Genomic DNA, 72,089 nt, shown 5'->3' on the forward strand with positions numbered 1-72,089 from the left:
TACCCCTTTCTCCAGATCATTTATGAATAAATTGAATAGGATTGGTCCTAGGAGGAGATGAAGGAGCACACCAAGTCACTAAAGTTTAAAGCTTTAGTAATAAAATAACAGCGGTAAGTGCGGGGGCTCCCCACATCACTCAAAGAAAGGAAGGAAGTGTTAGTACCCTTGCCCTAACCCACTTTCATACTCACACGCACAACCCAAGGCTGGCCAAGCCTGGGTGTAACGTGAGAAGAAGAGGGGGAAGGGCGAACAAGAGTTCTGTCCTGTGCACAGGCCGTCCAGGGTCTGCTGTTGATCTCCAATTTGCTTCAACTCTCAGGAGGGTTTTTAAGTCCTGGGTTCTTTTGGGGGTGTTTAATTCAGGGACCTCTGTCCCCCATGCTCTTTGTCCCAGTCCAAACCGGCTTTCTGCAGCTTCCTCAACTTTCCCAAAACACACCGGCTTCAGGGACGCGAGACTTTGTTTTCTCCCTCGCTGGCCTTCGCTGTCTCACTCACTTTTGCAGACCCTACTGTTCTGTTCAGCTGAATCCTCCTTTCTCACAGTTGGTCAGGGTTGGAATCCAGGCCCCTGTCTTTCTTGGCCGGCAGCCAAGAGTCGGTTGTGTGCCGTGGCTCTGGGCTGGAGTCAGCATCTTATCTTTGGACCTAGCTGGAGCATCGAGTTAACCCACCCTCTTCTTTCTTCCTCCCATTTTGACTTCCTGCAAAGAAGTCTTTCACTCCACACTCACACCTTCAACCCTCCCCGAAATTCTTTCCAGTGCATCTCAAACCATTAGCAATATACAGTGCTGGTGCTTACCCAGGGGACCCCATGGTGTGTGTGTGTGTGTGCAATTTTATCGTGACAGTCTCCTCCGTGACCCCGAATCAACATTTTGGTTTTTACCCTTTTTTGATACGGTGGCTAGGGTCACTGTTGGCCTCCTACACAAACAGCACTACAGTACAAACAGAACTGTTCGGGCGGCAATAATTGCATACACCAGCCAGTAGTTGCTTTTGGCTTTATTAGTAACCTAGCATAGCACAATCCCTTGCTGGCATAGATGTCCCCTCCGGAGGGCTGTGGCAAAGGCAGCTTTTCCCAGATTAAACGTGTGCTGCAACACTGTAAAGGAGGAGGCATCTGTCTGGAATGCGGTCAGTTGTTTCCGGGTGTGCGTCAATGGAAGAAAAACATTGGGTGTAATGCATGAAAAATTAAACCCAATAGAATTAGAAACATTAACACTACTTTGAATAACCACGGGCCAATGCACGGAAACATTTTGTATTCAAGATTGCAATTGCAAATTGAGGGGCACCCTCAGGTAGGTGGCTCTACAAACACACACGGAGGTATTGGTGAACAGATGTGCCTGAGTGCGGGCATATCCCGATGCCGCCCCCTCCCAGCAGATGTGTTGACCCACCTCATAGAAGCGGCCCGGCATTACTTGTTTTTTTACACATTATTTGAGAGGACTTTATAGGCCGTAGTTGCCAGGTGTTGCCCTTTGCAATTCATATGTGCTGATAATTAGAGGCTGCAGTCAGCACATATTGCTTAGCTGTGTCATTGGGGGAGCCACCTTTTACATATTGCGATGGACCACCCAATTTTAAAGGCAGCCTTTACAAAGGCCTGGTTGGATTTTTATAGCAGGGGCCTATACGTTTTTTTGTGGGACCAAAGGCCATGAAGGAGCAGGCTATGCCTGTGCACTTCCAGTTAGTGAGCCTCCAGAAATAGCGAATTGGCCATTGCTCCCGGGGAATCCCTGAGTGGGAATGGATTTTCCTGGGCCAGGCTCCATGGAGCACATCCTTCTGCATGCTACGAATTTGCTGGGTTAAATATTGTTGGATTTGGGAGCACACAGATTCCCAAGCTAGTTGGTTTTTGTCCTTAATTACGGTTTTAATTAATTTTTGCAAGGTGTTCCACATGTGGAGGGCCAATTCGGCAATATGTTTGAGGGCGGAGGTGGCCACTGTAAGGTGGGTGAGATTTGCACTTGTGACCAGTTTTATGGCTTTTTTAAATTGTTTTAATTGTTTTTTATGGCCCTCTGCTGAATATTCCAAATATTGACTGCCGAATTAGCCCCATCCCACAAGGAGCTCACTAGAGTCTGCCTTTTTTGGGGGGGGGGAACAACATTTGGGTAAGGAGGACAAGTCGGAGGGTGGCCCCCACGGTACAATTGGGAAGGAAGGCTGGGACTTGGAAGTGTTCCAGAGGCAAATAAATGTTTAAAGCCCCTAAAGCTGCATTAAGGAGGAGCCAGCGTTGAGTGGCTGCCTCCCATTTGGTGGCTTGTAAAATTTGTCACCACCGCTGGTGAGGGGGGAGACGTGGAGGTGCTTTTGTAGGACCATTCCCTGAAGACTGGAGGGTTAGCGGAAGAAGATTGTATTGCAATGAAGGATTTTGCAAGCCTGAAGCAGCAAGCGCGGTCCCACCACTCCTGTTCGGGGTGTCTTTGGGCTTTTGCTATTATTGCCTGTCCTGTTAACAAAGCCAAAGGGAAAGAAAAAGAACAACATAAATGCACCTATTGGGGAAACTGAGACACATAAAAAAACTTTTTAAGTTTTTAGTTGTTTTGTTACAGCCCATTTTGGCTTTTGTTATGGATCTTGTTTGCCTGGTTTAGGGGGTTACAACAGTGATATTGCATTCAGGGATTAATAATTGCTATTGCTTGCCAAAGGGCCTCCCATTCTGCTCCACTGATTTGAAAAGGAAAACATAATTTATTGTGGCTTCTTTTGGAGCCCTTATAGGATTTTAATTAAGTAGCATGGTATGTTTGCATTTTTAAATTTTTTTTATATAATATACAGTAACTCCTCGCTTAACATTGTAGTTCTGTTCCTGAAAAATGTGACTTTAAGCGAAATGATGTTAAGCAAATCCAATTGTCCCATAAGAATTAATGTAAATGGGGAGGTTAGGTTCCAGGGAATTTTTTTTCACCAGAGAAGAAACTATATATTATATAGATATACACACAGTATACGTTTTAAACAAACAATTTAATACTGTTCACAGCTATGATGATTGTAAAGTTTGTTTGAGGTGGTGAAGTTAGAGGGTGGAAGAGGGAGGTATATTTCCCAGAGAATGCCTTTCTGCTAAATGATGAACTAGCACTCGGCTGAGCCCTCAAGGGTTAACATGTTGTTAATGTAGCCTCTCACACAAGGCAGCACGAACACAAGGGCGGGGAGACAGCATAGCAGACAGAGACAGACACACACCTGGTGTGTGGGACAGAGAGAGAGATGCCCTTTTAAGTAAGCTGACCCACTCTTAAATGCATTGTCTTTTTAAGTGGATCAGGAAGTTGAGACAGCAGCTGCTGCCCCAAGCTCTCTGTCTCTCTCCCTTGGTGTCCCCTCCCGCACGTTCTATATGGATAAGGGGTAAGCGGGGTGCAGGAGCAGGGGGAGGAGGACACCCTGACATTAGCCCGTCTCTTGCCCCACTGCACAGCAAGCAGGAGTCTCTGAGAGCAGCTCCAAGGCAGAGGGCAGGAGCAGCACATGGCAGTGGGGGGAGGGACAGCTGAACTGCTGGCAATTGATAGCCTGCTGGATGGCTGCAGCACAGGGAACTTAGGGGAGCTGATGGGCGGGCTCCCGGTCCACCCTGGTTACAAGCCCCCACCAGCTAGCTGCAACGGGCTGCTCTTCCTGCAAGCAGTGGACAAAGCAGGCAGCTGCCAAACGATGTTAGAAGGGAGCATTGCACAACTTTAAATGAGCATATTCCTTAATTGATCAGCAACATAACAATGAAACAACTTTAACCGGAATGACTTTAAGTGAGGAGTTACTGTATATTGCACATGTTATGGGGAAAATGCATATTTTTTTTTTACACTGCTTTGTTGTTATATAGCTGTATATAGATTACATTTTTTAAATATATTTTGGGGCAGTTAAGTTTTAATAGAACCCTCTTATGTTTTTTTAGCATATTTGACTATTGAATTGTTTATAGTTAAATTTAAATGATTGTAATTAGATAGGTTTTTTTTTTGCCTGGATTATTTACAGACTTTTTTTTGGAAAAGGGCCTTTTTTTTTTTTTTTTTAAGAATGGCTGCAAAGAAATTAAGAATTTTTTTAAATAATTTTTTAATATTTGTATAAAGTTTAATTCCTTAATTTTGAGCCTTCGCAGAGTTAATTTTTTTAATTATTTGCTTATTTTTTAAAATAACACTTTAATTTAGATTTTACCATTTGAAGTACTGTTTCAGGGATTTAAATTCCCCACGTTTGCACTTTTTTTTTACTTTTGCTATTATGTCCTTAGGGCTTTTAACCTGTTTTTTAACTTTTTTAATTTGTTGCCTGCCTGCTTGTTTGGGCCCAATCCTGGTTTTTGCATTGAACCATCCCTTTCCATGGGCACAGGCTTTGTTCCATTCCCAATTTAGCAAGGAGGGTGGGCTCCTTAACTAGTCCCAACCCCTCCTGGTCCCTTTTTGTAATCACGCCCCGGGGTGCTCTCTTCATAGTTGGGGGTGCCGTACATATGACCTTCTTCCCCTTCACCCGCTGTAATGTCTGCCACCTGGACAGAACGCACGGCCAATTGGCGTTTCAACTGTTTGATTTCCTTTTTATGGTGAACACACTGCTGCTGCGACGTATGCTGGGCATGAATGGTCAAATCTTTGACGAGTCCCTGAAGGACCGGTACTTGCTTAGCCAGTGCTTCCAGGTGGGTGCGTTCTGATTTTTTTGCCTAGAAGTTCTGTCTCAAGGTCAGAAACTTGTCCTGGGCATAGGCTTGGGTTGCTGCCTGGTTAGTAATTTGCACTTTCAGTTGCTTAATTTCCACTAGCTGTAGGGTACACACCTCTTCCCTTCTCCCCAACTCCTCTTTCTGTCCCGACAACATTTGATATCACATGGCCGCCGCAGTCCATATCAATCCGACAGCTGCCTCTAGATTTTTACTCTTCTGCTTTTTATACTCGGCATACAGGTCTAACAAATCCTGCCAAGAATGCACCCTTTTCTGAAGCTCTGCGATTGAACCCAGGATTGTATCTACCTTGGTGAGAGCCCTCTCCAGTTGGGAGAGGTTCTCACCACCCTGTGAAAGAGGCAACCGGGTTTTTGTTGCCCCTTCTGTAGCTCGGGCATCAGGGCCATTGGCCTCTCGTGACACCAGCGGGCCGAGCAGCTGTACTCCCGTGTCCGTACTCCCTAATGCCCATGCATCCAGCCTTGACCCCATCGTTGATGCCATTGCCCGTGACTGCGGGACTCTCGAGTCCACAGCTGTACCCTTCTGTTTCCTGAACATGTTGTTGTCACAATCCATTAGTACCACTCTTAAAGACTTTTTAATTACTTGAGATTTTATGTTGCCCACGCCGGCACCTGGACTTACAATATTAACCCCCCTGGGCCGGAGGGAGAGATGCTAAGCCTCCCTCCATATTACTCAGTCTTCTACCACTGAGGGTCCATACATCAAATCCAAAAACCCTTCTCGGGCAGAGCGAGAAATCCTAAGTTCTCCTCTTATGCTCAGTCATGCTACGACTGAGGATTATTCCTTTAGCTTGGAGCGAGGGTCTTTAAGCCCTCCTCCTACTGCCTCCTACTTCTACGACCGGGGATAGACCCACCTGCACTGTTCCCCACACCGACCGGGGTGGAGAGAGGAATGCTAAACCTCCCTCCGTTTCTCAGTCATACTATGACTGAGGGTGGGGCGCACCTTAAATCATAAAATCCTCAACATGAAATACCAACTGTGCCGGGCAGAGCGAACATGAAATACCAAGGACAGACCAGTTGGTGTGCTCCGCAGCCCTCCTGCCCCCGCATATGAATCTTTAGCGCATCTGGCACGTAAATATCTTGCGACGCCGGCTACAACAGTGCCATGTGAACACCTGTCCTCACTTTCAAGTGACACTGTAAACAAGAAGTGGGCAGCATTATCTCCTGCAAATGTAAATAAACTGGTTTGTCTGAGCGGTCAGCTCATTGTTTTAGTTTTGAATGCAGTTATTTTTTGTACATAATTCTACATTCGTAAGTTTAACTTCCATGGTAGAGATTGCACTACAGTACTTGTATGAGGTGAATTAAAAATACGATTTCTTTTGTTTTTTCAGTGCAAATATTTGTAATAAAAATAAATATAGCGAGCAAAGTACGCTTTGTATTCTGTTGTAATTGAAATCAATATATTTAAAAATTTAGAAAACATCCAAAATATTTACATAAATGGTATTCTTTGTTTAACATGTCGATTAATTGCAATTCATTTTTAAATTGTGCGATTAATCACAATTTTTTTGAAATCATTTGACAGCCCTAGTTAAAATTACACTTAAAGAAATCTAAACATGTTAAGGTGCCTAAACAGCCTTAATTCTTCCTGTAGCAGGGTGGACCCCTGCTCCTGGTTTTAAGGGGTTTAAAAGTGGCTTGGCAGGGCTTGAGAGCTGCTGCTGTCAAAGCTGGGCTGATTGGGGAAGTAGCCGCAGCTGGGCCACACCCCAGTCAGGCCACAGCTGGCCCCTATAAAAGGCTGTAAGCCAGAAGCCAGACAGTCTCTCTCTGCCTTCAGAGAGAGAAGGGCCTGGCTGCAGGGAGCTAGAGACCAGATACTGAGTGAAGCAGGGCTGGGGACAGGCTAAGAGGCTGGGGAGCTCTGGCCTGGAAAGCCCCAGGCTGTGGCCTAGCAGAGGGCTAAAAGGTACTAGGGGGTTGCAAGGGGCAACCCAGGGGTAGGCCAAGGCAGCAGGTCCAAACCCCTTTGCCTATGATGAACAGGCTGATACTGCAGTCTGCCCCAGGATGTGGGGCTAGAGAATGACTGGCGGTAGCAACTACTGAGGCAAAGTGGGGATAGTAGGGTGGGGGTTCCCCTGGGAGGGGGAGACCCAGTAAAAGGGGCACCGGGGTCCTGGGAGGGACACGGGGGCCAGGAGAAGACAGGGGGATCACTGGCCTGCAGAGGGCGCTCCGAATGCTGGAAAGAGCTAATTCCCCAGAGTCACCAGCAGGAGGCGCCGCAGGGGTGAGTCTGACCCGTTACACTTCCCTGTAGTGAAACAATGAAGAGGAAAAAAAAATCTGTCTTTTAATAAGTAGTTTAATGTAAATACTAAACAAATACCTAAGTGCCTTAATCATAATGCATAGTTATTTCAGGGCATCACTAATGGGTTTATAATGTTTGGCTTGGGGAATATTACAACATTCCAGTAATATTTTTCACCCTTAAATTGCTGACATGTACTTCCAATCTTAACATAGATTTTTTTTTTGTTGGACAGAAATATATATGAAATTGATAGTGGAACTTGATTATCGTTAAACTATGATGTTTTAATATTGTGGTGATAAAACTGTGTGAAAAGCTCTGAACACCAATTGTAAGTGGGGCATTCTGCACTTTGACTCTAAACTCAGTTTCCCCTGTTGTAGCTTTCATGAAGTCACACATAGCCAGCAACCAGTCTGTTCTGATACCAAAGCATGCCCCATGTTGTGATGTCAGAACTATCAGGCAATCCTACTGGAGCATGGAATTCTCCTATAGGGAATTGGGTAAGTATAAAACCTTGCCATAAATGTGAAAAACACGACTTATCTAACCATTCTGTAGGCTAGTTTTATCTGTCTGGTAGCTGAGGCAAAAGAGCATGCATGGTACATGTTGGGTTGTCACAGAGGAGCAGGAGCCAGCTGGAACTTCAGAGAACCTGCAGTTGGGGGTTGGAAGGTAAATTTATAATACTTCGTGCTTTATATTTCTCTTCCCTTTGCTGTTTGGGTATTCAGCACATAATTTAGATGATTGCATTACAAATTATTATCATTTATCAAATTTATGTGGTCTGAGGGCTTTTTCATTACTTCCAGAAATTTTCAAATGTACTGTTTTTCCTATGATAGCAGAGAGTGCAAATACACCTGTTTGCTTACATTGGGGCACTCATTAGGTCTAGTGCCTTTGGTTTTGTTTTTAAAATTTTGGGCTACTCTGAAGATTAGGTTTAAAAAAAACTTCAGTGCAGGAATTTTGAAGCAGGAAAATCACCAAAGCTGGTCCAGGTGTAATAGTGTTCCTTTAATGTTGTCCTTTCATAGCATTTTTATTTTGAGTGTGATAACATTTTCAGCTCCTTTGAAATACAATCATATCCTGTGTTCTCTGGATCCAGTTTGACTTCAGTAGAAGTTTCTTACATAGTGCTCTCTTTTGTCCTCTTTTTTTAATGTTACCATTCTATTCTTGAAGATCTCTAGAGTGTTTAGACCAGGCCCGCATCTCCAAAGTACAAAAGAATAATTGGATATGAATGCCCAACAACCATATTTGTTGTGGTAGGAAATACTCTGCATTGGAAAAATGCTCCTGCAGTTTAAAAGAGTTCAGTAGTGTGCAAACTGAAGTACTTTTGAAAATCAGATGATATATTTTTCCTAACAAGTCAGACTTGGTTATTTGGGACTGCATCTGGCTTGAATATAATTTTTAGCCTAGGGAAAAATGACAGACAGCTAAGGCATTTTTCACTGTGTACATTGTAAAATGAATGATAGATCACAGAATTGTAAATAGATGGTTAACTAAAAAGAAAATGAGTGAGAGCAGGAAGTTTAGTCGTGGACATGGACTGGACTAAAAAGAGTGAATTAAAAACATCTGCATCAATTATTCTGAGAAAACAAGAAGCAAAGAGCAACTTGTGCAGCAAAACTGAAGAATCTTTCTCTGTCCCTCCCTTTTCCCTTCCTTGAGACAGTTACTTCATTGAAAATAAAACTGGAGCCTACAAAGAGTTCATAGTAAATGACGAATAAAGGTCAGTGATTAAATGCTCCATATCAGATTCCAAATGTAGCTGATGTAGGGTATACATTTTTGTAGTATTTGTCTCTTGCTTTTTGGAATCCTTATCTCTGGGAGCATATGACATATTTTCACTGACATATAGCACGTGTGTAGTATTTCAGGCACAATAGCATATTGGTGAAACTGATGTTAGTTGATATGTATGCAACACTTATTTACTGTTAAGAATTTAATGGAACTGTTACATTAGAGGTTGACTATGAAATATTTTCCCTCATACATAGTGAATCTGCGAGATAGAACTTGGAGTCTGGTGCTGTGCTAATTGGAGGGCTGTTTGGGAAGGCTCTCTCTCTTTTACTCTGAAAATGTCTCCTATTACTGTTAGGAGTGAAAATCCTTAAAACAACATTCCTAATATTTTTTGTGATTTTTTTTTTGTTTGCTACTACAAATCTGCCACTTCAAAAAGGGTATTAAAAATAAAGTATATGGACATAGGCATTGCCACGCTGAATTATATTAATGGTTAATTTCTCCTGAAATCTTATGTCTACAAGTCTCTGACAAATGTTGGGTAAAAACTCAGGCTTACACAGGTGCAGTATTGCCAACCTGAAGTATTAGAAACTCATGAATCAGGCCCCTCAAAGTCATGAGGCTTAAAAATCATGAGATATTTTAAAAATGTAGAGTTCTCTTTACTTCTGGCTTTTGAGTCTTTGAGGTTCCAAAAGCCTGGCTTGTTTAATCTAGTGAAAAAGACAGCTGAGACGAGTTATAATTGCTCTCTGTAAATACATTGCAGAGGTTAACATCATGGAAGGAGAAGAGCGACTTAAGCTGAAGGACATGTTAGCACAAGAACAAATGGGTATGAACTGGCCATGAATAAATTTAGCCTGGAAATTAGAAGATGATTTTTAACCATCAGAAGAGTGAGGTTCTGGAACTGCCCCATAATGCCTATTGGAAGGCTAACAATTAATTTTAAGATAGCACTTGATACATTTATGATGGGGTTACCTGTAGTGATAGGGGGCTGGGCTTGGCTCAGGGGGGTCATTCTGGTCTTCTGTTTCTAAATCTCATGCTTCAGGGTGTAAGTCAGTTGTCTGCAGGGGGTCAGGAAGGAAATTCCCCTACACCCTCCCTCCCCCAAAATATATTCTGGATTTTTCCCCTCCTGTCTCCAAAGTATCAGGGACTGGCCGCAGCTGGAGATGGGACACCAGACAGAATAGACCAGTGTTTGGACGTGGTACAGAGAATTCACTCTGATTCTTGGCTGGTGGATCTTGTCCATGTTCTCAAGGTCAAACTGATTACCATTTGGATGGTTGGGAAAGAATTTCCCCCTCCGCCTCCCTGGTCAGATTGGAAAGGCCCTAAGGGATTTTAACCTCTTCTACAGCATGGTGTGTGGATTGTTGGTTAGGATTATCTAAGTGTGTCTTGTCTAGCCAATTCCTTGCCATTGCAGGAGCCTTAGACATTAGTACACTTTGGTCCCTCCTATTCTCTGCCTGTGGCACATAATAGTTTAGACTAAAGTATTACAGCCCTCAGGAGACTAATCTATCCAGGTTATTGTGCTTCAATATAGGTGTAACTGGGTAGGGTTTAGTGGCCTGTGTTATACAGATCAGATTAGATGATTTTGTGGTTCCTTCTGTCCTTAAACTCTATGACTATGACATTCTGAAGCTTTTCTTTGCACCCATGTGGGGTAGAAATTTATTTATTTTTAAATGAAATCATAGGTTCTCATGTACCCACCTGATTCCAGGAGCTGGGTCTCTCAGGAGAGCAGCAAATATTGTGACACTTGCAGTGAAAATCTGATAGTTGTCAACACTGAAGGTACTCTGGGCTGCTCCGGGATCTGGGTTTTGAATGTACGGATAAGGGCCTTGGTTGTAAAGCCTGTGTTGGGAAATTTATCTAGTTACATTTCTGATATTGTTTCAGTTATTTATATGTATTGGGAAAACTCATACCCATGTCTGAGCGCCTCTTTCAATAATTAAAACAACACAATAATTAACAATATGGAACCACTAAAATCCACTGCTGACCACAATAATTTGTACCCATCCCATAACTAGATTGCTACCAAATAATTAAACACTCTTCCCACCCTCATCCCATTTCCTCCTGAAGGATGTGTGCAAAAAATGGGTGAGTCTTGGAACATGCCTGGCAGCTTAACAAATTCAGGCGCTGGCAGACTAAGGGAGAAATGCATTCCAGGACTAGCAGCCCTCACAGAAAATTTCCTATTGGCAGCTCCCCATATTGTTGATGGTGCTCCAGCCCAAATTCTATTGTTGATAGCAATTATGACAGACTTGAATGTGGAGTGAAGCAATCCTTTGGGTAACCCAGACCCAAACCATTTAGGGCTTTAAAGGTCAAAAATCAACAACTTGAATTCCATCTGGAGGCCCATAGACAGCTATTGCAGTTCTCAGAGAAACCATGTTAATACGTTCCCAATGAAAGTGCACTTACCAGATGGGTAGCCACTCGCAGTTTTAATATTAGTTTATGAATGGTCCCAAAGTGTGGCTCTAAGTAGAGCATAGTTGGTAAATCTTCAGGTGACAAATCATGGATAAGCATAGCAAGGACCACATTCAAACCAAAAGGTCACACTTGGTGCCCCAAAGTACAAGTTTAAAAATGCACTCTTCACAACATCCAACAGCAGCCTAGGTCTAGAAAGACATCTCAATTATAAACCTGATTAATAAATAATGGCAGCTCACCATCAGTTAATGATGCTGGTATAATTCTGGCCAAATCTTCTCACTGCTTCTCCCTACTTATTAATATTATCTCTGTGTTAGATTGAGCCAGTTGGCCTTCATTCAAGCCTCAGTCTCTGTAGCAGATCACAGGCCATTCATCCCATTGCATCAGATGGATTGGCCGTAATGGATATGTAAAACTTAGTATTGTCTGCTTACTGCAGACAGGATAATCACATCTCCTTATTAAACTTTCTATAGGCTAAAAGTACACATTAAGTGTGAGTAGGAATAGAGTAGTATCCTGCAGCACTCCACAAAAGTGTTTTAGAGGTGGGCAGATGTTCACTCAAAATCACCCTCTGCATCCTCCCATATGTAGAGGAGCAAAGTCACTTCAAAGCAGTTCCGTCCTCTCCATCTAAAGCCTACAGCCATTTCAACAACATCACATGGTCAACTCTGTTAGATCTGCCAGCTGTCTCTAATAATCAGGATGGACACATCCTCATCATTAGCCAGGAGATCATCAGCTAACACCTCTTAGTCTAGTTTCTTCCCATAACTGGGTTTAAAGCCAGATCGACTAGGAAATCTGAAGACTGCAAATATTGCAAGCTATAGCTGCTTGGCCACTACCTTCCTGGTAATCTTTCCCAAAAGTGGGGCAGTCAGTAATAGTATATAACCAGCAAGGTCATTAACTTCAGACGACAGTTGCTTGAGTAGGGGCTTTCCTAGTTCTTTCTTTAAATATTAATGAGCATCACTGGCTGAAATTCAGAGAAAACACTGCATTTGTCACCTAGAGACACTGCATTGCAGCTCTGGATGCAGGAAGCAACATTCAAACATGAACAATTTTATCCTCAAGGTAAATGAACAAATTCCTCTCAGTACAGATGCAAGCAGCTTGGATTAACCAAGCTATTCTCTACCTGGGACAGTGTGCTGTTTGTGATTTTGCAAACTCTGTGGTGGAGGCAACAAAACCTTTATCTCCTGCACAAACACAACATAAGCTTTTAAAGAATTCTTGGTATCTCAATTAACTATTATTGTGCCATTGATTATATAAAGCTGTCCCTGAGAAAAGGGATGTGACTGGCTGACCCTGTAATTATCACTTTTGCTGAGTTGCTTCACTAATTTTACAGACCTATAATAAATATTTCAGAGGATGGCACAAAATCTGCTGCATGGTTCTGTGTCTATAGGAAAGTTTCTTCCTGATTCAAGCAATCAATCGTGTTATGCCCAACAGCATGAGTGTGGGGTATGCCTTGGAGTTTTTATCCTAGCTACATAATAATTGCAGATACTGTGATGTCTAAGCCTTCTGTGGGCCCTTCTAAAATATGTTCTTGAGTATAGGTGGTAAATTCCACAGCATAATACATTGTGCATTTTAAAAAAAATCTTATCTTTAATTTCATAATGTGCATTGCTGTAAATTGGGAGTGCCTAATGGTCTTTCACTATACAATGTGTATTTTATATGCTACTTTTGTATCTTCACTTTACTCTTCTCCTCTATGAACTAAATACTCCTAGTAATTTTATTCTCTTTGAGTGGAAACCCCTCCAGAGCTGTCACAATTCCTCTTTTTTGTTGTCCTTCTCTGGACCAGTTTTTTTCCCCCCTGATAAAATAGAAATTACTTCAAAATATTAACTATGAATTTCTTAATTACTCAGGTTAAATTGGTCAATTTATACTTTGAAAGTGGTGAAGTGAGCTCTGAGCAGGAGTGGTCATATGTGTTGCAACAGTTAGGCACAATAGTGTGAGTTCATTTCAGAATGGCAACCTTACTGCTGATTTTGCTTTTATTGGGCTTCTATCCCAGTAGTTCTCACAAGGACTGAAAGCTAAGGAGGAGACACAAACTAGTTGCCTTTATATGAGAGTCTGTACTTGGTGACACTCTGCTGAGACATGCTCTTTGTAGAAGACCAGCAGAAATTTGTCTAAATCTTAACATTTCAATGCATTTAAAGTGTTACCTGTCTCACTTAGAGCCCTACTTTATCATTTCAACATTATATTTTTATTTAAATATTTAGTATTGACTAAGATTAACCTTGAGCGTCTTTGTGTCTCTTACATATTCAGAGCTGACCTAGCCATCTCTTTCTCATGGGAGTTCTTTAATCATTTATGAGGGGCACAATAGTTCATTCTGTGCAGATTAGTGACTATTGCTACTGTGATGCTCAACTTCCTATTGATAAGGTGATTTTTTTGGGAGGGAAGAGGCGATAACACTAGTGTTGGTCTGGTTGCTCACAAGAACAGCTTCCTGTCAGGCACTGCTTCCGATAATCAGGCCTGGTGGTTAGATCATGGGTCACAGCTAGGTGTAGGATTGGGCCTGAGCCAAGGTTGGTCCTGGAATCGAGATCTGGGGATAGGCCAGGGTCAACGCTGAGATCCGTGTCCATAGTCAAACCAAGATCAGAACCACAGCCAGAGTCCAGGTGCAGGCCAGAGGTCGAAGCCAGGTGGCCAGAGTCCAAAGACAAGCCAAATCAGGATTGAAGCCAGGGTCCAGATACCCGCCGAAGGTAGAAAACTGGATAGTCAGTCTGCAGGTTTAGGGGGCATCAAGAGACAAGGCTGGAGCAGGTCAGTGGCAAGGCTGGAGTGAGGCTAGTGCAGGGCAAGGACAGGGCTCAGGCAAGGCTGGGGCAAGGAGCAGGCTGGGAGTCACTGGAGTCTGGTGCACTGAGGGGCAGCAGCAAGGAGTCTTGGCTGGGTAGCGCTGATCTGCAGCTCTGTTGGGGTTGTGGAAATACCTGAGTCTGGGGTGATCTGATCCAGGCTCTGTTCAGTGATAGGCTACTGCTGCATACCTGAGGGCTGACTCTCTGCAGCCTCTGCTGAGTGCTAACTCACCGCAGCTGCTGAGTGAGCAGCCCTGTGAGTTTGCCTCACAGTTCCAGCCTCCCCAATGGAGACTTTGTCTTCACAGATGAAAAAATGTGTTAGCTACCCTTCTGTGAAATCCTGATGGAGACAAGACATTGTAGTAAAACTAAGGGCAAGTCTACACTACAAAATTAAGTTGACCTAAGTTGCATTGATGTGTACAGCCACCACGGTAATTGAATTGGTTTTACGTGTCCACACTACGCTCCTTGTGTCAGCAGAGCCTAGGGTGACCAGATAGCAAATGTGAAAAACCGGGACAGGAGGTGGGGGGTAATAGGAGTCTATATAAGAAAAAGACCCAAAAATCGGGACTGTCCCGATAAAATTGAGACATCTGGTCACCCTAGCAGAGCACATCCTCACCAGGGGTGCTTGCACCGATTTAACTGCCAGTGTGGGGCATTGTGGGGCAGTTTCTGAAAGGCAGCAACAGTCAATATAAGCAATGCAGTGTCTACCTAACTACATCAACTTAAGCATTACACCTTTCACAGAAGTGGAGTTAACTCAGTATAGTGGACGAGTTACATTGGTGGGAGCTACATTTTAGTGTAGATGCTTACAGAGTCAGGTCGACATAAGCTAACTCTGTAGTGTAGACCAGGCCTAAGTAAGGTCAACCACTGGTGGGAATATAGTGTTGAACTGACCTAGCTACTTCATGGTAGAATGCCACATCTCTGAGGCAAGTGTGGGGTAGATTTCCAATGTGGTGCATGGACAGTACATATGCTAAAAATAGCTGTTTAGTTTTGAGTGTGTATGCTATAGTTGAAAAGTTATTTCCAGGTCTCTGTTAGCCCAGCGTGTAAGTCAAAAAGTTCCTTTAGGAGGTTGGATTTCCTATGTTATCTCTGTCACTAAGCTAGTTTTTAGAACATATTTTCCTTAACAATAAGAGTATGCTATGAGTGTCAAAAATAATTTATTAAGGGCTAGTGATTTCAAGAAACTAAATGAATTTTGCATTTGTGTGTGTCTAGTAGAGTATTCATGTTCAGACTAAATTATCAAAAAGTTTTAACCTGGCTCCCTTTATATATTCATTTAGACGTCTCTAGGGTATTTCTGCCAAAGATCCATGCTGTATTGTCTTTAAAATATTAATGAAAAATCTGGGCCCCTGTAGAAATGGAAACTGAGGTTTATGAACTTGGGACAGAAGGAGTGGAGGAGGCAATAATGGGGAGGAACTTGCAGGCATCTTTCGTAAATGTAATTGTCATAACAAATCACTGTACATTTCTTGAAAGAATTGGTTGCATGCAAAATGAATACTGAGCAAGAGTCTGTAAGTTTGATTTTGGGGAGATGGACATGCTTTTGGAAAGATGCTGTTAAAATAGAGGTACTTCCGGGGTCAGGGTCTATAGAGCATCACATTGCTTGTTTAATATAATAAACATTTTGAGAGACAGAATTAGCAAACTCTTTATTGTGTCATAGTCCACATATTTGGCATAGTCCAGAGTAAATGGAACTGTAATTAAAAAAAAAAAGACCAAGGTTTTAAAAAATGGGTGACTGAAGTTCCCCTATCTGTAAAATGTGGATGACACTGACCTTCTTTGTAAAGTACTTGGACACCTACTGATGTAAAATGCTATATAAGAGCTAGGTGGTGGTGGTGGTGTTAATTAGATAAATAAAATATTACTTTTAAAATACTGTAATATTATATCGTACTTCTTTTATAGAGATGAAGATAAAATGTTTGCTACATGAATATTTTGACTACCTTAGAAGATTCTTTGAAGGTTGTTAGGAACCTGCTTCTTTAACGTTTGCTCATATTGAGTAATCTTTTATTGTTCATTGCAAGTAAGGGTTGCAGAGTCAGGCCTTAGATCTGAAATGCTGCAGGCTAGATTGCAACTAGTCCTTATGTAGCAGGCAATGGAAGGAAAGGGAAGAAGCAGCTATCCCCCTAACCTCTTGAGAAGCCAGCATAAAGGCTGCTTCTGAGCTGCTCCTCCATTGGGAACAATTTACTGAAAAGGGAGTGGAGAGTGGCGTGATCAGTGATCACTAGTGCTTGAGGTACTTGTGTCGCCAACCTCCTGAAAGGTCAAGATTTTACTAACCGCATGTTTTAAAAAAAAAAAAAAAAGGCCAAAAAATGACAGATTGCTTCAAAAAACCTGAATTTTTGCCGTTTCAAAAAAAGTTGCTGAAGTTGGCAATGCTGTGCTGCAGCTACAGTCACTCACTTGTGGGCTGCTTCTGGGCTTATACCCTGCCACTCCACGGGTTGCCTCTCTGCCAGATTGGATACATCCCATGATCAACAGGAAGCCCCACTATGCTGCAGCCAGTGGGGCTTTCCTTCCAACAGCACATGTGCCACGTGGCTTCTGCTTAGGGTTGCCAATTTTGGTTGGACATATTCCTGGAGATTTCATCACATGACATAATCTTTAATTAAAGATGTAAATTTTAATTCCTGGAGAGTCCAGGTCAATCCTGGAGGGTTGGCAACCCTGCACCAGGGTAGCTGGATGTGGTCCTGTTGCACATGTGCGTTGGTGGCTCCTCATTTGAAAGGCCACCTTAGGGTGAACAGGTGTCCGGTTTTTTACTGGAATACCTGTTTGAAAAGGGGTCCTGGTGGCTCCGGTCAGCACCGCAGACCAGGCTGTTGACTGTCCAGTTGGCGGTGCTGCGCAGTGGGGCTGGCAGGCTCCCTGCTAGCCTCTGCACTGTGCGGCTCCTGGGAAGCAGCTGGCATGTCCCCACTCTGGCTCCTATGCATAGGGGCAGCCGGGGGCTCCACATGCTGTCCCTACCTCAAGCGCCGCCCCCGTAGCTCCCATTGGCTGGGAACCGTGGCCAATGGGAGCTGCGGGGGCGGTGCCTGTGGACATAGCAGTGTGCAGAGCCTCCTGGCTGCGCCTCCATATAGGAGCTGGAGGAGGGACATGGCGCTGCTTCTGGGAGCTGCTTGAGGTAAGTGCTATCTGGAGCCTGCACCCCTGCCCCAGCCCTGATCCCCCTCCTGCCCCTCAAACCCCTCATCCCCAGCCCTGAGTCTGCACCCCCTGCCACAGCCCTCACACCCCCCAGCATCCCTGCCTCAGCCTAGAGCCCCCTCTCACATCCTGAGCCCCTCATTTCTCACCCCACCATGGAGCTCGCACCCCCAGCCCTGAGCTCAGACCTCCTCCCACACCCCGACCCTCTGTCTCAGCCCAGAGCCCCCTCCAATATTCCAAACCCCTCAGCTCCACTCCCCAGTATGGAGCCCCCTCCCACACTCCTCATTTCTGGCACCACCCTGGAGCCCGCACCCCTTCTCGCACCCTAACCCCATGACCCAGCCCAGTGAAAATGAGTGAGTGAGGGTGGAGAGAGTGAGTGATAGAGGGAGAGGGGATGGAATGAGCGGGGATGGGGCTTTGGAGAAGGGGTGGGGCATGAGTGGGGCATCATAGGAGGGGTGGGGCGAGGGTTTTCAGTTTTGTGAGAGTAGAAAGTTGGCAACCCTAGGCCACCTGCTGGCAGCAAATAAACAGGTACCGGGGAGCAGTGGGGTTCCAAGTAAATCACCCCAGTTTTGCCACAGGAAAGTAATTTGTAGCCCCCAAAGTTACCTGTTGCTGGTTAAAGATTTTTGTTGTTGTTGCCATCAAGGCCTTTCAAAAGTATCCAAAATCACCAAGGTTGGTAACAGGTCTGCTGTATGCTCTATAGCCCCAACTGTCTGTCTGGGAATCTCCGCTCCTAATGGCACAGAGGCTAATCCCACAGAGTAGGCAGAGCTGCAGCTTTCCCTCCCCTGTATGCTAGCCAAACTCCTGTACCTTCTGACACCGTAGACAATTACTCCTTCCTCCCTCCCCAACACAGCTGGGGAACTCCAAGGGGTGTTATGAGGCCAAATGCCATCCCAAACTCCTCATGGCTGTGCTAAATGTGTTCTGCCCAGCGTGTTAGATGCCACAGTTCGGTATGGTGGGGAGTGACAGGAATGTAAGCCATGCCCACTCAGTGTAGCACTCTGTCTCTCTCTAGTGGTGGTGAGGCCAACTAGAGATTGATGAGCCTGCTACAGCCCTGACTAAGGGTATGTCTAAGCAGCACACTCCTTATGGCTGTAAGTAGAGTACATATGTTGCGCTCCCCCTCGCCCCCGCATGAGTATAATTAGTAGCATAAACGGTGAGGCACTGATTAGGCAAGAAAAGACACTGCTGAACCTTTATCTACCCTACATTGCTTTCCACATGCCCAAGCAGTCTCTCCCTCATCTACACTGCTGTTTTTAGTAGCGTGGTGTCCCACTACCAGAGCCTTTTCCCCACTTCAGGGAGAAGCTCTGGCAGTGGGAACAGGCTCTGACAGCGGGGAGCTGCTGGAATCTTTCCCTGATGCCTCTCCCTGCCAGAGCCTTTCACTGCTGTGTGTATCTATACGTCACCCCAGCTTGGACGCAGCCTGCTTTTCACTGTGACATGTAGCTACACTACACATACCTTATGTGCCACTGCAAGTGTAGACAAGGCCTCAGAAACATGGGCCTTCAAGCTCATGTAGAGGCTCACGTATTAAGAGATTCCAGGTTCAGTCTCTGCTGCTGACAGCGTACCCAGGCATGTTGGTGTTACAGAAGTAACTTTTTAAAAAAAACCAAAAAACTAAAGCTTATCTATTTAGCCTACTTAATGCTGACATATCTTTTTTGCCCTGAGAAATAGTTTACCGTAATCTCTGTAACTCAAGTCCGCAAAGGAAATTATTTTTTAGCTTAAAAAGTATTGTTTATAAATTGCTTTGAATTGTATACTCTATTTTCACTAACCATTATATGAAAACTGCAAAAGAGGTTCTGAATTAGAAATCTCAGATCAAAGTATTGATAAAGCTGAAATGTTTTAATAACAACGTAGTACAGCATTTAATTTCTTTAACAGATTCTGTAAAGTCAGAGGCACCCTCTACCTAGAAAGGAGCCCCCCACAAAAACCTCACAATTGGCTCTCTCACATGTCTCCTCAAGGGTTGCTCAGACACATCTGTGGGTCTGCTGAGAAGCCATTCTGCTGGGACTCCCTCTCAGATGTGCAGACTGATATTCAGGGAGCAACTTTTACCACCTCTGCCCATCTAATAACTGTTTTGTTTGCCTGTTGGAAAGGTTCAAACCCACAGAAGTATGAATGTGGAATAATAAGGTATGTGTACAGAATGAGAGTATGTGTGGAGGGATTTGAAGTCTTCCCGTTAAACCAAAAAGGCTGGAGAAGAGGTGAGTACCCTAGCTAGGGCTGCAATGACAGGCAGACAGACAGATCTGGTTTCCCAAAGGCTCAAGTTATCCCCATGAAGCTCAGTATGCATGACTCAGCTCATGGGCCACACCAGTCATACCACAGCATGACCAGAAAATATCATACTTGCCATTTGTCACTGGGCGTGGTGGGGCCTTGATCATTTGCAAGTTTGACAGCACTGTATCCTCATCCTACAGTAGAAAAGGATCCTTACACCAAGCAATTATGGTGGCACTTGCCAGGAAGCACAGAGGCAAAAGAACTGAATTTGGGACAATATATATGAACTAGCCTGCCCTTTCCCACCCTATTCTGTTTGCTGCCTTCATTGCGGATGCATGTGTTGCATGCCCATTTCTTAGCATCTTGTAATTTTCTTGATTAAATCAACTTTTCTTTCTACCTTCTTCCAACTGTGCCCAGAAGAAGAAAGGAAGAAGATAGCAGGGAATAACAAGAGTCGTAGACACAACCATGAGGGCTAGAACATTACTTTTTAAAATTATTATATATATATAATGTATATGAATGTAAACTACCCCACTCACTACTAGGCACCCCCTCCTGGCTAGGTATGGTATTGCAGAACTAGCGCCCCCTAGTGATGATCACTCTGGTGCAGTGAGATACTGCCAGTATCCCATCCAGTGACCCAGGCAGTGACTCAGCCCTCCAGCTAGGTCACAGTTTTAGACCACCCCTTTTGGGATCACAACTGTCCAAATGAAAAGTCCCCAAAGTGTCTTATTGCAAAACAGATCCTTGTGCTCTCTCAGGGGCTGTTCCTCAGCCTGTCATCTAAGTTCAGCCTACAGGTCCCTTTACTGGCTCTGGTATTCTGGAACCCTGAATTCTGGGTTCCAGGCCAGAGTCCTGTACTGAAACAGCTAGGACTTTATCCATCCTCTTTACCTATGCTGCAGTTTATTCTGAGACCTTCCTATCTCAGTGCTGCTTGAATCCCTTCTGGATCTCCCAGTCTCTTCCCTGTTTAGTCAGGGTCCTTCCCAGGCATCCCTGTCTGGACAGCTTTCCTCCCTGCTGTGAGCTTCTTTTCCTGCTTTGACAACTCCTCACTCAGGAGCCTTCTTGCTCCCTCCAGCTCAACCCTGTTAGCATAGAATCCTGGCTCCTTTTGTACAGGAATCACTTGATTACCGCAGGAGCCCCGACTGTGAGTAATCAGGATTGGTGTAGCCCCAGGCTCTCCAGCCCAAGGGCAAGCCACCCTGACCTTACAGTGAAGCTTTATGTAATTCTCTCATATTCACAGTGCTCCAGAAGTTTGGGGCTTTAAGAAACACACCACATATCTCAAGGCTCATGATAAAATTGCAAGAATTGCCATCACTGAGTGAATAAAAGTGGGGAGAGACGGAGAGGAAAGGAGTGAGGATAACTGGATTGGATTTAAAGTGAAAGAGTGAACAAGCAAAGTGAATGAACAATATGTGAATGGGGAAGGGAGATGAAGGAACAGTGTTTATAAGTATTAGACTTTTGCGAAGCCTGACTGTCAATCTACAAAAAGGGATGGGGGGGAAATTGAAGGATCATTGCTGTATATCTCCCCGCCACGCCCCCCCCCCCACTCAATGGCCTAAGATGTGAGGCAAAATAAAATTTTAGGAACTGATTGTTTTCTTGTTTTTAATCTTTCACACTAATAGTTGCAACATCCTATATTGCTCACAAATATTTTCCAAAAACAAAATTTGTCATCTGTGATACTGTCATGAGTTCATTGCTAAGTGAAAGACTAGTTTAAAGAAAAGAGGATGGATGTTTGAGTTTTTTATCAGGAAGCCTGCTGTTTTGACTCCCTGAAGCAGAGCAACATGCGTTGTTTATAAAAGAAAAAAGTGTATTAAATGTCAAGAAACTAATTATTTTGTAATCCCTGAAGAAATGTGCACTTTAGTTTAGAAGTTTTTGATTTGTTGAGATTGCATTTGTTTTAAAATATAAGGAATCCTTTGAACAAAAGGCTAGCAGGCTTCTTTTGTGATCTTTGATTTTCATGAGTGTCCCTGATACGATTTTTTATTTTTAGGTTCTTTCTTGGTTGTGTTTCATTAAGGGTTAATATTAAAAATACCTCCCCCCCCCCCAAAAAGAGATACACATTTAAAATTTATTTTAAACTTTATTAAACAGTTTTTTTATTTAAAACTAATCTATGGCCTTACCTAGCAAACACTACTAAGTGTAGTTGTGTTAAATTCAATAGAACTAAGGATACATCTGCACTGCAGCAGGGGTGTGATTGCAGCTCGCGTAGACTTATTTGTGCTAGCTTTACTCTAGCTAGCTTGCTAAAAAGAGCAGTGAAGACATAGTGGTGCTTGTTTCAGCACAGGCTGCACAAGCCCGCCTGCCCCCACCAGGTACATACTCACTCGTATGGCCTGTACCACAGCCTGTGCAGCTGTGTCCTCCTTGCTATTTTTAGCAGTCTAGCTAGAGTACAGCTAACATGGGTACCTTAACACAAGCTGCAAATCATGCCCTTGGTTGCAGTGTAGATGTAGCCAAAGTGTAGAAAAAACTGTATTTCCAGTAGTGTTTGTGATATTGGGGCCAATATCGTGAACAGTTGTGCAATAATCTTGACTTTAAGGAGAACATATTTTTTATATAAGGTCACAATTAGTTAAAATACTTTTAATTACCATCTCACTACTATGCCATACACTGTCAAGCCGCTTAATATTTTAAGGTCAAATTAGAGTTAGCCAATAATTTACATTTCTAACTTTACTGAAGGTTTGCAGACTCTTATAAATGGAATGGCATGGAAATGTAACTTTAAAAGTAAGTTATTAGATTATAATCTTTTTCATTAGCAATGATTTCATCAGTCAACTGCTTTGCAAGAGGCTTGAATTTGAGGACAGACTTAAAGCCTTCTACCTTAGCAGGATGTTGGACGCTTCACAGGAGAGTTTTTCATGCTAGTGTCCGTCTCCCCTTCTTCCCCCCCACCCCCAAAAAAGAAAAAGGAATAATTACTGGTTGCACAAGTCATTAGGGGCCCCATGTGGTAGCCAAAGAATGTTGAAATAGCTGGCATAAAACAGCTTTTGTCCATTTCTGGCTGCTAAAAAAATTCTAAAAGATATTCCTAAATAAAATCTGTAGGAAGAAAAGGTTTTGAAATTCACATGATATTTTTTTAAGATTATATTGTTGAAATATACTACATTTCATTTTTGACTACATTACGCATTGTTCTTTTACAGCTTTGATATAAACATATTTTTAAAGAATTTATAGGAGTAAACAGTTTTGTACTTCAATAAAATGGCTAACAGTAATTTCCATTATTTTATTGTAAAATTAGAAAATGAAAGAAGCAGTATATTTTGTGTATTTTAAATTTCACATTAGCTGGTACTCAGAATATTACCTGCAACTTTTAAAATTTTACTTAAAGTGCATTACTGGGCAGCACGTCACATTCCAAAGCTTTTCCAAGAGCAATGTGCATGGAGGGGAAATGCATTTCTAGGCAAATTATTCAGGTGTTACCTGAGTGCTGGCCAGCATGTGTGTGGGGAAGCAACACGTTGTACCCTCCTGGAAGGTAAGTATATTGGTTTTTCAAATACACAAAACGTAGCAATATTTTTCAGATTTTGATGTGTGAGAGTGTGGCACTACTTGTTAGAGTAAGACTTTGAAGAAACAGGGCTTTGGTAATGAATCTGAGGTTCTAGATTGACTGTGCCAAATACTGAACCTTCATTCTGTGTGGGTTTTTATAACAGGGTTCCTTCCTGTGATAAAAGCTGCATTTATGCATTTTAAAAATGTGAAATTGATGTATTGGAGATTAGCCCTCTTTAGTTTTCAGTGAATTAAGACACTTATTTTCAGGACAAAACTGTGTAATGGGAATAAATTGTCTCTTTTTGAAGTGCTTTTTTCCTCCCTGTTCATAGCAGTAAGCATGCTGGCAGAATCTGTTAGAAAGCATTTTCAGATGTACACAAAAACATCCAGTGCTATTTATTTTAGATTTACAACTCCGATTACATCTGTACTCCTGGGGGAATTCTGTGCCAAAAAAATATTTAAAAATTCTGTACACAGTATTTTAAAATTCGGCATATTTTATTTGTCAAAATAACACTGTATAATCATGCCTGTTTCAATTATTTTTGTAATTTATTTCAAAATACCTGTCAGCAACTATGTCTGTAAGAATACATACAACAAAAAAGATTTCCCCAGGAGTAGAGACTTAAACCCCTATGACAACCCAGTTCTTGTTTGTCTGCCTCCTCTTCCTCAGAGACCAGCGGGGCGGGGTGGGGGGGGAGGCAGATACCTACACCTCCCATCCCAGAACCTAGCTGCAGGGCACTTCCCCAGCCTAGACACTCACAATTCCTTCCCCCAGAACCCAGATATGGGACTGCCCCCAGCCTAGACACTTGACCTTTCCCCTCAGAGCCCAGCCACAGCCCCCTTCCTCCCCCAGCCCAGACACCCACACTCTTTAGCCGCTAGAATCCAGAGTTCCAGAGGGAGAAACAGCCTGATGCTGGGTCCCGGGCTTGTATGAAGTTTCCTGCTTCCTTCAGGGCATGCTGGGTCTGCATCTGCCTGGAACCCTCCAGCTCCATACCCCTCCCCTGGCAGTGCCTTCTATTTGAGAGATGGAGAGCTGGGCTCTGCTGGGTCCAGCAGCCCCTAGTGGTGACCAACAGCTCTACAGCCCATTTCTGCAAGAGAAAAAGGAAATTCTGCACAGAACATTAATTCTGTGCAAATTCTGCACTGTCCCGTGGCATAGAATTACCCCAGGAGTAACATCTAGTAAGGTTCTCAGATACTGAGATGATATTCCTGATATGGGAATCTGATTAGGATAGAATGTTCATCTACTGTAATTTATTGTAAAGCATTATGAAAAATCTTCCTTTATATGCAGTATGTCAGTTTTGTAATCCTGCTTTCTGAACAATATCAAATGTAGTACCTAACTGAATTCTGGTCACATACTAAACTAACTGTTTTCTCATATTGTTCTGATGTTTGTCTTCATTTCAAAATTTTAATCATATATGTTCTAATATTTGTGGCATGGCCAAAAGTTTATTCCAATAAGGTTAGCGTACAAGGGACTTTTCAATTCATGCTGAAGAAAAGCCTGCTGATCTGGGGTTTGAGGTGGATGAGAAATGAAAACAAAACTGCTTTTACTGGAAGTTGTTTTGGGAAATTACTGTAAGTGAAGCACAAGGAAAATATTGTGCAACTCTGGGAACATTGGGTGATTCTGATTAACTCATGTAAGGGTTTATTTTCCTCCTAGAGAAAATATCTGTTATAGCAGAGTTGTTTTCTCCTTTAAAAAAATTAGGCTGCGTGGTTGTTGTGCCTGCTTGATTGAAGTTTATAGGTGGTCCATTTGGAGGCCTGTGTGCTGAGCCTAGCGGCCTGCTAAGCAAGGCTGAGAGCTTTCTAATGAAGCTCAAGGATGCCACCCTTTGATCCCTAATCCCTTTAGGTTCCCTTGATGAGGGGTGGGGCGAACTCAGGATGAACAGAGGTTTAAAAAGCCAGCTCGTAAGCAACCAGAGGAGCTAGCGAACAGGAGCAACAAAGAGGGGAGTTTTGCAAGGCAGTTCTCCAAGTGAAGGAGGGGTGTGGATAAGGTAATGGTGTTCGTTGGAGCGATTTAGGTTTATTAGGAATGAACCTTTTGGGAAAGCAGGAGCATATGCAGGAAGAGTGGTCTTCACCTAAACCAAAACGGAACCAGATTGGCCATGTAAAATTAAAAAGGTAGAAGAGTTTTTAAACTAAGGGCTGGGGAGTAGGGAGCCAACAGGTGCGGAGGAGCACTCAGTTCACAAAGACACATCTCCTAGGAGAGGCTTTATTAAGGGGATGCTCTATATCTTAGCAAAGAGGAGAGGATAGAAGTAGATAAAGGACAGGTAGGAACTGGAGAGAAACAGTCAAACAAAAGAGTTCCATTCAATTACATCACATGAAGGCAGACAACTAGATACTGACAAATTGTATATGTGCTTGTATACAAATGCTAGAAGTTTAAATACTAAGATGGGTGAACTTGAATGCCTGGATTAAATGAGAATATTGATATACTAGGTATCTCAGAAACTTGGTGGAATGATGATAATCAGTGGAATACAGTAATACCAGGCTACAAAATTACGTAGGAATGACAGTGGGTTGTGCTGGTAGGGGAGTGGCACTATATGTGAAAGAAAGCATAGAGTCAAATACAGTAAAAATGTTAAATGAATCAAACAGTACCATTGAGATTCTATGGATAGAAATCCCAGGTTTGAATAATAAGAATATAGCAGTAGGACTATACTACCAACCACCCGACCAGGATGCTGACACTGATTGTGAAATGCTCAGGATGATTAGCGGGGCTACAAAAACAGAAACCCAAATAATGATGGGGCATATCAATGATCCCCCATATTGACCGAGTTTTTGTCCCCTCAGGACGGGATGCGGGCATAAAATTCTAGGCACGATTAATTTCTGCTTCTTGGAATAGCTAGTCTTGGAACCCATAAGGGGGGAGGTAATTCTTGATTTAGTCCTAATTGGAGCACAGGATCTGGTCCAAGAGGTGAATATAGCTGAATTGCTTGGTAATAGTGACCATAACATAATTAAATTTAACATCCTTGCAGTAGGCAAAATTGCAAAGAAACCCACTACGGTAGCATTTAACTTCAGAAGGGGGAAATACACAAAAATGAGGAGGCTAGTTAAATGGAAATTAAAAGGAACAGTAACAAGAATGAAATGCCTGCCCTCATGGAAACTTTTTAAAATCACCATAATAGAGGCTCAAATTAAAAGTATACCCAAAATTAAATAAGGAAAAACAGTAAGAGGAGCAAAAAACCACCGCCATGGTTAAACAGAGTAAGAGGCCATTAAAGACAAAAAGACTTCAAATTTTTAAGGGGCATCTAATCCTACTGAGGAATATAGAAAGGAGCATAAACTCTGGCAAGTCAAATGTAAAGGTATAATTAGATCAAAAAAGAATTTGAAGAGCAACTAGAAAAAGACACAAACTAACAGCAAACATTTTTTTTAAGTTTATCGGGAGCAGGAAGCCTGCCAAACAATGAGTGGGGCCTCTGAACAATTGAGGTGCTAAAGAAGATATGGCCATTGTGAAGTAGCTACATGAATTCTTTGCATTGGTCTACACTGCAGAGGATGGGAGGGAGATTCCCACATCTAACCCATTCTTTCTAGCTGAAAAATCTGAGGAACTATACAGATTGATATGTCAATAAAGGAAGTTTTGGAACAGTAATAAGTAAGGCTAAGAGATTTTGTCACAGACAGGTCACTGGCAATAAAGAAAAATTAACGGACGCCTAAAAATATGCATTACAAACTGGGGAGCTGTGGGGTCCCCACACTGCCCAAAGGTGGCCCTGGCTTGGAGCTGTGGGACACCCATCCCCGTTCGAGGTGGCTGGGAGCTGCGGGGCACGTCCCACCCTGTGGCCAGGAGCTGTGGGGCGCACCCCACCCTGCCAGGTGGGTGGGTACCTTGCAGTTCCCGGCCATCATGGGTGAGGGAACCCCAAAGCTCGCAGGTGTAGTGGGCTAAACTCACAGAGGTTTTCAGAAGTCACAGGCTCTGTGACTTGCGTAACCTCTGTGACAAAATCGTAGCCTTAGGGACCAGATGGTGTTCACACAAGAGTTCTTGGAAATTCTAGAACTACTAACTCTGGTATGAAACCTATTGCTTAAATCAGCCTCTGTACCAGATAACTGGAGGATAGCTAATGTGATGCCGATTTTTAAAAAAGGCTCCAGAGGCAATCCTTGCAATTACAGGCTGGTAAGCCTAACTTCAGTACCAGGCAAATTGGTTGAAACTATAGTAAAGAAAAGATTTATCAGACACCTAGAGGAACACAGTTTGTTGGGGAAGAGTCAGCATGGCTTTTTGTAAAAAGAAATCAAGCCTCAGCAATATATTTGATTTTTTGAGGGAATCAAGAAACGTGTACAAGGGTGATCCAGTGGTTGTAGTGTACGTGGAATTTTAGAAAACTTTGTCAAAGTCCCTCACCAAAGGCTCTTAGGCAAAATAAGGAGTCATGTGATGAGGGATGTTCCTCACATGAATCAGTAACTGGTTAAAAGATAGGAAATAAAGGATAAGAATAAACAGTCAGCTTTCACAATGGAGAGAGGTAAATAGTGGGGTTCCCCAAGGATCTGTACTAGGAACTGTTTTGTTCAACATGATCATAAATGATCTGGAGGAAGGGGTAAACAGTGAGGTAGTAAGGTTTGCAAACATTACAAAATCACTCAAGATAGGTCCAAAGCTGACAGCAGAGTTACAAAGGGATCTCACAAAACTGGGGGACTGGGCAACAAAATGGCAGATGAAATTCAATGTTGATAAATGCAAGGTAATGCACATTGGAAAACATAATCCCATCTATACATACAAAATGGTGGAGTCTAAATTGGGTATTACCACTCAAGAAGGAGATCTTGGGGTCATTATGAACAGTTCTCTGAAAACATCTGCCCAGTGAGCAGTGGCAGTCAAAAACATTAACAGACCGTTATGATCCATTAGGAAAGGGATAGATAATAAAACAGAAAATATCATGATGCCACTATATAAATCCATGGTACACTCATACCTTGAATACTGGATGCAGTTCTGATCACTCTATCTCAAAAGGTACATTATTGTTGAAAAGGGTACAGAGATGTGCAACAAAAATGAATAGGGGTATGGAATAACTTCTGTATAAGGAGAGATTAAAAAGACCGGGACTGTTCTTCTTTGAAAAGAGATGATGAAGGGGTAATATGATAGACCTATCTATAAAATTGAGTGGAGTGGAGAAAATGAATAAAAAGTATTATTTACTGCGTCACATAACACACAAAGCAGGGGTCACCCAATGAAATTAAAAGGTAATAGGTCTAAAACAAAGACAAGTAATTCTTCACACAACACATTGTCAACCTGTGGAACTTATTGCCAAAGGATGTTGTGAATGCCAAAAAGTATAACTGGGTTCCTAATATAATTAGCTAAGTTCATTGAAGATGGCATGAGGCATTAGCCAAGATAGTCATGCATGCAACCCAGGCTCTGGGTGTCCCTAAAACTCTGATTGCTAGAAATTGGGACTGGACTACAGGATGGATCACTAGATAAATTACTCTGTTCTGTTCACTTGCTCTGAAGCATCTGGCAGTGGACAGATTGGAAGACAGGCTACTGGGATAGAGGGACCACTGGTTTGACCCAGTGTGGCTATCCTTATGTTCTTACTGCATTTTCTAAGCAGCATTATCAATTTAATTAATTCTTACTGGTAGGGGTTGCTCTGAGATTCCTCTGGTTTCCAGCACATATACCAAAGACACAGCTACACTTTCTTCTCTCACACATACTAGTTGTGTGGTGGGACACATTGTAAGAGACTCTCTCTGATGGCATGTATATATGTACGTATAAAATGTTAGCGTATTCTTCAGTATTTTCCCTTCTTTTCTCTTGCAGTCAGTTGGCGGATGATCTAAGGAATGTTCCGTTTTCTTAGATCAGTGATTTTAGCAACCTATTAAGTACATACTGCTCTTTGTGGGCCACATTCAGCTGTGATATTGATGAACATGTTTTCAGTAAAGCCAGTTGTGCCCTCTTCAATCAGGGCTCAGTTCAGCACAGTGTCCCACTAAATCACCAATACATATAATATGGATAACCAAACTCTAAAGTTTTTGTGCAGTCACAAACAAAAATTCAGCTGTGCAATCCATTTCAATAGAATCCAGGTCTTTTATTCCAGAGTTTACCATCTGACTGATGAAAGTGAGTATCTAGGGGATGCTGTAAAAAATGAATCTGTATAACAAGAAATAGTCCGTTGGCATAAAGAAACACTACACTTCCTTCCCTGGATGTACACTTACTAATACATTAATTTGTTATAAGATTAATAATTTCTATGACAGGTTATTTCTTTGATTTATAGAATGGAATTCTTTTACTTCATTGGTTTTTAGAGAGGTATATTATATGTTCTCTACTTTATCGTTAAAATACTTTTGCATTCTCGTGATGCTAACTTCTATAACCATAAAACATAATTATCCCTAAGACACATCTGATAACGTTGAGAGGTAATTGTGAAGCAAAATGACTTTTATATACCTGAATGACGAAGTCAAATGGTTTCTCCTAAAATTAAAGGGCAGGTCATGTTAAAAAAAGAATTAAATATTAAATGGGGCAATTACTTTGGAACTGTGCCCAGATTCTAAATGTAAATTGTTGAAAATTATAACCTGGCTTTCTCTGTGAGTATTTAGTCTAAATCATATATAGCAAATATGGCAGTAATAGTAGTTAAGATGAGGATCAAGAGTCCAATTTCCTTAGCATCTTTCCTAACAAATACAAGACCTAGTGTTGTTAGCAACAGACTAAGGTATAGAAATATTTATACTTTAAAATATGTAGTGCTCTGGGGAGAATTAGATGGCTTGATGAGATTGATAGTGAGGAAATGATATTTTCTTTTAGGGCACTAGTTCAAATTCACTCCATGACTGTGGTGTCTGAAGACCATTATCAGAAAAAACTAGTTAGAGGTCTGAAAAATTAACTATTGGTCTCAGTTCAGTTTCTAGTGCACGTGTCCACATTATAAAAAAAAATCCCATATTTGTCATCCCTGCTGGAATTCTCAGTAGACATCACAGATTTAAATGGGCATGGAGATTGCACTGCCATTTTGGCCCTAATGTGGTGGTTTAGGTTAGAATTGGGGCACATTTATCTTACCATGGCTTATGTTGTTGTTGTTGTTGTTGTGTTGCTAAATAGAGGACTCCAGTGTTATCAGTCCATCCTCTTTTACCATAATGCATTAAGAACTTCCAATTTCTAAGCTCTAGAAGGACCAGTCTTACATGGGTAGCTTTGTGATGCGTTTTCTTGTCTTTTAATATGCTAGTACTAATGAGCCCACTCACAAACACCTTTTCTCACATTGGCTAGCATCTCATTGGTTAAGCTTAAGGCCTACGAAGTTGTGAGGCTACTTTATATTTATACCAGCTTAATGAGATGGGGCTCCAGGCTGGTACCGAGGGATTCGGAGGGCAGGAGGGGGTGTGAGGGCTCTGGCTGGGGGTGTGGGCTCTGGGGTGGGGCTGGGGATGAAGGGTACAACTTAAAGAGGGGGCTCTGGGCTGAGATCGAGGGGTTCGGTGGGTGGGAGGGGGATTAGGGCTCTGGCAGGGGATTGGGTTGCGGGGGGTGGGAGGGGCTCGGAGTGGGGGGCTCAGGGGTGCAGGCTCTGGGCGGTGCTTACCACAAGCAGCTCTCGGAAGCATGTTCTCCCTCTGGCTCTGAGGCATGGCCAGGCGGCTCTGCTCGCTGCCTCGTCCACAGGCGCTACCCCTGCAACTCCCATTGTCCAGGAACCACGGCCAATGGGAGCCTCGGGGGTGGCGCCTGTGGACAGGGCGGCGCAGAGAGCTGCCTGGCCGTGCCTCAGTGTACTACGTAGGAGCCGGAGGGGGGTTGAACTGCGAGGGGGGTCATGCTGGCTGCTTCCTGGGAGCCACACGGAGCGGGGCAAGCCCCCGATCCCACTCCCTAGCAGGAGCTGAGGGCCATATTAAATGGTCTGATGGGCTGGATGTGGCCCGTGGGCCGTAGTTTGCTCGCCCCTGAGTTAGGGCATCAACCTCTCAAAAATTTGAATAGTAGTCCACTGTAATAAAGTACTACTTTTTCATGAAAGGAATAAGTTTGCTCCCACCTTTCCCCAGGGATGGATGGGCAGCTCATGTGGTAAGAGTCTCTTTCTGCTGGCAGTTACCACATGACCTCCTCCCCTTGCCTTCTGCACCTTCTATCAAGCAGTGGAGTTGTGTTTATTCCTGGACAGTAAACACAACGTGAGTGCATCTAAGACAGTTGTCAGTGCCCAGGTGTGAAGCATGTATTTTTTACATGACATCCCTATGTAACAAGGTGGGGACAGCAGGTCTCTGTCTTTGAAATATGATTCCATCCTGCACATTCAGCTCATCTTTAAGTTGAAAATATGGTTCTATTCCAACTGGTATGTAGCATTTGTCTTCTGGGCACTCTCCAGTATTGCTTTCTTGACTGCCTGTAATTGGATGTCCTCTTGTGTAGCCTCTTTGGTTTCCATGGGCTTTGCTAAAAGAACAGGAGTACTTGTGGCACCTTAGAGACTAACAAATTTATTTCAGCATGAGCTTTCGTGAGCTACAGCTCACTTCTTCGGATGCATAGAATGGAACACACAGACAGGAGATATTTATACATACAGAGAACATGAAAAGGTGGAAGTATGCATACCAACAGGAAGAGTCTAATCAATTGAGATGAGCTATCGTCAGCAGGAGAAAAAAAACTTTTGAAGTGATAATTAAGATGACCCATAGAAGGTGTGAGGAGAACTTAACATAGGGAAATAGATTCAATTAGTGTAATGACCCAACCATTCCCAGTCTCTGTTTAGGCCTGAGTTAATTGTGTCTAATTTGCATATTAATTCAAGTTCAGCAGTCTCTCTTTGGAGTCTGTTTTTGAAGTTTTTTTGTTGCAAAATTGCCACCTTCAAGTCTGTCACTGAGTGGTTAGAGAGGTTGAAGTGTTCTCCCACTGGTTTTTGAATGTTATGAATCCTGATGTCAGATTTGTGTCCATTTATTCTTTTGCGTAGAGACTGTCCGGTTTGGCCAATGTACATGGCAGAGGGGCATTGCTGGCACATGATGGCATATATCATGTTAGTAGATGTGCAGGTGAACGAGCCCCTGATGGCGTGGCTGATGTGATTAGATCCTATGATGGTGTCACTTGAATAGATATGTGGACAGAGCTGGCATTGGGCTTTGTTGCAAGGATAGGTTCCTGGGTTAGTGTTTATGTTGTATGGTGTGCGGTTGCTGGTGAGTATTTGCTTCAGGTTGGGAGGCTGTCTATAAGCGAGGACTGGCCTGTCTCCCAAGATCTGTGAGAGTGAGGGATCATCTTTAAGGATAGGTTGTAGATCTTTGATGATGCGCTGGAGAGGTTTTAGTTGGGGGCTGTAGGTGATGGCTAGTGGCGTTCTGTTATTTTCTTTGTTGGGCCTGTCCTGTAGTAGGTGGCTTCTGGGTACTCTTCTGGCTCTGTCAATCTGTTTTTTCACTTCAGCAGGTGGGTATTGTAGTTTTAAGAATGCTTGATAGAGATCTTGTAGGTGTTTATCTCTGTCTGAGGGATTGGAGCAAATACGGTTGTATCTTAGAGCTTGGCTGTAGACAGTGGATCGTGTGGTGTGTCCTGGATGCAAGCTGGAGGCATGTAGGTAAGTAAGGCTTTCCTGTTGAAACTGGGAGATTGAATCCATTAACATGCTGTCACTGTGTCCTGCTCCCCTTCCCTGAAGTCACTGATGCTGTATATGCCCTGCTCAGTGTGTCAGCTAACATTAGTAATCAGCTGGACAATATCTGATTTCTGCCTGGTCGTGCAAAACCAAAACAGGAGCACTCCCACACATGTGCAGCTATTATGCAGCAAAAAGATACTTAAAATAAAATCAAAATCTCTCTACCCTCCCATTTCCCAATGCTGGCCACCTGAGCCCTCCCCAGATGCCGGCTGAAAAAGCTGAATTTTGCAGTGTGCCCTGAAGATAAATAGATTTGGGCTCTTTTTGGACCACTGTGGTGCATGAATTTCAAAGTCAAAGGGCCCATGAAAAATGCCTTGTCAGCGGTCGCCTCCTTCTCTCTCCTGTACATAGAGAGCTCCAGCTTGCGTGTCTCTAGAGCTTTTTCCAACGGACAGATTCTGTTACCCTTTCATTGAGTAATACCTTATTTTACAAAACTGAAATCAAAGGGACTATTTGCACAGGTACGGTAATACTCGTCATGGGTAACGGTGGCCAAATCTGGCCTTAAGTTATGAACTTAACAGATATGCAAGGCTCAACTGTACCACATGATGGGGGCTGGGGAAGAAGGACATAGGCTACACAAATAAGATTGTATTGTTACTCAGTTTATGAAGGCATATGCCCTGGAGGTTCAAATGCTGCTGCTCTTTAATTAAAGTGTGAATATTTATTTTTAATAAGTAATTCTATTGTGAGCTTTTTTAGGAGTAATTGTAATAAGATGTAACGGAAGGATTGGTTAATAGATTTTTGGAAGGGCATTCCAAGCATAAGAGGCACCATGGATATGTTTGAAGGGAAGGAGAGGAAAGAGATAACAAGGCTGGCGTCATTGCCAGCATAGGGAGGATGAGGGTACATGAAAGACGACCTTGTCAGAACAGTAAGTGGGAGCTGCTTGATATAAAGTCTTTAAAGCAAAGACAAGTTTGAACTTGATACTTGGCACAGTGGGCTGCTGGTGAGTAGGTCAGAGGGGCAAGAGAGATGATTTTGTTTGGTGTTTTCAGTGGCCTGTAGTGGAGCCAGGTGAATATAAAACTATTTTAATACTAGTCGGGTGTTAAGACATTTATGTAGTAACTTTCACCCTCTGAAAGATATTTATTGCAAATAAGCCTATCCAGCCACCAAAGTTCAGTCACCTTCAGGGTAGAATATGGATGGCATTTTGCATCTGTACAAAGCACAACAGCTGCAATTTATTGCGACTGGGCTTAGTTTAGGATTATTTTTTCTTTCACAAGGAGTGAGACTGATGCTACCCAAACTCTCTTCATATAGGAGAGACTTCTTTCAGAGTCGTATTGCAGAGGGGAAAGGTGAGTTACTCACTAAGCTGCCAACACTTAATGCAGTTAATTCATTAAAAAATGAAATTTAAATACTTGATCTCTAGACAACACATAAAATGGCTTCTGGAAAAGTAATTATGTTAAAGAGACTCTGTCAAATACTTTGGTTCCGTTCTGTATGTTATCTGTCTTTAAAACTGATTATTTTTAATAAAGCAAATGACCTCTTAGTTCAATACTACAACAGACCTCTTTGGCTGTGAGCAATAAAGTAATAATAAAACACCCTCCGACGTGGCTCCAAGAGTAATTCTGAAACACAAACAAAGTAGTTATCAACTCTGCTCCAGTGGAGTTGGTAGTCAGCTTTGTTTCTGTGCAGCCTCAACTATGAGAGAATTTTTATTAATTTATTAGAGTAATATTTACTAGATGATGATGCAAATGTGAAGTGATATGCTATGTGGGGTTAAAAGTACAAGACTACATGGTATTTTGTTGTTTTTTTAAATCCTAGGAAAAGGTCAAATATTCAGTTAGTTATTCTTACATAATACTGTATATGCTTTTTCAAGTTAAGAAATAGTCCTAATGTAAATAATTAATGAAAGCTGTAATTAAATGTTAGGAAAATGCTATGTCAAATTATATGGAGTGCTATAGAACCTACTTGGGCTTTGAATCAAATTCTCAGAATCTTTTTCTGTTTGTATCAGAATATGAATCTGTGATGTCCTTTTTCATTTACTTATATCTCATTTTTAATTACAAAAGCTCCATTTACTTGAGTTTTGCCTTTCTGTGTCCCTCTGTGTCTGAGCCTTTTCTCTATGCTATTCTACATCGTTGTGGTTCATGGTGTGGGGAAAACAATACCTACCATGTGCATTTGTTTGGACTAACATTTAGTATACAGCATCTTGTTCTGTCATCAGTGTTACACTAGTGACTCGGGTTTATACACTGGAGTCTATGTAAGCTTTGATATACTCCTTCCTTACTCATATTTAGCCGTTGCTATTTGGAATGACTATTTTATCTTAATATGAGCAGTGGCTTCTATCCAGGATCGGGGAGGGATGGTAAAATGCTACTTGTGTTACACTCACCACATCCCATCTCCTGCTGATGCTTCCACTTTCTTCCTGACTTGTTGGCTGCTGTCCTTCCTTTTCCCTTTCTCTTCTCCCTGGATAGCTCCCTTCAGTTCTACTTTCCTCTTTGCTGGTGACTGCTAGCTCTGTCTCCTATGCTTCCTTGCCATAGGTTTTGCCTCTGCTCTTTTCCCTGCTTTGGTGGCAGCTTTTCCCTTTCCCCCCTTCCCTGTTTGATCTCTGCATTACAATGAAGAGTAAATTAAATGAAAGAAAAGAACATTTATGTTGGGAGTGGGTGGGAAATGAGGAAGAACTCTTCAATGGCGAGATGTCTGCTAGATTGTGGAATTGTCTCATAAAGAATGTAGAAGCCTGGTTGCTTGGGACATTATACTACGTTGGCCAAAACACTGAGACCTGGTCTACATGAAAAAGTGAGGTTGACCCAGCTACATCGCTCAGGGGAGTGAAAATCCCATACTCCCTAAGTGACACGGTTAATCCAATCTAACCTCCAGTGTAGACAGAGTTAGGCTGACAGAAGTGGTTCTTCCATTGGCATAGGTAGTGTTTACACTGAAGCTCTACAGCTGTGCAGCTGCAGCAGAGCATCAAGTATGGACAAGCCCTGAGAATAGAAGCCAATCCTTCAGTTGTTCCAAGAGTTGTAGAGAATGACTCCATGGCAGGGCAGCCTATTTGGCCGAAAGGTTAGACTTCCATGAATGATATCTCCTCCTGCTGGTATCCTTCAGAAATAACCACTCTCAAATAATTGCCCACAGTTGCAGAGCTAGCTGAAAGATGGGAAGTTAATTTAAAGGAGATCCTCTCCTGCACCTTCTGCTAGGGCTGTTATAACTTTCTCTGCATAGTTGTGGAGGACTTCAAGATTGTTGTTAAAAAGAAAATGCATTTTCTGAACGTGTATGGGACTTCTGTTCCTGGGCCTCACTGTTAAATGGTTGCAGAGGTTGTTTCCACCTGGTTGCATAAGTAATCTTTCACCTTGATATTTTGTGTGTGTGTGTGTGACAGACAGACAGAAACACTACCAAACAATAGCTTGAGATTCATTGAGGACATTTCTCCCTTCACCATCCTTTTCCTCCTGAAAACAGATTTTGTTTTATAGTTCAGATGTAAGCTTTGGGACCCTTACACTTTCTCTGTATCCCTTATTCTTTTAGAACAGAATAGTCATCAAAGGATAGTTTGGTAACTGTGCATCACTTTGAACATAATTTACTATGGAATAATTTTAATTACCCCTCCCCCTCCAGCTTTAAGATGTTGAGTGACTTGCTTCAAATGCTGTCTAAATATATATCCTTAAAGTGTTTCCTGCTCTGAAAATTGATTTAAAAAACTACATTGTAGTGTTTCATGCTTACTGTGTCTGAATGCTTTCCATTTGAAATTTTGCTCAGGTTACAAATAAAAATGTGTGTTTATGACTTCCAGCCCTGCAGACTCAATCTATGATCTGAAAGTCAAGCTTGGTTTTTGCTTTGTCACTTATAATAATTTCACCTGTAGAATCTTTATTACTGATTATGTTCTCATTGACATCTATGTGATAATCCCGGTCACTTAATATTATGCCCTTTGCAGTACCTGTGCAAACCAACTGAAGCCAATGGAGTTACATAAGAATAAGTGATCGGAACTCGATCAGTTCTGATGATGAGGTGCAAGAAAGTATCAAATGCAGCTCTCGCTCTCATGGCTGTTAGCAGTGCAGTGCTAATAGTTGTGAGAATCAGTAAAAATTTATTTTGTCACTGAAGTTTACTGATATAACTGGTTGCATAAGAATAAGAACATACTGTGTCTTCATAGTCACTGTTTCAAAGGAGAACTACGCTTCAAATACAAAGTAATACTGAATGGATCAATTCCCAGTCTCTCAGTTTTGTTGGACTATCTAGTTTTGTATTCTGAAAAATGCCTTGCTGTGTTATCATATTTCCTGGTGGTCATTTCTTTTCATCTTCTGAAAAATCAAAATGTATATGCTCAGTCCTTTAATGCATGGAATAATCATTCCTACATTTGAACTCTAGGAGGAGCTGTTTGTACACTTATTCAGGTTTAGATTAACATTTCTTAAGTTGTAAAGACATAACTTTCTTTTAAGCTAACTATGTATTTTGGGTTTTGCAACCCAAATTCTGGTGAGGTAAGTTAAACAGTCTGAGATAATAGTTTAGTGAAGATACAAAATAACATATCCTATTGTAGTATATTGACATCTAGTGGAGATTTGTTGTATTAGCAATTTAAGGTCAAGAAATTGAATGAGTCCAAGAAAAATATCTTTAGCATTCTTTGAGGTGAGATGTTGAATCTGCCTTAATCTGTAATGTTTATTGTATTATACCTTAATAAAGGCAGTGTAGAGACTTCAGGTTAAATGGTACCTTAAGAACACAACAGTCTGTGTATATAATGTCAATAGGAGGTTCATAATTTTAAGGGGGGGGTCCATCAGTGAACTTCTACAATTATATTAAATTGATTACGAATAGCCAAATGCAAACAAAAACTACAAAGACTGAAAGAAAAGAAATGATGGCCACTCCATGCTAAAATAAATACTGTAGTCATTTGTTTCAGTAATAATAATCAATGCTATGGAATCCTCTGTAGATACAGTATTTAAATTCCATATGTTACAGATATATATTTCCTATAAATCATGTGGCCATTATTTTATAACACACAGGGATGAATTTTCAAAAGGAGTTTTGATATTTGTGTGTTCCAGTGTGCAAATTAGGGGCTTGTTTGGGGCAACTGTGGAATTTAAGCCTAGTAAATTTAAGTGTTGTAACTTTTTAAAAACTGGTATTTGCCAACAGGCTACATTACATTTCCTCACAGAAATGTATTAGCAAGTTATTTCTCATCAGCAACTGTAAAACTGATAGGACAAGTTACATATTTAGATGACTATCTCATGTCCATAAACTAATCTTTGGATTTTTGGATTCTGCTTGAAGAAAAGGTTAAGTACCTTAAACCATACAGACAGTATATGTTCTTCTTAATTAAATGTGGCTGCTACTTTACCAGTCGTTGTCATTTATACAATTTAATCCTGAGGGAATTCTGCACCAAAAAGTTAAAAGTTTTGTGCACAATATTTTAAAATTCTGCAAATTTTATTTGTCAAATAAATGTGGAGGCTCCAGCATGGCATTGGGGAGCACAGGCCACTGGCTGCACAGAGGTAAGAGATCAATGTGCAGCTCCCCTCTGGGGCACACTCAGCGGTGAGGCTACACCCAACCCTGACACAGCACAAGGACAGGCCTGCCCCAGAAATACCCCAGGGCCCTGCCCCTCCATGCCAGGTACACCAGGTGTGGGCAGGCAGGCTCAGCAAGGCAGGATCCAAGTGTGGAGGGGCTTAGTGCGGGGAGATCCAGGTGTGGGATGAGAGGGCTCAGTGGGGGATCCAGGTGCAGGAGGGATCTGGATGCACAGGGGCTTGTTGGCGGGTTCTGGGTGCAACAGTAATGGAACTGTGCAGGGGGGGGTCCCGGTGAAGGTGGCTGGGGTTCAGTGGGGAGGTGGCTAGTGGGGGGGTCCAGATGCTGGAGGAGTGGAGCTCAGAGGAGTGGGATCCAGGTGCATGTGGTTGGGACTCGGTAGGGTGGGGATCCGGGTGCAGGTGGCTCATTGGGATGGTCCAGGTGCAGGGGGAGTGGGATTGAGGCTTGACAGGAGGATCTGGGTACAAGGGGGTCTGGGTGCACAGGGGTGGGGTGGATGGGGGATCAGCTCCGTGTACAGTGGTCCCTCCCCCTGCAGCTGAGGAGTGATGGGTGCAGGAAGTGTTGGGAGGGGAGTTTACAGAGCTTCCTAGCATGAGGGGAGAAATCTGGGGGTGGGTCTGACATGGCCCCAGATGCTGTGCAGAGGAAGAGGAAGTCCTGTCCTCCGCAGCCCAGCTGGGACTGGCAGCTAAGCCTGGCACAGGGTAGAAGCCACCAGCCGGGTCTTCCCCAGTCTTGCTGCTTACTACAGAGTGATTTACCTCTCTGCCGGTTGCCCTGGGCACCCAAAACACATTGCTGGGGAGGGACACATGACTGTTCTTGTGGCTTCCCTTTGCTTCCCCATCAAAAAGTCATTTTTCTGCAGAGAAGTAAAGAAATCTGTGGGGGACATAAATTCTGGGGAACTTCATGCCCAGTGGCGCAGAATTCCCCCAGGAATAACAATTAACATTTGAGATAGCTGAAGTATGCTGAAGGTTGCTTCATTATGCCCAGTTGTCATAGTGAAGTCATGTTAATTCAAAACCTTCTGAAATTTCCAGCAGAAGGGATCATTTGTTTACTTAAAAACAGAATTCTTGAAAAACAGATTATGTGCAAGCAGTGTATGCTGACAAACCCATAACCACACACCAACCTACCCTGTTGACAAAGAATTCAGGGAATTGAGGAGAGCTGGTCAGCTTCAATTTTTGCAGCAGATTATACATGGTATGTGCACAGGCACTTTCCAAATCGTTATGGTACCTTGATGTTTACAGATGCTCATGCAGTATTGACTTTCTTCACACCACCTCCAAACACCTCCTTTTACTTTTTTAAATTTCCTCCCCCAAAGCTAATATAGGGGCCACCCACACACCTACAGAGTCAGTGATCTGAAAATTGGTTCACATATCAACATTCCACTTTTTTCTTGTGCAGCATCTGAAGGTTAACAAAGACAATAGATGAGTGCCAGCAAGTTTGTTAGCTTAGTGTTTATGCAAGAATGCAAGAGCACTCTGGGTGGATATGAATGAATTTAGGCCAGACAGGCAGGATGCAGATCAGTAGCATTGTTCCCTTGCAAATGCCACAAGCACAAAAAGAGTTGGCAGAGTTTAAATGAGAGAGTATTCCTGTGTGGGCCCACAGTACAACTGTGCAGCAGTTAGTTCTTTGGTTTTTTCTCCAGGCACGATCCCACTATTAATGTAATGACTGAATCTGGCCTGTAAATTGCATCTAGTCAAAGGGTGGAGTAAGAGCATACTTCCCTTCCCAGGCAGCTACTGACTGGTATCATGGCATCAGTAATGAAGATGGCCAGACCTGAGAAAGCTATGCAGGAACGGTTAGTTTTGACTCCAGCTTCTTGTATATAATGGTGCCCTGTTATCAGGGCCAGCTCCAGGCACCAGGCCAGCAAGCAGGTGCTTGGGGTGGCCAAGGGGAAGGGGCGGCACGTCGGGCTCTTCAGCGGCAATTTGGCAGCGGGTCCCTCGAACTCTCTCGGAGGGAAGGACCTGCAGCTGAATTGCCGCCAAAGAAGAAAGTGGCGCGGTGGAGCTGCTGCCAGTCGCGATCACGGGTTCTTTTTTTTTTCCGCCTCTTGGGGCAGCAAAAACTCTGGAGCAGGCCCTGCCTGTTATAGATTGGCAGACTCAAAAACCCTATGCATGGATGCAAAGGTCCTCTGTTGAGTCATCAAGCTAACAGGTTCTTGAACCCAGCCAGTCTGATGCAGTGTAATTAATTCTGGCTCACAGTACAGTGGGTTCCAGTTAGCCAAAGGTGCAGAGGAAAAAAGTGTGTGTTAGAGAGATCATGCAGGAAAACACTTAGGAACAGACAAGCTTGGTGAGAAAGTCTAGGGTGAAATTTGTGTTATGGTCTGATTAAGTTACCAATAAAACTAAACCATAGGAAGAGGATAAGTTTGAACTTTGTACAGTCTGCGTACAGGGCCGGTGCTACCATTAAGGCGAACTAGGCGGTTGCCTAGGGCACCAAGATTTGGGGGCGCCAAAAAGTCGTGCCCCCAACTTTTTTTTTTTTTTAATAGGAGATATACCAATCTCCTAGAACTGGAAGGGACCTTGAAAGGTCATCGAGTCCAGCCCCCTGCCTTCACTAGCAGGACCAAGTACTGATTTTTGCCCCAGATCCCTAAGTGGCCCCCTCAAGGATTGAACTCACAGTCCTGTACATTCCGGGATGTCAAAGTAGCTGTCTCATAGTGCCTCCTTAGCTAGTGCTTGACCAATGCATTTTAGGAAATGTCAGTATGGCTGCCTCCACATTGGTAGAGGATTCTGTGAAGTGCGTTACATGCTAGGAGAGTGTGATGAGTAGGAATTCAGGGACCACTAAACCACCAATGTATTACCTCCATGGCAAGGCTGTTTCACTAATTAGCTTTTATTGTCCACATTGAGGTGATGAGGTAAAGTGTCTGGCTGTTTGTAGATGGAGAGAGGAGAGGCGGAGATTTAGGAGAGGATTCTAAAATATGTAATCCCTCTGAACTGAAATAGCCAAATGGCTATATTAATGGTTAGTGCTGGTGACAAGTTTTGATGATTGAAAATATGATGTGTGTGCATGCCTAGAAATATATAGCATTTCCCTCACACATTTTTGGGGTTGCACAAGCTGTGAATGCCTAAATATATAGTAAAAACGAATGCTGAAGATTTTATATATTTCTGGTACCTCTAATTTTCAACCACTTAAAAAAGGCAAACTGTCATCTTGTTCCCTGTGTTTACCATTCCTTTGTGAAGCAGAAAGTGCTTCATACTTTTTATTAAACAAAAATGTTATACTAAGATGCTTAACATAATCTATCATTGTACTGTAAACTTACCCACTACATGTTTCAAGGATGATTAGTTACAAAGCTGTCAGCATCAGTCAGTGGTTCTGTGGTACACAGAGGTAGTTGACCCCAATGATGGGTAAGATTCCAGTGCTTCATCATTATCTCAACTGCCCTTGTTTCTTTTATCATGTCTGATACTTGTTCTGAAGCCATTCAGTCTGGGCAGAAACACAAAGTAAGGTTAAAGATTAGATTGCTTTACCAGATAGGCCTATTTATAGAAACAGGTACTGCTGTTCTTAGGCTTGTTCAGAATAGATTATTTGCTGGATAACCCTCACTTGGCAAAACAAATTTGTGGAAGGTCAAGATGGATGTGAGTGATTCTCTGTAAATAGAGAATGAAGATGATTTATGTTGTCCAATTCTTTTGGGGTTTTTTGTGTATATGTAACAGCTTTGTTCATACCTAGTGATTTGATTGCCTACAATAGCTGGGGGCTGTCCATGTGTTCAGTACAATAACGGTTCTGTGCATTCTATTTGCAGGTATCTTCTCTAAAGGAGAAAGAGGCACAGGGACTTCTAAATAGGATTGTGTAGGTAGTTGAAATTAAATTAATTGTTTAAAGCATGATTCTTCTGTACATTTGACACCTATGCCTTGTTTAGGACTGAGCAGAGATTGATTTCACTTGTATTGCTAACTTATTGCATTCATATTTATGGTTTTCATGTGATATGTTTCCCCTCAGAATTTCTCTTTATTAGTAGTAAATATTTATATTACGGTATCATGCAAAGCCCTCGTAAGGAGGAGGACACATGGTTCTTGGCTCTTGACATGAAAGATGCATATTTTTCATATAGACATCCTCCCAGTCCACAGGAGGTTCCTCTTCAATAAAGAGCATTGCCAATTCAGAGTCTTTCCTTTCAGTCTGGCTGCAGCACCTAGGGACTTTACAAAAGTTTTTCAGTAGTGGCAGCTGGGAAGAAAAGTAAGGGAAGACTATAAATTCCTCTCCTTGATGATTGGTTTGGGATGGGCAGTTGCTATAAGGAAGTCCAGTAGGCAATCAGTGTTCTGCTCAGGCTTCTGCCTTCCCTCAGTGTGTCTGTTAATCACAAAAAAATCCATGTTGAACCCCATGAGATTCATAAATTTGATAAGGGTAATGTTGGATGTGACTACAGCAAGAGTTTGTCTACCTCTTGAGAGTTTCGGGCTATGTGCGCTGTCATACATCAGGTCACTATCAGACCCAGGACATCAGTTAGGACTTGTCTTCCCCTCTGTGGCCACATGGCCTCATACACACGTGGTGCCATTCTCCTGGCTTCACCTTTGCTGCCTACCAGCCTGACTTCTCTCAGTGTACTTGCCAGAAAAGAACAACGTTAATGGCAGGGTGACAATTTTGCTCAAAGTTTTAGACTCTCTCAGCTGGTGGACATAACTGGAGGAGGTTCGGGTGAGGACCCTTCGCCTCACACCAACTCCTGAGGCAGCCATCATTACTGACACCTCCCTCTTGGGGTGCTCACATGAACGATCATATGGCACAAGGCCTCTGGACCCTATGGGAGTTCAGAATGCATATCAATTTACTAGAACTCCAGGCAGTCCATTGAACCTGCTACACCTTCCTCTCACTCATCTGATCCAGACATAGCCAAACAGTGTCAGACAACATGATAATGATATTTTATATAAACAAGCAAGAGGGAGTGAAATCTCTCCCTCTGTGCATAGAGGCAGTCACTCACAGGACTGGGTGCATCAATGAGCACATAACCCCATCTGCAGCATATTTCACCTCAGGGGAGAACAGGAAACTTCCTTAGTAGTGCTCCAGGGTAGATGGGAGATGCCCTACTGGTGTCATGAAAGGGTTGCCTGGGGTATGTCTTCCCTCTTATCCCATTAATACCACAAGTTCTGTGGAAAAATCTGCAAAGACAGAACTTGAGTCATCCTGATTGTGCCCAACTGGCTGAAACAGGTCTGGTTAACGGATCTGCTGAAGCTCTCTGTTCACCCACCCATGAACATCCCCACATTGGCACACTTTCTAATGCAGCACCGGGCAGGTTCAAACACCCCAATCTAGGACCACTGCAATTTAGGGCCTGGCATTTGGCTGAGATGTACCCCTCTTAGAGCTATATAGGGCAGCGACTTGCATATCTTCATGGGACATTATGCTTTGGTCAGTTGTCAACTGTGGAGACAGCAGTACTACAGTCATCTATTACTTCTGTGTCCTTGCACCCACCCCCTGTCTGACTTCTGCTTGTTAATCTATCACATGTGTAATATACATAGGAACCATCACGCAAAGAAAAAGTGGAGGTTACTTACATGTAACTGGAAGTTCTTTTGTGGTCCCTATCTGTATTCCACTATCTTCCCTCCATCCCCTTGGAACTGTGCTAAGAATGAGAAACTGGAGAGGCATTGGCCCACACCACCTTTTATGCTCCTGGTTCAGAACACAAGAAGAGCTACAGCACATGTGTGGGCCAATGAACACTGTTTGTAAAAAATTCCAGACTCAGACACATAGTGCACATGCCTATCCCATGTTTGGAGTATGTATAGGGACCACAAGAACCTCCAGTTACAGGTAAGTAACCTCCATATATTCATAGTGAAAATATGAATATTTATTCTCCATTGCTGAGGGGAAAATAAATTAATTATTATATTACTGGTTCTCTATTCCATAATAATGCTTTGTGTAACTATTACTGCAAATTTATCCTCTTTATTCTAAACATGTAGTAAAATTATTAAATGAAAAGTTTTGCTGATTAGGGCTGAATCCATATTTAATTTTCCAGACTGGTCCCTAAAGTCTAAAAATACTTAATAAAAGTGATATAATGAGGTTTCATGTTAATTGTCTGCCAATGACTTTCAGATCAAATTTGGCCAGTTTACAAGTTAAAACAGAGTTTCCACCCCTTAAATACCAGCCCTGCCAGTTTAAGATTTGTCCTAAGATTTCACAGTCCTAAGATTTCACAGTCAAGCTTTGCTAGATTAATTTCTTCAAGAGCAATATCAGCAAGAGCAACAATAACTTTTACCAACAGTAAACATTTCTCTGGACAAATTTTTCTGTGTTATACCTGTGGAAACTCACTATTTTCAGTGTGTAACTGAGGACAAATTCCACTCTGGGACTTCAGTTTAAATGTGTAATAATGTATCAAATTCACTGAGTTAATTCCAAAGTTACAGTGATGCTCTTGAAACCAAAATTGTGACCTTGCTTCAATTTGTGATGTAGGAGCTAGATTAGCTCACTCTATTTTTGCTGTGTTGGTTATGCAGTGCTGACAGGATTACAAAGCAGTAAAAACATTTTGTCACATAGGAAGCAGACAGATTGAATGAGAAGATTCCATAGAACCAGAGTTGTTGGAAATGGTAAGTCATTTTGAGTGACATTCATATTAGGGCCAGTTTAAACCCCATGGTATGAGTGTACTGGGAGAATCATGGGAAGTAGTAGTCTTACAGCAGGGACTTCAACAGCCCCTGCATGCTACAGGGTGTGCTACAGAGACCAGGATGGAGAATAGTGCTGGGCAAGGTTTGGATCGCAAGATTCACAGTGCTGACTCAATAATTCTGACAGCCTAAACGAGTGGTACCAAGGAACTATGTCAGCTTTTCTAATACATAGGCTGGGGCAGCTGTTGTACTGGGCAGGTGGATTTCTCCCCAGAACGACCATGCACTTTGCCTTTATAGCCTCATTACACAGCCATGATGTGGGTGTGGAGAATTTAACTCTTTATGATCATGTGTTACTACTAAAATAAAAAGTGCAGAAATGATTTTAAAATGATTATTTACATAGATGAATAGACTGGAAGGAACACTTAAAACTCAGTGTCCTCCAGAACAGTTTGTCTATTAATTAGAGCCAGAGTTTGAGCCCCAAACTATAGTTTGATTGACTGAAAATCCTAGAAATTGACACATTGTGGATGTTGTTTCATGTATCAAGTAGTTCTGAAAATAGTTAAACTAAGTTCTGGCTCACAGGATGAATTCCACGTTGTTGTTTTGAAATAAATACACAAATTAAGGCAAATAAAAGAGAGCCCTTTTAAAAAGTAATAATTTTATGCTGTACATATTTGGAAGAATAATCAACATTTTATCAGCCTGCAAAAAAGATTTGTCCTTCAGGATTTTAACTTACTTAGCAACTTTTAATACTACATATAGGCACCAGTTCTCTTTTTTTTAACACCAAGGAGCTCAGAACAATTCTGCATTTCATATTTGAAGAGAAGAAAAGTGGTATTGCTGTTCTAAGTTGTGTACTGTTAGCAAGATAGTGGTATATATAGTGCCTGTCATTTTTTAATATGTTAGTGCTGTATAGAGGAAAATACAAACAAAACAAACAAAAGAACCCACACAAACAAACAAACTGGAGCCCACTCTTGTAACCCTTGTGATTGATTATTCTATAATCAATTTGACAAAATGTCATGTTTTTGGTTTCTCAACTGCTGTGGGAGTTAGTTGCTTTTCTTTACTAACATATTTTGAAGCTAAGTTCAAGTAAAGAGATGAAGAGAAAATAATTATGTAAGGCAGGAACCAAAACTCATAATAGCAGTGTTTAAGAAATGCATCATAACATGTTTAGGAAAAATATTTATCATCTTAAGATGAATAGTGGATAATTTGAATGTAACAAAAGATATTAGACTTTATTTTATTTTAAAATTAAAGGGACGGAGGTTTGAGGAGGTAGATCACAAATGAGATTAATTGGAAAAGATAAAAATATAAAAGTGATAATCCTCTCACCTTCCCAAATTAATACTAAAGCACCCAAATGTACAACCTAAATCCAGGAATGTTAAAGGGAGTGCCTTGGCTACCATTTTTAAAAAGCTTATTTAGCTTCAGAGAGATCCCTGAAGACTTGTAAAGAGTCAATAGAGAATGCCAGTATTTAAGAAACAGCCGCAGGACACATCAGGAAATTACAGAAGTTCAATTGTATGGAAACTATTAAAAACTATTTTAATATATCACATGGGAGAACACTTAGGAAACCACAGCTTCATTAAGAGTGGTCAACATAGTTTTAGGAAAAGTAGTATTGATTTAGGTTGGGGTTGAAGAGGAAGAATTAATAGGGTGGGAGTTGAATTTCAGAAGTATTTTTATAGCAGATATGCACTGCATCTTTAGAAATGTTCTGTGACTGTGGTACATAGCAGAATAGTCTCATGATTCCTTTTAACACACTGCAATGGTCCTGTCATTATCTTAGTAAATTATACATTTGGAAATTGTCAGATAGCTGCACTGTAGGGTATGGTGTGCACTTATTTGGGCATAGGATAACCATTCACATTTATCTTCCTCAAGCAGATGTCCTGGCTATATAAGACAAGTCTAGTTTTATTGACTTGTTAAACTTTGAGGCTGTTATTGCTTGGGAAGCTGGAATGCTGTGTCTGCTTCATATACTGTGAATATTTTATAAATGCCCACATAAGAGGTTAATAATATTTAATGTAGGGATGTTTGCCAAAATGAACATATGTCTAAACTAGAACTCTGTGATGAAAAGGATGTTGGATGTTTGTGTGGATTCACAGTTCAGGAAGAATTGTTTAGAGAAGAAAGTGACAGTATCTGGAATTGCTCTGGGGAATGGTGGATAATATTTAAAGGGATACAATGAACTGCAAATGTAACTATTCTCAAAAAATGAGTTTAAAAGTGCTTTTTGGGTACTAAATCTGCCTCTGAGACTTATTTTTGTTGGTTTACAATAATTTTTCCTGTTTTAAAAAATGTTTTTCTCATCCTGTTGCTGTGTGGAAGAACCACGCCAACAATAGGGGGAAATTGACTTATTGAGGAGGGTGAACCGTGAAACTGACTATATACAAATGCCAAGTCAAATGCACTGAGTACACAAACAGGAAAAAAAGGTTTAAAATCTGTTCAGTAAACCCTAACAGCCAAAATGTGATTTTACAAGATGATTTCATATTGTGGAGAGACTGTCAGCTCTTTGCAATTATGGTTGCCCAGGCAATTTGGATGCAAATGTAGAATCCATTATCAGCCCAACTTTTTTATCCTCTGATTTTAAAAAAGAAAAGACACATTTGGCTGAAAATTTGGGTAATTAATTAGAGGGTGGACTATATTTTTTCTATTAATTTTTTTAAATTATGACTTGTTATATATTACCCTCTTTGCACACTAGAAGTAAACATGGTTTTGAGTGACTGTGACTTCAAAATGTGCATAGAAGTAGCTACAGTGAAACACTCATAAAATGTTAATTTTTCATTGTCATGAAAGTCTCTGTCATAGTTAACAGTCTTGTGCACTTAAAGCTTTTTCATTGGCAGTATGTCTTATTTTTTGTGAGAAAAGTTCCAATACTGTAGACTGGATGGGTACAAAATATCTTTAGGTTCTCTGATTTCAGTTATTTTATTTTATTAGACACACCCCCACACCCAAAAAATTAGTATCTTAATTTCCAACAGATGGAACATACAGATACACTCTTTTTGTTTTGTTTGTTTTTGTTTGGAACCTGAAGATAGAGCACTCAGCCTGGAAGAGAATTCTAATGATATCACTGTACTGAGGTAGTTTGTACTTTTGATATCCCTGTGATCCTCTTAAGACAGCTTTTGTGTAAAATGAGGAAAAGAGATGCTTGGAAAGCATGTTAAAAAATAATGCATGTGCAATCTGGTTTGCTCTAACAGTTCATTATTTCATTGTTTCTATATCAATTACATACCAAAAAATAAACAAAATTGTTTAGGTTGTAGAAGTTAGGGAATGCCATATTTATTGTTGCCCATGGCCCTTTACTACTACTTCTTTGTCCGTACATCGTGAGCACTGAGTGAGGCAGTTGTCTTGTGGAAAAAATGTCATCAAGTAATTAGATTATATTGTAAAGCATATGCAGAAGAGGACAGAATTAAGGTTGCATAGGCAACCATAAATATGATATTTCTTAACTTTCAAGTGCTTGACTTTGCAACCTAACTTTTTTGTTTAACATATTTTTGGTTAAAGTTGTTCGTAAAGAAAATTTAAAAAAAACCACATTCCCCTATAGCAATTGTAATCAACTCCTTTTCTTCATGCATCAGTCATTTAGCTTTGAACCTTCAACATTGCAGCACAGACTACTACAACCTCAGCTATTGGACTAGCTGCATTTGCTGATAGCAGGAGAAGGCAGTTATCCTGGGTGGAGTGGGGAGAATGGCCTGCTGGGTCTAGGGGGATGATTGGGGTGGGATTGGGTCTGACTCTGGCCATCTGTTTCTTTACTCCTCCGAGGAGATGGGTGATTATCTTGCCCTCAATTGGGAATGAGATGCTGGGGCCATGTGCTTCGTCTGGCGGGTTTATGAGAGAAGCCTGGCACATCTCTTTGTCTTCTCCTGCCTCAGAGAGTAAGGGCAGGAGCTCCCACATGTGGTGCCTTCCGGGGGGTGGGATGGGCCTCTGGGTCTATATGATGGGTCTGGGCATGATGCTAGTCAAGGAAGGGATTCATGAGCAATTAAAATTTTGACACACTGCCAACACTTTTCATAGCAGAACCAAAATGCTCATCTCTAGCCTTGAGGCTTTGTCCCTGTTGAATTTTCAGGGCTGCTGAAAACAATGGAGGTGTGAAAGCTTATTTAAAAATAGGTTGCAAGTACTTTCATGAATCCTTTCCAAGCAGTGTAACCATTCAGATAATTTTTGGAGGGAGAGGATGTTTAAAACTGTGTAAACCTTAACTATCTATGAAATATATAGATGGTTGAAGTAAACCATAGACTCTTGTGGCCTGTTATTTACTCAATATTAGAACGGTTAGTTCTTGGGAATTCTGTTGCACAGATATAAAATGTATACGGCTTTCCTAATGTACCCAAGCTTTTTTTTTTTTTTTTAAAGGGGCAAACAAAACTTTTTAAGTCTCATGTTACAGACACCATTTGAAAGTGCAGCATGTGAGGCCAAAATAAGTCAGGGTTTAGGGGTATGAACTATAAAGACAAGATTACTGGTCTTGGCCTTTACAAGTTAGAAAGAGACTCAGTAGTATGGGTTTTGGGGTTGGTCTTGTGGTTATGGCAATGGACTAAGACTCAGTAGATCTGGATTCATTTCTCAGATTTACTGTGTGACCGTGGGAAAATCACATCATCTTTCTGTATCTCGATTTCCCACCTGATAAATGAGAGTAGTATTAGATCTAGTCTTTCTTATCTGTTTAGGCCCCAGTCCTGCAAAGTAAAGCATGCAGGCAGACTTCTGACAGCGTCCCTTTGCTGGATTGGGAACTTATACTGTAAACTCTTCAGGACGAAGGCTGTCTCTTGCTATGTGTATGTACAATGCTTAGCACAATGGGGACCCCAACCTCAGCTGGACCTTCACGGCGATAATGTGATACAAATAGTAATTTTAAGGCGTTGGCTTTCATAAAGCTTATGGATTTTCTCTTTCCTTTTTAAAATTCCTATTGCCATAGATACAATTAGTTTTATCATAAAGAAGCATGTCTCTATCATGGAAGATTGTAACTCAAAGTTTTGTCCTTACCTAAAGATATTTATGGTACACAATTGTTGCTATTAACTGTTTTCTGTTGTACTATAGATCTGGGAATATTTGAGTCCACATATGTAGCATTAAGGTACCATATCAAGATATTCACTTGTTAGAAGTTGGTCTTGTACCAACATATTTTAAAAGTAAGATTTTTCTCTGTGTGATTCTCCTGCTTTTCTACTTCCTGGATTGTTTCAGAGCCTCCTCTCCCCTCCCCCCCCCGCGCAATGTACTGACTCTATTGGACTCAGAGGGGACACAAGGATAGTGTTTATAATCAGTCCTTTATATCAAATACTGTCCTTCAAAATCTTCTGCAAACCTTTGTGACTATGTTTAGAATTTATTAAGCTATTTCTTAAAACAAATTAATTACACAAAGTTAATGAATGAAACTCCATCTCATCAAACAGTATTTAATTAAAACGAACAGCCCATTGGTACTTCATGGTTTTATAAAACAGGCTTATCCAACTGCATATATAAGAAGTTCTGTGGGTTACATTTCCAGTGTGTTACACAGGATTTTCACCACTAATCATCCTTATTGCTAATAGAAGTTGTATGGTAAAATCTTCCATAGCTGCATGGAAAATGTAACCCTTAATGCATTTTGATGTTGTAGTTAATTCTGAAACACCTGTGATCCATCAATGTGTATAGAGATAATTCATTTAAATAATCTAAGAGTCAGCAGAATTTTTAGTAATTTTAAGTTTTACGGTTACAACACAGACCTCTGAAAACCAAGGCTGTAATTTAAATGAAACAGCAAACAGTTATTGCCATGGTCTAAACTCCTTATATCCTTTCTTGGGAGGAGGTGATCATTCTTCTAGAACTCTCTCACAGATCTCTCTGCATAGAAAGTAGGGGAAGAGTTCGACTGTCTCGTAGACCTGTGTATGGGGAGGAAAGCTGGGATTAGGAACCAGGAAGATACATAATAGATCCCTCCTAAGTCCCATGGAAACTGCACCAAAGGTAATCCAGCACCATACTTTTTGTGCTGAGTCCCCTGTGCACTGGGATACCACCTTAAAGGGAGCCCAGGGCTGCTCCCCATTTACAGTTCCCTGGCTGCTGCCAGGAGTTGTAGGGGGCCCTGGAATTTGTATGGAGGGACGAGGGTGACCAGATGACAAGTGTGAAAAATCGGGATGGGGGGTGAGAGGTAATAGGAGCCTATATAAGGAAAAGACCCAAAAATCGGGACTGTCCCTATAAAATAGGGACATCTGGTCACCCTAGGAGGGACAGATGGCTCTGTCCTCAGTAGATCCTCCTGCCATTTTACCTGGTCCTCATTGTTCTGTGCTGCGCTTCTAAGAGGTGCAGCACAGAACTCTCAGCCCTGGGAGAAGGGGAAGTTGAGGTAGCTTTTAGCCACTGTGGTGCCTGTCTGATTCTGGGCTGTTCCACAGCCCTGGATATAACTTAGACATGTCACCAGTGCGGCCTAAATTACAACAGCCTCTCAGGATTGCCCTGTGGGTTGCAGCACTTCTGGGAATCCCTGCAGTGCTGTGTGCTGGCTGACAAACCCTTCCCACCTCCATCACTGCCTCTAAGCCAGTGGTTGTGAGGGGATCCTTGGAAAGCAGCATTATGGGCGTCTCTGCAGAGCCTGCGCCAGGGGAATTCTCTCCTGGGAGGATATAGAGGTTTTAGGCTCCCTTGATGCAACTGCAGCCATTTTACCTGGCGTAAAGGAGCCAGAACCAGGGGTAAAGATCTCACTCGAGGTGTCCACAGGGCTTGGAGATCAGGGATGAAATCCTGACCTTACTGAAGTCAGTGGGAGTTTTTTCCATTGACTTCAGTAGAGCCAACATTTCATCCCAGATCTGTTGCTTTTTTTTTTCTCACCTATACAAGCTGAAGGAAGAATTGGGAAAAATCTCTGGGGCGGGGGAGAATTCTTGTGCAATGTTCTTTCCTTCTAACTGTTTCCATAACTAAGTGATTGGTCCAAATGTATTGTAGCTCTAAGAAACAAACATTTAAATTGAGTCAAAAACAGCAGAGACACAGATTTGTCCCAGTAAATGAAACAATATATTGTCTTTTTGGTTACCCTCATCCAGAGCTGTAATTAGCTATTTTTGTGCCTGAGACAAGAATATAAAATTGTGCTCCCCCAGCACCATCCAGGCCCCCCGAAACACACACACACACACACACACACACACACACACACACACACACACACACACACACACACACACACACACACACACCAGCCCCGCCCGGCCCCACGGATGCAATCCCACCCACCCCCAGCACTGCCCGCCTTGCGGAAACAAGCCCTCCTTCCCCAGTGCCACTCCCCCCAAAACAGCTGTGACCCAAAAAGGGAGGGGGGGAGAAGAAACGGCATTCATAGGGTGACCAGATCACAGCAGTAAAATAGGACCCGCCCCCTTCCCGCTCGGCCCCACCATCACACCCCTCTTCACCCCTTAGCCTCCCGCTGACTTGCTGCGTCCCTCCTAGTCAGTCCACCACTCGCCTCCTTTCACCTTCTCCTTCCCCTGCCAGAAACCCCCATGCGAGCCCCACACCCCCTGCCTCCAGCCAGCCCCTGCCGCACCCCTCTGCCCTGCCTCCAGCCGACCCCACACCCCCTGTCTCCAGCCAATCCCCCTGCCCAAAGCCAGCTAGCCCCACACCACGGCTCCAGCCAGCCCCTGCTGCACCCCCCCTGCCCAAAGCCAGCCAGCCCCTGCTCCGGGGGGAGGGTGGGAAGCACAAGGTGGAAGTTTCGCCTAGGGTGCAATATCCTTGCGCTGGCCCTGTGGGCCAGGGTGGGGTGCAGGATGGGTGGAGGGATGCAGGCTCTGGGAGGGAGTGCGGAGGGCTGGGTGCAGGCTCTGGGACAGAGTTTGGGGGCCTGGGAGGGGGTGCTGGGGGGGAGGGGACTGCCATTACATGTGGCTTTCTTCCTCCCCTGCTGCCCCTTGCCATAGCCTCACTGGGGGTGGGGGATGGGGCTGCGCCTTGCCCAGTTTGCAGGAGTGGTGGCTCGGGGAGGGGGCGGATCACAGGGTCAAACAGTCACCGGAAGCCCCAGCAGCTGCTCAGGTGAGTGAGACCCGCTGCTGATGATCCTGTCGGTGTCCCACCGGAAGCCCCCACGGCATCTCCTCCAGGTGGGTGCCGGGGGAGGGGAGGGCTGCGAAGCACATGTGTCCCTCCCTCCTCCCCCTCTCCCTCTCCCTCCTGACTGTGCTGCAGCTGGCTGCTCGCTCTCAGCCCTCTGCCAGCCAGTGTCTCTTGTTGCTATAGAGGCAGCAGCAGCTGGGAGAGCCACAGCTTTCCTTCTGGCAGGGAAGGCTTTTTCTGCGCCCCTCGGCTTTCCACGCCCGAGGCAAGTGCCTCACTTGCCTTGCCCTCGTTACGGCACTGCCCTCACCCCTAGTTCGTTCATTATGGCTCTTCCTTTGCCTTCCATCCTTCTTTTCCAAAGCAGTTTTTTATTGTCTTACTGGCTAGGCCACAAAGAGGCTGAAGTTTTTTCCTTGCCTCTGTTCACCCTTAGCTTTGCCGTGTGCAGTGCCTTACCTGTTGCTCAAAAGGTGAGCAAGTGGCCTCTTTATTTAACTCTTGCTACAAATTTGTTGCACAAATCACATTATAAGGGAATGATGTGGAGACCTATATGGTAGTGCTTCAGTGCGCAGATACTTCCAAGCCTGAGAAACTTGTCTCCCAATTTCTTGCTAAAATGTTTAGTTTATATATAGTTGCTAATAAAGTTAATCACTTTTACCATATGTTCAAACAAATATTGCAAGTACTTGTATAAAGAGCAGAAGGAGTTTCTTTTAATGGGGATACTGCATTCCCTTTAAAAATAAACCATTCAAAGATCAATTTTCTGCCTGAATAAAAATGAACAAAGATAAGCATTACTATAGGCAATATTGTCATTAGAACTGAAGATTTTTCTGTTGTAATGATTCTCTAAAACCATGCTATTTATATTTGTTTAAAAGTAAACTAATGCCATAACTTTTAACTAATCTAAAGCATATTTATGATTTAATATATTGTTATAAAAATGAATGTATTCTGCATATGAAATAATATCATACAGAAATTTTTTTGATAACTGAATGACGACCTAACTAAGAGTAGGAAACTGGTTAGAAACAATTTGTGGCGATCAAGGAATTTCTTTTTTTAAATAGGTGTGTGTGTGTGTGTGTGTGTGTGTGTGTGTGTGTGTGTGTGTGTGTGTGTGTGTGTAAAAGTGGGTTCCTTGTAAGCTGTATATGTTAAATGATTTTTCCATGATACATAATCTTTTCTTCTTCTAGTTTAGGTCTAAATTTTGCCCTTTGAGGAGGTTCTATTATGGATGTTTTTCACAAGTCGCATGCCACAAAATCACAAACGTTCAAGTAACTCCATACACTGGGTCCTACATCAAGTCATGTTTATGGTCATCAGGAGGGTAGATTCCTTAAGATAGGGGTTTGAATTGTGTATCATGTGTTTTTATTTATGTCCATGTAATAAAAAGCATGTCAAACATCTGCTTTCAGGTTGGGTGTAATACTTAAACTGTAGTATGGTGCTGCTCTTTGGTGGCATATTGCAACCAAAACACAAGTACCGGTATATGACATACTTCTCACTTTATGGCATACTAATCCAGGCTTGTACCAGTTTAGTGGTCCAAGTCAAAGGTGGTAGCGGCACAGCACATCTCAGCTGGCATGCCTTGAATGAAAGTATGCAACATTCCTTTTTGTTTCATTACAGATACAGCACATACAATCTGCTGCACAGTGCAGAAATTTGCTGATACAGTAATATGAATATATTCTATTGTGTATTTCTGCTCCTTGTAGTAATCTAAATTGTGAAAACTGTACCCATGCTGTTCATCCCAGAAATCTGACATTTCAAAAGTTATGCTAAGTACAGTACATTTAAGTAAACTTGAGTATATTCATGCTGAGTTGGTTTTTTTCCTCTTGAAATGTCAGAATGCTGTGCTGAAGAAATTAAGTCCTGTTCATTTTTAAATATCTTGAAAAATGTTGGGAGTGTGTTTATTTACTGCATGTCCTAAAAAGCTATAACTTGTTAAACAAAAATAGAGGTCTCTGAGTGCACTAACTCCCTATAATGCTTCTGAGTAATAGTAATATTGGAGTAGAAGATTTATATTACCAGAGAGCGGTGCATCTACATACCTGCCATGAATTGAAATCTGTAAAATAGAACACACCACCTACCCTCATCGAAATACATGGGGGTAAGAGTTTTATGGAGGGATAGTAAATGAAAAATAGGAATTGGCCCTCCTAAATATGGACAGTTGACATGTATGCAGTAGCACATGTATCTGGATATATTGGTTTAATGTGAAGAAGCATCCACAGAACCCATAATTATTACTTCCATGGTAATTTATAATTTTTGAAGCCTCAGGATGGTAAAGATCTGCATTTTTGTTTGATGGATAAGATGAGTTGAATTAAATAAATTGTGGTTACCGTTGAGTCTGTCACATAAATTTTGGATGACATTACCCTCCCACACATCCCCAAGCTTGTATAGGCTGTTTATAGAGCATATGGTGTTCATACTAGAGGCTGTAAATTTGTGGGTGGTGTTATTGGCAGTTCATTTGGAAGTAGTGGTTCACCCTTTTGGCTTGTGTTCTAGAAAAACATTTAAAAAACTTCAACAGAGAAAAAAATCATGGATCATGCTCTATTTTGAAGGGGTTGGGAAGATTTGCAAGACTTCCCTCTGCAAGGGGCAGGCCGGCTCCAGACCCCAGCGCGCCAAGCAGGCGCGTGGGGCGGCATTGTCCCGGCAGGGCGGCATTTGGCTCCGGCGGACCTTCCGCAGTTAGGCCTGCGGGAGGTCCACCGGAGCCCGGGACGAGCGGACCTGCCGCAGGCATGACTGCGGTGGGTCCCCTCTTCCCGCGGCTCCGCTTGAGCTCCCGTAGGCATAACTGCGGCGGGTGCGCTGGTCCCGTGGCTCGGACGGAGCTCCCGCAGGCATGCCTGCGGATGCTCCACAGGAGCCGCGAACCAGCGCACCCGCCGCAGACACGTCTGCCCCGGCCGCGGGACCGGGGAAGGGCGGCGAGCGCGCCGCCCTGCTTGGGGCGGTGTAATTTCTAGAGCCGCCCCTGGCAAGGGGTGATCATAACGATGCCAGATGGCTTAGGCAGTTTAGCCCAAATCAAATGCAGGAGGTTATGAATGAACTAAGAGAGAATTAGGTAATAATATACTGTTGTGCTTATGTTTTACCTGTGTGTTGAAGTAGAAAATATAGTGCTAAAAGAGGCTACACAATAAACAGTTTGCAACCTCTTTATTCCTAGAAATTGCCATGGATATGCCTTTGGAGAGCATGATCATAACTCAGCCGGAGGTTAAGGGTCTATTACAGGAGTGGGTGGGTAAGGATCTGTGGCCTGCAATGTACAGGTCAGACTAGATGATCATGATGATCCCTTCTGGCCTAAAACTCTGAATTTGTGATTGTCCAGAACTTTTCACCCTGGCTAGTGGGCTGAGTCTTCATGCTGATAGGTAGTGGACAGAGCTGGTCAAAAGTGTTCTGATGGAACATTGTTCCAAAATTTTTCAGTGGTTTTGTTAAAACCAAAACCTTTCTGTAGGAACAGGTTGATTTTTGGCAACGTTCCATTTGGAGGGCAGGAAATTTTAAAGCAGTTTGATAAGGTCAGAATGTTCCATTTAAACTTTTAAAGATAGAATATTTAATTTTTTTGTATCAAAATTACTGTTTCAAAAGTTATTTTATATTGTATAAAATAAAGCACATTTAAAAATATCAAAATTGAAATTAAATTTTTTTATTGAGCTGAAATGAATATTTTTTTTCAAAATGGTTTTGTGGGAAATTTCTAAGTTATTTGTTTTTGTTCTGATTTGCAACAAAAATTTTAAAACTGCAGAATTTCCCATGAAATGGAAATGTTGGTTCCTGGTCTAGTGTTGAGTACATTTTTCAATCCTGATCTACATTAGTGGTCTGTTGTCATAGGTGCTTGTGTTTCTTGGTTTTCCAGGTTTCTGGAAGCAAGGTACCAAAATATAAACTATCATACTACAACACTACATTCCAAAAAAACCCCCACATTTGAATCAATGTGGTGGAGTGCAGTTTTTCCATGGGGTGATGTTCTGATGCACTGTGGGGATGTGTCAAAATATTGTGTATTGTAATTGCATGAAGCCATAGTGTTCCTCAGTTTATCTCATTAGACACACTATCACAAGTGGCAATCCTAAGTGAACATGTGCAGAACTCATTGTTAGACTGAGTGCACAACCACTAGTGGGTATTTTATAGTTCATATAATTCTGTATAAAATGGCTGGATATTACTAGGATTAGCAATATTGCTAGTCCTGTCCTGTAAACACTATCTAAGTCTCCAAGGTTTAGCTAGTGAATCCTTCTATATAGCCTTCCAGATTCACAGACTCTGAAGCAGGGAGGTGCACAATGTCTCCCTTTGTGTCAACAAGCCCCAACAATGCTGATTGAGGAGAATGTAAATCTCTGCTTGGACTTCCATTGGAAGCTGGCCAAAGGAAAATGCAGCAAGTGATGTGCTGAATCAGCACATTCCTTGACTGCTCTATGCATGCCAGTTTCCTGGCCAGTGCTACCCTATTCTGTGTCTCTGTTGGTCTTCTGTGGATACCCTGGCACTCAAGAATATGAGTGTCTGAAGCTTCTAAACCCTTCCCCCTTCCCCCATGCAAACTGTTTATCATGTGAGTTTTCTGCTGCAGTCTGTGTTGGCTTCTGCCTGTATAGACCCTGGAGTGAACTGGGGGTGGAGAGCATGGTGTGTAACTAAAACTTCCAGTTTAGGTATAAGTAGACAGATATTGATAGAAGCTTACTGAGTCTTGAGTTGAGAAAAACAGGTCTTATCCTAGGTTAGATAAATGTCTATCAGGGATGGTCTAGACAGTATTTGGTCCTGCCATGAGGGCAGGGGACTGGACTCGATGACCTCTCGAGGTCCCTTCCAGTCCTAGAGTCTATGAATCTATAATCATTGCACCCTTGGCCATCAGTTTCATGGTGGTTTTCGGCAGTTTTGTGCTGAAGAGCAGCATGATACTGATGGCCAACAACGAGTTCTGCTCACGCTCACAGATCAACACACAATGCAATGCTGGAAAAATCCCTGGAGACTTTAAGGATCAGCTTTGTAAAAGAGAGGCCAGCAATATTCTCGGATTTTTCTGGCAAGGAGTTCTGACAACTGGAAACCTGTCTTGCAGTTTAGCTTGTCATTGAATTGTGAAAATAAGCAGTACGTTGTCATGTTTAAGAACATGTTTTCAAATGGACCAGTGGATTGGAAATGGCCTGCAAAGGGCCACTTCAGTGTTTGGAGATCACTGAAGCACAGTAGTGCTCCAGCTATCCCACTGAAATGTCCCCTACACCGTGGCCAGGAAGGTGATGGCACAGAGTTGGCTATAACTGTACACTACCTACAGATTCTCCTATGCAGGGAGAATCCCCAGTCAGTTGGTTATGTTGGCTTTCCACCAGGATTTTGCCTTAATTTCATGCTCTTGTATTGCCATTCTAATTATCTTATGTTCATTTATGTGATAGAGAGTTAGTGTTCTAACAGATTTATCCTTCACTGCAGCCTTTGTGTACATTTATCAGTTTGGTTATTCACAAATACCTAGAAGATTTGAGGTCTGAGGACACTAATTGGATGAACTAATGACCGTTCATGACACTAGCATTCTTGGCCCTCACTTGGATGCCAATATGTCCTCTCAACACATTGCCTTAGATTTCTTCACATAATCTGATGTATCTTGTTGTCCCTATCAGCCTCCTGAGATTCCACTGATTCCAGTGCTTAAACCGTTTGGTTAAATCATCCAGGTTGTGAAGTTTCTGACTACTACACTTTGACATTGACAGGAGAACAAAATGATGTTTGACTGACACAGCCATAATGCTGTTGATTAGGAAGAGAAAAAATTGGCCCTGTCACTCTTTTGTCTTGCTTTTGTGAATCTTGCAGTGATAACTCATGTAGCAAGTTAAGCTGTACCTCAGAGAAGCCTTTGTCTTTATACACTTTTTTTAATGATTTGCCTTTTTATGATCAGCCATTTGCTGTTTACTTATTTTTTGTTTGTGTGACTTGTTTGAAAAAGCCAAATCACTGGATTTTTTAAAAAAAGGGCAAATATCTAAACAAGAAAAATAATGAGGGAGCTATTCCTGAGGAGGCTTGGGTCTATTCCCACTTCTGATATTTTGGTTAGTTAAAAATCATTATTATGTTCCAAATGAGCTGCTACTTAGCATTTGGAGTTATCTTCATTACATAGTTAATAAATGCAATGTATGGAGATGAACCTGTGTCTGGAGGATTTGGGATGGAACAGGGATTCTGATGAGCCTATGCAAAAACACATCTATGAGCCAGATGGGGAGTTATACTGGCATTAGTTGTTGTTTACCATCTGTTTAATCCTCAGAAAGGTACAGGGAAAGAGCTAAGAGTGGGGCAGAGGATGAGAAAGCAGGGATAATATGGTAACATCCAGGGCATCCTGTGAAGGTTATTTTCCCCCCTGTAGTTAGTATAAAACGTCTTTTGCTGTCTCTGACTGTTGATACCAAAATTTTCAAAGCTTCTATAGTTATTCCTGAAAATTTTCTGTCTGTTCCCCTAGCATGTTGTTGTGAGGAAGGAGGATGAGTAGTCCCTTGTGATGGGAAATATTCTTTTGATGTGTGCATGTAGTGTAGTACATAGCAGGTTATATTTAAAAACAAACAAAAAACCCCACTTCAAACCAAAAAACCAATCCGAAAATCCCCTCCCCACACCACATACCTTAGAGATGAGTAGCCCTGGAAAAAAATGATGTAAATTAGTCCATCTCTTCGGTAGGGGCAGGATTGTTCCAGTGTGTTTTGTAATGCATTTTCCAGTTTTTCAGTCTAAATGTTCCAAGTTATGGAAAGGTAAATGCAGAAACAGCAATTGCAAAAAATAGTGCTGACACTTCTTTTCATATTTTATTGTGAAGTTGAGGATTAAAAAAAATAGACAAGAGACTAAACATTTAAAACCTGAAATTAAGAAGACCCAGTATATGGACATTTGAACTTTATATTTAATTTTCAACTTGCTCACTAGAGAGCAGCAGCAGAGAGATAAAGCTAGCATACCTTGCTTCCAGTGGTATGACTGATTTCACTAGCTAACTAAATATAAACAAACCGGATGTCCTTTAAGCAACTTGTTAGAACTTGGCGACAGAGCAATAAGCTCACATTCAAAGGTATACCCACACCATAAAATTCAAGGACATTCTTAACATGCTGCATTGGTATAAATGAAATCATTGTAGTGTTTTAGTATTTTGTTTAAAAATACTATGTGTGTATGTATGCACACACACAGTTGATAAATGAATGGTGATGTAAAGTTCTGATCAGCATGAGTTTAGAATGGTTGTATTATGCATAGATGGCAGTCTTAATTTTTACTTATTCATATAATCCCATAAGTGTGTCATGGTTCTGGAAAGATATTGCTATTCAGGACAGCAGTTAAGTACAAAAAACACCACAATCAACCCAACCAAAACAAAATGCTACACTGCATACGCATTTCTTCCCCTGTGGGGAGGATGAGAGAGCACAAACCACACACAACATATTGATTAATGCACTGTTGGAAGGCCCTTGGATACTATTGTGATGAAGGCAGTAGAAGAACCTATATAGGATTGCTCCTGAGGGAATTCTGTGCCAAAACAATAAAAATTCTGTGCACAATATTTTAAAAATCTGCTAATTTTATTTGTCAATCAATAAATGTGGATGCTCCGGCATGGCAGTGGGGAGCACAGGTCACTGGCTGCACAGAGGTGGGAGATCACCCTGCAGCTCCTAACCCTTCCAGGACTGGGACTCGGTGGTGAGGCTGCACCCAACCCAGACACAGTGCAAGGGCCAGGCCTGCCCCAGAAACACCCTGGGGCCCTGCCCCTCTGTGCTAGGTGCACCAGGTGTGGGTGGACAGGCTCAGCCCAGTAGGGTCCAAGTGTGGAGGGGCTTAGTGCGGGGGATCCAGATGTGGGGTGAGAGGGTTCTGTGTGGGGCGGTCTGGGTGTGGGCAGCTCAGTGGGGGATCTGGATGCACAGGGGCTCATTTGGGGTTTCCAGGTGCAGTGGAAATGGGAGTCTGCAGAGGGTTCCAGGTGAAGGTGGTTAGGGCTCAGCAGGGGGGCACGAGTGTGGGAGGATGGGGCTCGGAGGGAGGGTTTGGGGAGGGCTCAGCAAGGGGTCAAGGTATTGGGGGTGGGGATCCAGGTGCAGCTGGTTGAAGCTCAGTGGGGTGAGGGTTTGGTGCAGGGGGGTGGGGCTCGTTGGGATGGGGTTTGATGGGCCTGCTTAACGGGAGCCCCAGCTGCTGCTGAAGGGATGCTGCATGCTAGGCTTCCACTTTCCCTCCTATTCCCCTGTCTCCTTCTCTTTTCCTTCCCCACGGCCTCTTCCCAATGGCCCCTTCCTTCCCCACTGACTTTTCCCCTCAACCCTAACCCTTCCCCCATTTCCTCTGCCTCACCACGGGCCCTCACCATTGTACAGAAAACAGGGTGCTCAGCGCACACAGATGGGGAAGTTGAGTGGCTCTAGGACCCAGGAGGCCACATCCAGCTGCAGAGTCAGTGAGCCAGGGCTGGCAGGTAGCTCTGTGCTTGCAGAAATTGGGAGGGCAGTGGCATGTGGCCCCACATGCTCCTCTGTGCCTCACCTCTGTTGGGGGAGAGGGCAATGCTCCCTCCAACTATGCCCGTAGGCATCCCCAGTCCCTGTCCCCCCCACTGTGATTTACCTCTCCGGTGGCTGCTCCAGGCACCGGAAATGAGGCACCCACACTGCCAGGGAGGGGTGTCTGACCACTCTTATGACTTCCCCTTGCTTCCCCATCATTTTCTGTGGGGAAGAAAAGAAATCTGTGGAGGGACTTGAATTCTTTGCACGTGCAGTGGCACAGAATTCCTCCAGGAGTAAGAGGATAGACTATTTAGTTAAGCATGTACTAAAGAGCTTACCTGAACTGGGATAGAGTTATCAAGGTGTATAAGTTGAATAGAGGCTGTCATGGGGGCTGGGGGTACTCACCGCTAGGTTTGCCACCTCTTGCCACTCTAGGGATTAACTCCTTTCAGAATTGATGCCTCTCCTGGTGGTCTCTCCCTCCTGTTGTTTCTCTCTGTGCGGCCTCTCTCTCGCTCCAGGCGCTGCAGCCTCATCGTGGCTGGGCCTTCTGGCCAGGTCACTATACACATTTTCCTCTTCCAGGGTTAGGGTGACCAGATGTCCTGATTTTATAAGGACAGTCCTGATTTTTTGGGTCTTTTTCTCATATAGGCTCCTATTACCCTCCACCCCCTGTCCCGATTTTTCACATTTGCTGTCTGGTCACCCTGTCTGGGGTATCAAAGTCCTTCCTTGCCAGCAGTCCCAAGCAGTCTTCCAGTTCACTGCCCCATGGTGACACTAGCCTCAGTGACTGGCAGGGGAACCCAGGTCCACCCTTTATTCTGGGTTCCAGCTCAGGGACCCTCTAGTCAGCAGCCAAGGTCTGTTCTTTCCTGGACCTTATTGCCTTTCCCTGAGCCCTTTCCTTACCTTCTGTCTTTCCCCACTCTCTGGGTTTGTCAGCCTCTCAACTCCCTCATCCCAGGGTGTAACTGTAGGGTGTAACTTGTCTCTGTAGCCCAAAACACACCTTCCTCATCCTGGGGAGTGACTGTAGCTTATTTCCTTGCAGCCCCATTGCTGCCAATTTCTTGTCTTCATAAACCCAGTCCAGCTGGATTCCTCCTCAACTGGGCTCCCTCATTGAGTCACTGGATTGCTTAGCTGCGTGATTCCTCACAGCTGTGGGCTGGCTGGTTAATTGTCCCCCTCTTTGGCCTACATTAACCCTTTGAGGGCAAGTGTGGGGTGAACACCCCATTACACAGGCCTATACCACAGCACACCAGCTGGTATTCTTTGTAAATAGTTTTTTCTGTAAAATGTTATTTCAGAAATGTTTTAGGATTTTTAAATCTTTTATTGAGATTTGTTTTGTGTCCTTCTGCCTGCAAGGAAACTCTGTAACTTCCACTCATAAAATCTCAGGGTTGGAAGGGACCTCAGGAGGTCATCTAGTCCAATCCCCTGCTCAAAGCAGAACCAATCCCCAACTAAATCATCCCAGCCAGGGCTTTGTCAAGCCTGACCTTAAAAACCTCTAAGGAAGGCGATTCCACCACCTCCCTAGGTAACCCATTCCAGTGCTTCACCACACTCCTAGGAAAGTTTTTCCTAATATCAACCTAATCCTCTCCCACTGCAACTTGAGACCATTACTCCTTGTTCTGTCATCTGCTACCACTGAGAACAGTCTAGATCAGGGATCCGCAACCTTTGGCATGCGGCCTGCCAGGGTAAGCACCCTGGAGGGCTGGGCCGGTTTGTTTACCTGCCGCGTCCACAGGTTCGGCCAATTGCGGCTGCCACTGGCCGTGGTTTGCCATCCCATGCCAATGGGGGTGGTGGGAAGCGGTGCGGGGTTAAGGGATGTGCTGGCCGCTGCTTCCCACTGCCCCCATTGGCCTGGAGCAGCGAACCGTGGCCATTGGGAGCTATGATCAGCCGAACCTGTGGATGCGGCAGGATAAATAAACCGCCCTGCCCCGCCAGGGTGCTTACTTTGGTGGGCTGCGTGCCAAAGGTGCTGATCCCTGGTCTAGATCCATCCTTTTTGGAATCCCCTTTCAGGTAGTTGAAAGCAGCTATCAAATCCCCCCTCATTCTTCTCTTCTGCAGACTAAATAATCCTAGTTCCCTCAGCCTCTCCTCATAAATCATGTGCTCCAGCCCCCTAATCATTTTTGTTGCCCTCCGCTGGACTCTTTCCAATTTTTCCACATCCTTTTTGTAGTGTGGGGCCCAAAACTGGACACAGTACTCCAGATAAGGCCTCACCAATGCCGAATAGAGGGGAATGATCACGTCCCTCGATCTGCTGGCAATGCTCCTACTTATACAACCTCAAATGCCATTAGCCTTCTTGGCAATAAGGGCACACTGTTGACTCATATCCAGCTTCTCATCCACTGTAACCCCTAGGTCTTTTTTTGCAGAACTGCTGCCTAGCAATTCAGTCCCTGGTCTGTAGCAGTGTATGGGATTCTTCCATCCTAAGTGCAGGACTCATTTGTGCATACTCCTGAATTAGTGAGCCTCTTCTGCTACTGATGTCCATTTAAAAATGACAACAGAAATGTAAGCAATAAAATTCATATGTAGATACTGGTTGACTCTGGAATCAAAGACAAAAATGTCATGACCACACAGGTGATTTTATCTCTGTAATGGATTGAAAACTTCATCATGTAATAACTTTTTTCCATGCAAATACTGTTTTCACAATATTAATCCCCATTTTTCTGCTTTTTCCTGTACTTTATCTCTCTCAACCTTCTGCTCTTTATATTTCCCCTTCTCCCATCGTTTTTCTCTCTTACTCCCTGTATCTGTTTCTCTTCCATCTTTTCTTGTTAATTGTTCAGTAGTGAGAGAGTTTCATAAGAGCATATATTATGGCTGATCTTTACTCATGTTGTTAAAGAAACCATCAATAATTGTCAACTACTCATGTCCTTTTGGGTGTATACATCTCCAAAGAAATATCATGAGCAGTATCTCAGAAAGTTGCGCTAAAGTATATAACATCTCTTCTAATGGTATTAGTCACCATGCAAAAAAGTCATCCTAAGACAAAAAAATGTTTTTCATTACAATGTACAGTCCCCATCTTCTTGGCAAGAAGATTTTAAACGGAAAGTCTGCAAATAAATGTGTTTTTTATGTTTAAAAGAAGAGAAACTTTAATATTAGCTGGATAAGGACGACATTGTTATTGAGTGCTTAGTGCACATTCTTTATTAAAAATAATTCTCCTTGTGGTTTGATATCTGAAAACTTTAGTATAAAGTGGTTCTTTGTTTTTATGTGACTTTATATTAGCTTGGATAATGAAAGGCTTGTTTGAGATTCTTTCCCCCAACATTGGTTATCTGTAATGTCTCTTACTGCTCACACAGTAATAAAATGATCATTTCAATAAGCAGTAGGGCTATTTTTGTCAACAAGGGAATCCATAAGGCATATTGTTGAGCTTTAAAGTACATCTTGAAAATCTAAGTGAATCATCTTTTGTTATATGATTTTTCTGCTTGCCTGGGGAGCAAGAGTCCAGTTTGCAAATGAGTGTTTGGCCCCCTTGTAACACAGGTGTGCATTAGAACAGCCTTTAAACTAAAAATTCATAAACATGTGCATCACTTGTCTGCTTGCATTCTCCTGGGAAACAACAATACTCACATTGACAAAGCATAATGGGATAAATGGACTGTATACTGGCAAAAATACTGAAAATAATTACAAAATATTTAAATAATAAGAATTCTCAGCTAAAATTGATAGTTCCTCAAGGGCTCTGTAATTAAAAGAGAGGATCAATGAATACTTTGCCTATTTAATATAACTAAGAATGTGCAGTGCAAAAGAAAAAGTAACTTTGTTTACTGTCGTGGATTTTCTGGTGAGACCACAACGTGCTGCTGGTGTTACCCTTCCAAGGATTTCACTATGCAAGGGTGGTCTCAGGAATTCCCCAAGGACATGGCACCTCCATCCAATAAGTGGTTGAGACAAACAGTTCAAACACAAAACGCTTTTTATTAACACAAAAATCCTTATTGCCGTAATTAGAAGCACACCGAATCACAATGACATACAATCAGAGGTGATGCTGAATGGGCAGCATCCCACTTCCGATGGCTAGATGTCCACAGGTTGTCTGGGGGGAATGATTTGTGACAGCAGCTCTTTTTAGCAGTTCGTAACCAGCATCTTTTCTTTCTTTCTCTCTCTCTCTCTCCATTGTTTCCTTGCTCTTGTTTATCTTTATAGTTAAGACTTTCGACACACACCAGTATTGTAGTAAAGCATTTGCTGCTGCATCCAATGTCATGACCTACTGTCCTACCCTGTCTGTCATTTTTTTTTGCAGAAATTGTTGTTTTTCTGCCCCCAACTTGATGTCTACGTTATCTGCCCACTTTCAGTTAATGGTGGTACAGGTTTCATTACTAAGTAACTCTTGTTTTCCGCTGTCACTGGGGTGTGTGCGTGTTAGTGTTCGTGTGCATGTGTGCACATGCATGTTTTAAAGGCTTCAAACATCCTAGCTATAGTTAGACTCGTGTTTTTCACCATAATTATTCATCACTCAGAATAAACAGAAAATGCCCTGAAACCATGCTGCTTCACTGTTTTAGATAGTGATTTTATTATTTCATTTAACATTTGAAAACTTAATTTAAACAGAAATTCACTTTGCAGACTGCATACATGATTAATATGTGTTTTTCCATCAAACTGTATTGACACTTTCAATCTTCATGTTGTCTGGAGGCTTCCATAGCTTCTTTTTGCAGTACAGCAGACAGATGTCCTGCTGATGGCTGCTGTTGTGTTATTTCACTTCTGTGATGGATCATGTCTGCCTTATTTTTTATCTTCATTTTAACATATATTTTGGACGTTAATTCATGATGGAGAGTGTAAGTAATGTAAAAGGTACCTCTTTCTGACTTGCTCCAGTGAAATGGTGCCATCAGTGGTCTTGGGAGACAAATGGATAAAGTCTAGATGGATATCTTTTACTCCTAAGTGCTAGAATGGAAAAAGCTGCAAGCCCAGCTAAATTTTCATTTTTCAGAAAGTCTGTCATTTTGTTTTATTAAAGAATCCTTGCAAGGGTGCAAAAGAGCTTTATTTTTAAAAGCTGAGCTCATACAAAATTGTAGTTTTCAATAATCCAGATAGTTGTTGTCCTTGGTGTCCATCAAACAAAAACCATGAATAGGAATTCAGGGAATTTCATTCCACTCTATCCCTAATGATGGATCATGAAAGCTTTAGAAAATTCTGCTGTGATGTCAGTGATATTCAGACATGCATAAATTGATTTATTTTCTACCATTAATTAGTTCATTCTCCATCAGCTACTTACTGCTCTGTCTTGACTCTATTATGAGAGGTTCACATCTGCTTTTTCCTGTGTAATTCTAAACACCAGGAGGATTATTCCTCATTTTCCTGTACATAAATGGAAATGTATTGAAGAATGTTAGTGTATCTGGCTCCAGATTGGCTTCAAAAGAAAAGCACCAGAGGGTCTCGGCTTTCTCTTTATGTGTAGAGAATGTTCATGCAAACAGTTATGTTACTTTAAACAAAGCACATTTCCCAACTTTTCTGCCATAAACGTGGTTGTGTGCATAGTAAGTAACCTGTTGGAGATTCCTCATGTTGAAAGAGATGCAGCAGAGGTATAAATCTTTGATTCACCATTGTCTGGGGAAGAGGTGCCGATCTCTAAGTAGGCACATAGAGTATGAAATTAGAATAAATATTTCACCATTGGCATTTGCCCACTCTCTTGTATTGGACCAATGCAAATCTCTCCTTGAAATCCACTTCTGCCTTGATGCTTACAAGAAATTAGCCAGCTAATACTCACTAGATAGGAAAGCAGTTTGATAGTTTATAGATATAAAAATCACCCCCCCCAGCCACCCGCAAACACCAAAACACTGGAAATAATAATGTGTGCCAGGTATCACTCTGACCGCTCTGCTTTTGTGGTATATCCTTGTCCTGCCCCCCGCCCCTCATCACCATCCACTTCTTTATTCTGAAAATGTTTTTAATTGGGTATTGTGTCCCTTCTTATATATTTATATTATATCTTATTATATTTACAATGTGGGTGATAGCAAAATATAAATAATAGTAATATTATAATAAATGAATTGAGCATATGAACTGTGATGGGTTCCCTCTGGGGTGCTGCTGGAACTGGAGTATCACTGAGCCCCCTGACCCACCAGCCTGGGCTCCCTCTCACTCTGTGCTACTGTGAAAAGCTGCAAAACCCTCCAGTCTGCCCTTTCACCAGCATACATACAGGTAAGGATACACCCAGCTGAAGTTACATGCAGGGTATCTGACCAGCTCCTGCATAGGAAGACTACAGCTAAGGCAACTCCCAGCTCCTCAGGCACGTACCCCCTCTGGAGTATAAACCCAAAATTATGCCATCTTGCACTGCACAGGAAATTGTACAGCATAAGCTCATAAAATTTGCCCCCTCCCTCAATGTGGAGAGGAATATGCAACAGCCCTCTGCCCCTCAGCTAAGATTCCCATACACTTCATTCCAACTCATTGCTTTAGATGAAGCAAAAACAAGTTTATTAACTACAAAAGAGATTTTAAGTGATTATAAGTGATAGCTAATCTGCTTTGATCTGTTTGCTAGCAAAAAAAAAAAGCAAACTAAGCTTAATATACTAAATAGGGTGAGAATCTGCTAATTCATATCCAAAGAGATGATACAAGCAGGCTTCAGATTCTTAAGGGGCAAGCTGCCCTTGTTTTACAGCTTGGAATCCCCAGGTGTTCCATTTACAGGCTAGAAATCCCTTTAGCCTGGGTCCAGCACTTCCCCCAGTTCAGTCTTTGTTCCTCAGGTATTTTCAGGAGTCTTCCTGGGTGGGGAGTGAAGAACACCAGGTGATGTCACTCCTTGCCTTATCTAGCTTTTGCATATGGTGGATTTCTCTGCTAGAGTCCAACTTATATAAAGTTAGCAGCAGGCTAGGGAACAATGAGGACTGGAAATAGGAATAAACTTTGCAAGGCAGACTGCATTAAAAATGCACTGTTTTGATGCATGCTTTGGGTGTCCCTACACTTCTGAGTGCTAGAAGCTGGGACTGGATGTCAAGGATGGATCACTCGATAAATTGCCCCGGCTTGGTCTCTCCCTCTGAAGCATCTGGGACTGGCTATTGTTGGAAGACAGGATACTGAGCTAGATGGACCATTGGTCTGACCCAGTATGACCATTCTTATGTTCTTATAAGTCATCCAAACAATAAGTATAATTTTTGGGGGATTTTTCTTTTGTTAATAAACACTAATAAACATACTTATGTTTGAGGGAAATGAAGGTTTAACATTATTAGAGTATGTCTGGAAGCACCTAGATCTAGTTTTTAAAAGTGAGGGTCTGTGGATAAGTAACCAATATTGTTGTTTTATTAAAAATATGTATATTTTTAGAATTGTTAGTGTCTGGTCTCCACTGCTGTTCCACAGAAGCACCTATGCCTGCTGAGAATTGCTCTGTCCTCAACTGGTTAGAGTAGACAGTAGCACCACGGACATTGGAGAATCCTGCCTGCAGAAAGAACACAGCAGCCCACAATTGCTTAATACAGGTGCTACTTAGGAGGTAGATAGTCACAGAAGAGGCTAGGAAAAGTTCCTGTCCATGGAAGATGTGAAGCAAGAAGGAAATAGGTCCCTCCTCAAAGATAAGAGAGACAACTGACAGAGATAAGCAGACTAAAGCGAGCCCTCAGCCCTCCTGCTCCCACCTGCTTAAGCTGGATGCATTGAGCCTGCTCTTCTGGTGTTTTCCCTTTAATCTGCCAGAAGAGAGAGAGAGAGAGAGAGAGAGAGAGAGAGAGTGTGTGTGTGTGTGTGTGTGTGTGTGTGTGTACACAAGAGAGGGAGAGACCTCATCTCCCAAACGCTGCCTCACATTCTGTAGGGTTCATCGCTCCCAAGCCTGCAGGATACATAAAATACGATACATTCCATCCAGTTATTACCGTAGTTAGTACTACATACCATTAATAAATGTTAGACAATCTTATGCAGAGTGGTAGCCGTATTGTTACCAGGATTATAGACACAAGGTGGGTGAGGTAATATCTCTTATTGGACCAACATCTGTTGGTGAGAGAGACAAGCTTTTGAGCTACACAGAACTATTCCTCTGGTCTGGGAAAGAAACTGAGTATAACATAAGTAATTAGCACATACAAGTGACCATTGAAGGTGAAGTGGCCCATTAAGTCATAGGAGAAAAAATGAGGTTAGTGGGTTACAGATTGTTGTAATAATAAGCCATAAACCCAGTGTCTTTATTAGACCATGATTGTTAGTGTCTAGCAAAGTTATGAATTTAAGCTCCCAGGCTTGTCTTCTGAAAGTATTGGGCAAGTTTCCTTTGAGGATGAAGAGTGATTGCTTTGTGAAAAGTGTTCATCCTCAGGTGATAGGGTGTCTTTCTTTTATTATTTTCCCATGTGAATTCATTCAAGAGCACTGTGATTGTCTGGTTTTACCCACATAGTTATTAGGGCATTTAGTGCATTAGCTAAGGGACACCACATGTTTTAATAGGCATGTGTAGGACCCATAGATCTTGAAAGGTTATTGTGGGAGCTATTGATTATTGTAGCAGTGGAGATATATCGGCAGGCTTTGCATCTATTGTTCTGGCAGTGTCTGATGCTCCTTTGAGTTGGTGTGTCCTGGTCTGTGGGGACTTTGCTTCTGATGATGAGGTTGGGGGATTGTTTGAAGGCAAGAAGAGAAGGTTCAGGAAAGTTTTATTCTTCGAGGAGTGTCCCTGTGGGTGCTCCACTTTAGGTGAATCTGCATCTGTGCACCTGCTATCGGAGAATTTCAGTAGTAGTGCCTGGTTGGGTCAAACAAGCACTGTCACCATGTCATACTGCCTCTGGCAGTTACATAGTGCTGTGCGACAACCCCCCCCACCCCCAGGTTGCATCTCTACCTCAAGGTATTTGGCGTGAACTCCAAAGTAGAGGAGCATCACAGGAACAACCATCTCAAAGAACCTCAGTTACTGCACAGGGTGAGTAACCTTCCTTTCTTCTTCAAGGAGTGTCCCTGTGGGAGCTCCATTTTAGGTGACTGTAGAGGAGTGCCCCTGAGTGGAAGGAAGGGGCTTTAGAGTTGCAGTTGTGGCAGATGATAAAACTGTAATTCGAAGTAGAGCATCTGATGACGAGTATTGCTCTCTGCTGCAGTGCTCTGTGAATGTGTGGGCTGACACACAGGTTGATGCTTTGCAGATGTCCATGATGGGCACGTTGTTGAGGAAGGCTATTGACGTAGAGAGTGCTCGG

The sequence above is a fragment of the Mauremys mutica genome, chromosome 2, assembly GCF_020497125.1.
Source record: "Mauremys mutica isolate MM-2020 ecotype Southern chromosome 2, ASM2049712v1, whole genome shotgun sequence".
NCBI classification, from domain to species: Eukaryota; Metazoa; Chordata; order Testudines; family Geoemydidae; genus Mauremys; species Mauremys mutica.